This window comes from Peromyscus californicus, unplaced genomic scaffold, assembly GCF_007827085.1.
Source record: "Peromyscus californicus insignis strain IS unplaced genomic scaffold, ASM782708v3 Scaffold_7__1_contigs__length_154581171, whole genome shotgun sequence".
NCBI classification, from domain to species: domain Eukaryota; kingdom Metazoa; phylum Chordata; class Mammalia; order Rodentia; family Cricetidae; genus Peromyscus; species Peromyscus californicus.
In genome coordinates this window covers 111,582,855-111,654,943 of record NW_026294595.1, presented here as the reverse complement: position 1 = coordinate 111,654,943, position 72,089 = coordinate 111,582,855, and the positions used below count along the sequence as shown (strand labels likewise).

Genomic DNA, 72,089 nt, shown 5'->3' with positions numbered 1-72,089 from the left:
CATGTAAAAACATGCATGCACACATAAGCTACACACAGAAGACAAAAATAAAAGATATTTACCAAATTCGATCCCGTGTTCTTGTTCTTCAATTTTATGAACAGGAAAGGAAAAATGTTCACTTAAGATTTTTTTTTGTATGTGTACTTCGTTGTTCTTCTTTGGAGAAACTCTGGCTATATAGCCTCGACTAGTCTTGAACCTGAGGTCCTCCTGCCTCTACCCCTGACTGGTGAGAATACAGGTGTGTTCTGCTACAACCAGCAGAGGCTGAACCTTTGAACAACTGTTGAATTCATGCCAAACAGCAGGCAGTGGCAAACTGAGATGCATTTTCTTTCACTTTAGAGTAGTTGCTGTGATAGTGCCAAGCTGAAAAATATTGCTCATGTTGTTTTCATCGTCCTGTGTCATACTTGAAAGTCCAGCTGATTGTCAGAGATAAAAATGTCATGCAGATCATAGCTAGGTTGCTTTGGTTTTTTTGGAGATGTACACAGTTGAGACTTTTGTACAAGGTATGGAGAGGTCAGTTCAGATCTGCCATTCCCCAACCATCCCCTGCTATTCCTCACTCTGAGAGTAATTTACATTTTTCATGTTCAGTAGAAACTCCAGTCAGACTAATATACAGCCAGGCTCATGCAAGCTTAAAGAAAGCCACTTTACAAAAGTATTAAATGAATTATTAAGGAAAAGATAAACCCTTGGTGCTTGCATACATATAAAAGCAGATCCATGTCAAAGATTTAATTTAGCTCATTAATTAATCTAAAAAGAAGACACACGTGCAGGCTACTAGGAATGCTGAAATGAAGCTACAAAGGAGAAGAGAATCCATTGACTCTTCAGGTTTATTTATATCTTTGTAGACAAGAATCATTCCAATTTTTAACATAGCAAAATTATTCATAATACTCAAAATATAGAAGCCACCAAAATGTTAACCAACTGATAAATGTGGCAAACAAAATGTGGCACATCCCAAGATAGGACACCATCTTACCTTGAATGGGGGACATGCATCTAGTTTCACTATAATATGGGTGAACTTTGAAAATATTGTCCTCTATAAAAGGAGCAAGACGCAGAAGGTTATGTATTCCATGGTCCCATTATGCAAACTGTCCATAGTAGGCAGACCATAGGCCCGAAAGTAGATCAGAGGTTGACAAGGAAAGTGGAAAGACTGGTGATTGCTGATAAAGCAGTATTTCACTTGAAGAGGTGAAAATGTTCTGGACTTAATAGTGAAAATTGCATAATTTTGAATCATTTCCATCTTTTCAGTTGTTTATAGCTTGTAGAACTGTAAAGGGCTCAAATAGAATGAAAGGTTATGACCCCATAAATTCACATACCCTGGAAGGTTGTGTCAGAGAATGCCTGGTTTTCCATTGACAAGAGCCAATACTTTTTTGGTGTTTTAAGTCCTTTGCAGTTTTCTTTTCTTTTTTTTTTTCTACTGAAGGAAAAAACCTGACTAACATTCTGATTGTATCTCTAGGGTTATATAAAACAGAAAAGGCGACAGTGTTCTTCTCCTGCATCTGTTTGCCAAAAACAATGAAAAAATAGAACAACAGATGGGCCGCGCAGCAGACACTCTAAAGCCAGGGAAATTAAAGGGAAGGAAGACTATGCTTTAAAAGACTCTTTGCTTACTCACTGTCCTTACAGCTTATTATGCTGTAGTCCACATTGTGGAAAATGTTGAGGGATAATTACTAAATGGACTGAACTGTTGTATGCTCCTTTTTAAAATTTTACAACCTTTTCAGCATTTTAGAATGTCAGCAAGAATGTCGTGAAGCGAAGTGATGGAGGCTGGTGTAAAGAAGACCTGACCGGGTTCCATGGAAGTAGGAGCAGACACCACACTCTGTTCCACCCAGCATGCTTCCTATGATCCCACTTGCTATTACCCCCCCCCCCCCAATTCTACTTCTAATAATGGTTCCAGGATCTTTTCTTGCTCCTCAGTTCTCTCAGTGTCTGCAATGGGGTGGCTCATCTCCCTGCTCACCGCATATTTTCTCTTTGTTTTCATGAGTATTAATTCCACCTTCTCAGTTTCTTCAAGTCTTCCTTCCACTAAGAATTTCAACCAGTCAACAACCAGATGGCCATAGAAAGACCGAACAAAAACTCGTAATCTGGTATCTTCTCTCATGCTTCATTTTATCTAAAACCAAACAATTGCATGTCTTTGCTACCTACCTTGAAATAGTACTAGCCACATGGCTGAGTACGACGGCTAATCCTGTAATCACAGACTCGAGATGCTGGGGCAGGAAGATTAGGAGCTCCACATCAGTCTGGGCTACATGGTTAGGCCCTGCCCGACTGTGTTTTAGAAGGAAAAAAAGAATGAGGAGAAAAGGAGAAGGAGAATAAGAGAAGGAGAAAAAGAGAAGGAGTTGCTATAACTTTAACTTCAGGAAGTTGCCATGCCCTGTAGTTTATTGTTTTTTTTTTCAATGATTGTAAGAAAGGAGTTTCATGTTTTCTACTCAATACTCCCACATGGAATGGCTTTGGAGGCTAGGAGTCTGAGTTAAAGAGTTGACAACATTGTCATCCTTTCCCTGACTTGTGAGTGGCAGCCTTCTCCCTATATGGGGCTGTGTCCTAACACCAACTACAAATAAGGCTACCAGTCATATTGGATTGGGGCTTCCTTATCAAACTTATTGTAATATGCCAGTGCTGATTAGTTTTATGTCAACTTGGCCCAAGCTAGGGTTATATGAAAGGAGGGAACCTCAATTGAGAAAATGTGTTCATAAGATCTGGCTGCAGGGCATTTACTTAATCAGTGATTGATGGGGGAGGGCTGTGGGAGCCCATTCTCAGGTTCCTCGTGGCTTTACCCAGCATGTCCGCATAGAGGATGATTAGGACCACGGGCCTGAGTGCAGGTGTCTGAGATGGTCTGCACTTGGCTGTGCTGGGGGAGGAGGTCTTTTGCTCCACCCCTTGGCGTCTCTATAAAAACCCTGGGGCAGAGACAGTCGGGCCCGTTGGAATAGGTTCCAGGCCCTCTCGAGGCTATCCTTTATTTTCTATCTGTTTATCTCCACGATATTCTCCTCAATAAATCCTTCTATCTAATATTTCCTGCTGCTCGCACTCAAGAAAACTTTGGGGAGCTGTGGGGTTGGTGGGTAAACGCCACACAGAATGGCGCCATGAACAGGGGCTGAAGAAAAAAAAGGGACTAAAGACAAAAAGGGGGGACTAGAGACAAAAAGGGGGGACTAGAGACAAAAAGGTAATAGGGACTAAAGAAAAAAAGGTAATAGGGACTAAAGACAAAAAGGGGGGACTAGAGACAAAAAGGGGGGACTAGAGACAAAAAGGGGGGACTAGAGACAAAAAGGGAATAGGGACTAGAGACAAAAAGGGAATAGGGACTAGAGACAAAAAGGGAATAGGGACTAGAGACAAAAAGGGAATAGGGACTAGAGACAAAAAGGGAATAGGGACTAGAGACAAAAAGGGGGGACTAGAGACAAAAAGGTAATAGGGACTAGAGACAAAAAGGTAATAGGGACTAGAGACAAAAAGGGAATAGGGACTAGAGACAAAAAGGGAATAGGGACTAGAGACAAAAAGGGAATAGGGACTAGAGACAAAAAGGGAATAGGGACTAGAGACAAAAAGGGAATAGGGACTAGAGACAAAAAGGGAATAGGGACTAAAAAGGAAAATAGTCTTATTAGAGTTTTTGGCGAAAGTGCTGAGTCCACAGCCCTGACAGTGGAAGTGGCATGCCAGTGTTATGGAATATATATATATATATATAATTAAGGGGCAGGGGTTTTATCCTCAAGAGAAAAGGAAAAACGGACTGGAAGGATGTCCAACGCTGCAGTGCAAAATTCTCTTCTGTCAAAATTTTCTATCTTCTATCCCTTTCTCAATTTCTATGTGAAAAGCATAAGGTATAGTGTAGTAATATAGTGTAGGAAAAACTTAGAAGTGTAAGATCGTGTAGAAAAAAGTAAGGCAACTAGACAGAAAAACTCTTCAATTTTCTAACTTTGGGGCCTATGAACACAAAAAGGGGGAAAAAAACCTTTCTTTGAGCTTTATGGGTAGTAAAAAAGCTTTGAGCTTATGGGGAAGAAAAAGTTTCCTGTGGAAGCTTTTGTCCTGGGGACAGCTGAAATGCTAAGTCCAAGCTGCAGGAGAAAGTGATTTCTCCCTGAGGCAAAAATGTGGGTGTAAGAAGTCAAAGTTTAAAGTTCAAAAGTCTTGGGGAAAGCTGGTCTCTCTCTCTTGGGGAAAAAAATCTTTCTCTTAAACTAAAAATCTTTTCTTGGAAAATTTGGGGGAAAAATCTCTCTAAAAAGCCTTACTCTTTCTCAAAAGCTCTTAAACTTAAAAACTAAAGCCTTTAACGTTCTCAAAAGGAAAAATTAGAATCACCTGAAGATATTAGTATGGGAATCACCTGTGATTAGCTCAAAGGGAAAACAACAAACCTCTTAAGACAGCAAAACCTCTCTAAGTTCTTTCAAGCTTTAAAAATCCTCCCTGCAATACAGGAGGCAGGGATGGAGTTCCTAAAACCCTCTCTTCTAAGCTGTCTCAAGCTAGTAAAAGGCAGTGGGTCAAAGTACCCTGAGGGAAAGCTTGGGAGAGCGTGGGTAAAGAGCTACAGAAGCCCGAAAGGGCGGGAAACTTTACCTGAGAAAAGCAAAAAAGCCAAGCTTTTTAGTTACAGCTGAGCTGAGGCATCAAGGGTTCTGAGTGAGCATTTCAGAATGAAGAGGTGCTCCTAATCGTCCTACACAAAGATCCCCTGAAGCAATGCAAACTGTTAGCATTGTATCCTCGCTTCTGACCAAAAACCCAGAGGTGACTGGCCAGCGTCTCTGAGTTGGGGTGCATTTCGGGGATACTAGGGTTCCTGCAGTTGTAAACTTCCTGGAGCACAGAGCTGAGGCAGGAAGGTGCAGGACCCAGGGGAAGATTGCTAATGAACAAAGCTAAAGCCAGTGGGAACGGCACAGTTGCCTGCTTTCCTACAAGTCCCGGGTTGATAAGTCCACAGCTGAAAAAAGAAATCTGAGGAAAAGCTTTCCTAGCAGAGAAAGGACATTTCTGGGAAAACAGTAAAGCTGAACTGTGTCTGAAGCAGTCGTGCTGCTGAGTCAGAACGCTGTCTGGGGAAAGAGCCCAGCCAGGGCAGAACAGAACTATCCAGGAGTAAAGCTTTTCTGTCAGAGAAAGCACCTCTTTGAGAAAAGCTTTGTTTCAGCTGACTCCCTGAGATGAGGGAGTGTATCCCTGAGGGGTGATTGCCTCTGGCATAAGCTCTGTCCTTGAGCACCCAGACAAATACAACCCACTGGGGGACTAGGCCAGGTGAAGGCCTGATGAGGCAAAACACCTGTCCTAATGGGAGTTTAGAGATGGCAAAAACCTCCCTTGTTAGATTTTCAGTCTATACGTAAACCACACAGACCCCGAAAACAGAAACAGACAAAAAGCCCCTATTTTCAGTAACAGGAAAAGCCACCACTTTAGTGTCAAAAACTGTTTCTGGAGCAGAGGGGATAAACTGAGACCAAACTGGGAACTGACTCTGAAGAAACGGAGAAGGGACAGATTCCTCCCCAGAAAATGCATGACCTGACAAAGCTGCTAGAGTTTGAGGCAGATTTGGGGTGGGGTGGGGTGTCTACCTCCAAAGGCAGCTAGCAAAGTAACAGAGCAGCCTGAGATATCTGAAGCTCTGCATCTGGGGGAAAGGAACAAGCAAAATGAGAATAAAATCAGTGGGGGAAAATCTCTCCGAAGGAGCCAAGGAAAAGCTCTGTTGTAAATGTTTGCTTTTCACTGACTGGCTTAAGGCAAACACAAGCCCTGAGGAAAGTTGCTATCAGGAATGCCCGCCTCAATGTTTGCTAACAAGGCAGGTGCAGTTCTGATTCAGGGCTGGTGTCTGATAAAGCAGAGACACCTGTTGAAGCTAGCTGAGGAGAGAACAGAAATCTCCTAATGTCCCGTAATTGAAAACTCAAGCTTGGTTCAAACCTCTCAGGCAAGAATTTGAAAGTAAGCTCAGTAAGAGAGAACTGGAGGTTGACTCCCAGACCCAAAAAGAACTATGGGAAATGGAGTTCAAAAGCTAGCTCTTAACAGCGAGCTGATGAAGAGAAATGCATTCTGGGAAATGTAGTTTTTCAGCTACAGTTGCCGATACTGTCCAATAACTTTTCATCTCAGAATCAAGTTTCTTCTCAAAGCAATGCTAGAAAGCTTAATCTTACCTCTTGAGAACTTAGATCAGACAAAAAGCTACCTATAAGAGCAAATAAGCCACTTTAAAATCATTAAGAAAGCAAGAGAAAGCAGTTTATACACTGAACATTGTTTTAGATATGAAGAAACTTATGGGAAAATTTCTTTGTCTTTTGAACAAACAGCCGGTAATGAATGATTACTTTGCAAATCTAATAAGTAGACAAGGAAATAGGCATTCAAAAGGAAATGACTGCTTTATAGATGGGAACAAACCAGAAAATCTAGCTGTCTTTAAAAAAATAGTTGCTTCACCTGAAAGTTCCTTGTAAGAAATCAACGCTAAATATCACAGCTGCTAATATCAGGAATTAAAGCTAATGAAGTGAAAATACTAAATCCCGAAAATGCTTTTTCTCAGAGTAAGCTAATGAAGGAAAATGTTTCAAAAAATTCAAGACGCTATTCCACAAAAGAAAGCTGCCGTGCTTTGTGGGCCATATTAGAGCTCACTCCATTCTTCCTGGTCCTTTAGCTGAGGATAATGCAATGGCTGATAAGTTAACAAAGATAGTAGTAGCATTATCCCAAGTGGAAATTGCTCAACACTCACATGCTTTTCATCATCAAAATAGCAAAAGCTTCAGAAAGCAATTCAATATTACCAAAGAAGCAGCTCGTCAAATAGTTAAACAATGTGGGATATGTCCAAAATATTTTCCTGTCCCTCACCTAGGGGTAAACCCTTGAAGTCTTCTTCCTAATCATGTATGGCAAATGGATGTTACTCATATTGCAGAATTTGGCAAATTAAAATATGTACATGTGACCACTGACACTTATTCAGGATTTTTAATGGCTAGTGCACAATCTGGGGAAGCTACAAAACATGTAATTATGCACTGCTTGAAGTGTTTTTCGTATATGGGTATAACAAATTATTAAAACTGATAATGGTTCTGGATATAGTAGTAAGACATTTCAAAAATTTTATACCCAATGGGAAATCCTACATAAAAACAGGTATTCCTTATACTCAGGGACAAGGTATTGTAGAAAGGGCTCATAGCAGTCTTAAAATACAACTTCAAAAAATAAAAATAAAAAAAGGAAGGAATTTACCCTCAATCTCCACATAATACATTAAATCATGCTCTTTTTGTTCTGAACTTTTTGAATATGGATGTCCGTGAACAGTCTGTCACAGATAGATTTTGGCACAGTGGCATCCAAGCGACTTTTGCTCAAGTGAAACGGAAAGATCCCTGCTCCCCTGCTCGGGATTATGGAAGGGTCCCAATCCTGTTTTAATATGGGGTCAAGGACATGTTTGTGTTTTTTCACAAGAGGAGAATGAAGCTCGGTGGTTACCGGAGCGTCTGGTAAGGAGTATGGAACTAAGAAAGGTCAGCTCCAATGACATTCCTATAAAGGAACCAGAATGAAAGTGGCTCGATTAGTGTTTCTGAGGTTTTGTCACTGGAAATAGTTCGGAGCTGTGCCCCTTTGGGCTTTACTAGCTTCTTTAGAAAAATACTTTATATCACCTAATAGCTGTGCTGTTTTGCGAAGAGCTTTACAGCAGCTAAATACAGTAATTTCACCTCAGCGTGAAGTGAAGTTTTTCAGTAGAGAAAACCAAAAGTACTGCTGTAATAGAAATGTTTGTCTGAATTGAAGCACTTAGGGGAGCTATTATGAATTTGGGTGAAGGGACAGCCTCTAGTTAAAAACCATTTACTGCTGACAGTGCATCTCTGCCGGTTCTGAAAAGGCTGAGAGAACTCAGCAACTATGGGGTGTGGCTTCATCTTGGGAAGGTTACAGTCCCCTAGCAACAAGTATCACAACTTTATAACGACAACACTCACTAAATCCCAGTGTTGTATAGCAAAGCTGACTATAAATTCTAAACTTTAGAAATTATGTATGTACTTCCTGTCTAGTTAAGAGAATCTTTCTAATAGAGATCGTGATAATTAAGAGTAAGAAGTAGAAAAAGATGAAAATAAGATGTGAGTTTGTAGAAATTCTGTCTTGTTAGATCTGTGTTAAGAAATCTTTAGGTGTTTGCTAAGTTAAATATATGCTAATGGTAACCCTATATAAGCTTGTAAAACAGATCCATAGAGTTCCTTTAAGAATATAAGCTTGCAAGAAGTATCTAAGGTAGTCTTAAGACATGTAGTAATAAGCTTGTAAGAAGTAAAGATGCTAGTTGTAAATGTAAGTTTAAATAAGAAATAAGATGGAATGAACATATTTATATAGGTAATAAGAAATATATTTACTAAAGCAGTTCTATATTTTCCTGAAGGAGTATAAATAAGTAGATGTTAATACGTTATATGCGAGTTTGTAAAAAAAGAAGTGTAAATGTTGAATGAGTCTAAATGCTTTGCAAGGCAAAATGTTATGTGTGTTTGTAAAAAAGTGTAAATGTTAAGTGTGAGTCTATTAATGTATATGGTGAAAGAACCTGAGACACAGAAGGTAGTGTCCTAGCAGACTGCAAAGCAGGCAGTCTGAGTGGTTTCAAAAGCTCCAGAAGCCGCTAAGAAGCTAAGAATGGCGGACGCACAGAACCAGCATAAGGCATCTGCAGCTGAGATCCATGGAAAATCAACGCAACACAGAAAAACCTGAGCTAACAAACAGTGTGGTTTAGAATATTATAACTAAAAAGATATCTGTGAGAACAAAAGTTGTAGAGATGCTTGTTTGAACTAAAATTGTTAACTGCAAAAAGTTTTGGTTGTAAAATGTCTCTTCATATTTGGAAGTGAAAGCCTGATACCAGAATTTACTTTTTGAACTTAAAATGAGATAAAACTACAAAAATTTTGGTTATGGATTTCTTCATATTTGGAAGGCTAGTACCAGAATTTATCATTTGAATTTTGGAACTTAAGAAATGAAATGAACAATAGTGATTTCATTGCAATGGGATAATTTTGAATTTACTTATAGTAATGACCTGGGAACTGTTTTCTAGAGTTATTTGTGTTACAAATGGAACTGTTTAAACAGAAAAGTTTGGGTTTTCTTACTAGGCTTGAGACTTTGCTTAAAAAAATTATAAAGAAAAGGGAGAGTTACTATTCCTTAGTCTATTTAGTTTAAAAAATATTTTCTTGTTTGAGTGGATTAATGTCATGTTTTGTTAGTAAGAAATGCAAATGGAGTATATTAAGAGACTACTTTTAAAGTGTAAAGAGTTTTATTAAACTGCTTTTGGATGTTTTGCTGAAAGGTTTCAAAGTGTTAATGGTTAGACTGAGAATATTGCTTTTCAATGAGTTTGTAGGAATTGTATAAGTTTGGGTTTTTCTAACTAGGTTTGAGATTTTGTTTAAAAAATTATAAAGAGTTATAAGTGAATTAAGGTTGAATTATGTTTGCAGAAATTATGTTTAACCTATTGGTATTAATGCACCCTGGTTTTGTGGAGTTAAGGAAATATTTAAGTTTGTGAATACATCAGAAGTTTTTCCTATGTTCTGTTAGCAAGAAAATTCAAATGATTAAGAGTTAAAGTTGTAAGACTGAGAAAATTGTTAACTATATATAGCACCATATATGCTAATTCAAATGGTTCTGTTAAGAGTTTGCTTTGAGTTGTAAAATTAGGAGAATTGTGACTATGTATAGCAATATTTATGTTAACCTGTTAATGGTAATGATGAAGCTAAGGGATTCTTTAAGTTTGCGATTGCATTAAGTTTTTGGTTTAGAAAGGGCTTGAGGCAGCTAAGACTACTGTAGTCACCTTGGACCTAATCCAAAAGAGAAATGCCATCTTCATCATCCTCTATTCCCATACTGGGAGGTATAACAGCTATGGAGATTGCTGTAAGCTAGTGAGTTCTTTTTTTATATATTAAAAAAGGGGGACCTGTGGGAGCCTGTTCCTCATGGCTTTACCCAGCAGGTTCGCATAGAGGATGATTAGGGCCATGGGCCTGAGTGCAGGTGTCTGAAATGGTCTGCACTTGGCTGTGCTGGGGGAGGAGGTCTTTTGCGCCTTGGCGTCTCTATAAATACCCTGAGGCAGAGATAGTCAGGGCCCATTGGAATAGGTTCCAGGCCCTCTTGAGGCTATCCTTTATTTTCTGTTTATCTACACAATCTAAATCCTAATTTCCTGCTGCTCACACTCAAGAAAACTCTGGGGAGCTGTGGGGTTGGTGGGTAAACGTCCCACAAAGGGCCCAGCCCATTGTGGGTGGTGCCATTCTTGGGCTGGTGATTCTGGGTTCTCTAAGAAATCAGGATGAGCAAGCCATGAGGAGCAAGCCAGTAAGCAGAATCTCTCTATGGCCTCCGCATCAGTTCTTCTGTTTCTGCCCTGCTTGAGTTCCTGGCCTGACTTCCTTTGATGAAGGGTGATACGGAAATATAAGCCAAATGAACCCTTTCCTCCCCAAGTTGCTTTGATCATGGTGTTCATCACAGAAATAATAACCCTAACTAAGTCAATGGCTATCTCTTCAACACCCAGTATCCAAATAAGGTCACATGCTCGGGTCCAGGGAGTCAAGACTTCAGTTTGTGGATTTTGCAGGGACTCACATTGTCTCTTAACAAGCAAAGTCCTCTTCACTTTACAAGAAGGATAACAAGCCCCCAGGGATTAAAAAACCTCTGAACTATCTGCCTAGGAAAGCAGCTAGCCCCTCTAATTGATACTCTGCCCTATGGATCCCTACAAACAAATTTAGAAAAAAAAAGTTGTTCTAGTGCAGACCTTTTGTAGTTTCAGAGTTCGGCATATTAGAACAATACTAAAGAAAGCAATGATTTTATTTGTCTCTAAAGATAAATTCTAGACACATCCTTAATAGTTTCCTATGTTTCTAGGTAACCATAGTTGCTCTAAATATTCATATAAAAATACCTCAGTCATCCATATGTATACTTGGTGGGTTTTTTTGTTTGTTTGTTCACTTGCTTGCTTTTTTACATTGCTGGAGGGCAAACCCAAGGCCTGGGAATTCTAGGCATGCTCAATTGCTAAGATATGATAGCACATTTGTGTGCTTTCTCACATCTTCATAGAAATATAACTTATAGATCATAAAAACCCATGAGTTCACAATGCCTAAGAATCAGGAGATTGGGTATAGCTCAGCGGTACAGCACTTGCTAATATACACTTGCCTAAGGACTCTGAGTTCGATCCCTACCCCACACATGTACACATTGTATACAATAATTTTAAGTATTTATGTACAACTGTATACAGAGTAGTATTTATTTATCTGTTTTTGGGATAGGTTTTCCATGTGTAGCCCCAGCTATTCTGGAACTCACTCTGTAGTATAGGCTGTCCTTGAACTCATGGAGATATGCTTGCCTCTGCCTCCCGAGTGCTAGGATTAAAGGCAAGTGCCAGCACACCCATCTTAGAAAAGTATTTTATACTCTGTGTATATATATTAATTACAATCTCTGTGATAACTCTACAAAGTGGATATTAGCATTCATTGCTGAGGTTATGAGCCTCAGAAGTGTAAATAGTCTTCTTAATCCATGCAGTTGATAAATAAAGAGCTGGTTATTCAGAGCCATGGTTGCCTTGCTCTAAAACCCAGGTTCCTCATCCCAGTGAGACTGCGTGTCTGTCCCCACTTTTTATGTAAGTAAAACATTCTCAGTGTGTAGGAATTCAAAAGCACATATAAAGAAACTAAAATAATCTACAATTTCATTACTCAAAGTTAGCTGCCTATAAGTCTTTTTGACAGATACCCTTACAATTGTCTTCTTTCTTTTTTAAATTGAAAATGGATTTTTTCATACAGTATGTTCTGAATAGTTTCCTTCCCCAGCTCCTTCTAGATCCTCCTTCCTTCCCACCCAACTAAGTCCATACCCTTTCTCTCTCTTATTAGAGTACAAGCAGGGATCTTTAAAAATAATATAAAATAAGATATAAGAAAAACAAACCAGCAAAGGGAAAAACAAACCAGGAAATGAGGGGGGCAAAGAAAATGCACTAGAAACACATACAGGCACCAAGACACATACATTTGCACACAGAAACCCATATGAACACAATCAGAAACCATAATATAAGCAAAAGATCTTTAAGATATATAAAAAATGTTATTCATATTTACTGATCAGTCTGTCTTTGTCCACTTTGTCTAAAATTAAGCAGGAACCTCTGTTCCTGTACTTCTGGAGGCTGAGGGATGTAAGGAACTGGCATACTCTATATGTGGCTAAGGCCTACATCCTGGCCTTTCCCCTAGTCTTCACATTTATGGTCCCATCCACATCATAACCTAACTCTTTCTCATAGGCCTCACCTACTAATATCAAACTATTAAGAGTTAGGATTCCAATATCTGAGGGTGCACAATATTCAGTGCACTCAGAGTATGACTTCATGAATTCAATTGTACAAGAAATGTCATGAATATTTTCTTAAAATTAAGTCCATTTCTGACCTTGGCAATGCTGTCAGGAGATTATATCTTTATTAGCATTAAGGCTATGGTCTTCCTTAGGATCGAAAATAACAAATGAGGGCTGGAGAGGAGGGATATCTCATCCCTTCATCTGCCTGCCACTCTCTTCCTTATATAATTACCACCTATAGGCTAATTCCTTTTGCTCAAGTTTAAAAACATCTAGAGCTAAGAGAGGAAATGAGTACAGTTTGGAATGAAGTGAGAATAAAAGACTTGGCTTTTGAAAACATATTTTCTATTACTATTTTTCAAAAGCAAGACTCAGTACAGAGGCTCACAACTGGTCAGCATTCAAGTGACTGTGGAATGTTTATCACAACCCTGCTCGCTAACTCCAGGATCATCATGGAACAGGAAAGATTGTAAGAGCCAGAGGCACTGGACGTCTGTACCAAAACATTGTGTGCTGGACATGATAGTGTGGTTATACACAGGAACTCACAGCAGTTGAGACAGCTTGCACAATACCGAGTCAGTCAGAATATCAGCATGGATGGCGGGGAGCTCTTGAAGTTCCACTTGTAGCTAAGGAGTTACTGGCGCTTGGTTGACTGGGATAGAGAATCCGTTCTCTTCAGGGTTGTGACCCCCAAGAGGCTACCCAACCCCAGTGAATGTACACACAGGCGGCACTAAGGGGAGTCAGTGGGCTTTAAAAACAAAGCTCACGAAGTCAAGAGGGAAAGCGGCGAAAAGAAGGAATTGGACGGGAGGGAGTGGTAGTAGGATGGAGTGACAGTAGGTCTGATGAAAACAGACATGATATATGAAGCTTTCAAACAATAATACCTTCAAACAAAGATTATATCTAACTGCTGTTTTTGAGTCAGATTTATTTAGAAATACTTTCTTACATCTTCCTGTAGATTTTGTTTTACACTTTAAGCATTTAGACTTACTCTTTTCATAAAAACTAAAAATAATAAGATCTGTCAAGAGGTCCTAGCACGATCTTTTTGAAAAGACAGCCTTTCCCCATTAGGCAGTCCTCAAGCTTTTGTGACAGATAACTTGGTAATGTGTTTGTCAGTCTATTTACAGACTTATTTTTTCCCACTGATCTATGTGTCTTTTTTCCTCACATACATTTCTCTTTGTTACTGTAGAATATTAAATATTAAAATTGAGTAGTTTATGTCCTCAGACTTAGTTCTCTTCAGTATTGTTAACTGGTACAGGTCTTCTCTATTCACTTCAAAACTGGTTCATTGGTATCTCCAAAAGAATCATTGGGATTTTCATTGTGATGGCATTGAATCTATAGATAATGTTGAAAAGACTTGACGTCTCTGGCCAGAGAGCTTCAACTAGGGACTGAACTGACCGACATTTGCTGGAGCTTCTGCAGCCCTCAGGTGGGACATGTTTTTGTATGATCTCTCCCAGAGGTTTCCAATAAGACCAATCAGCAGGGGAGCAATGTCTTCTTAAGACAACCTTTACTAGTTCTCTTCCCTGTCTGGCTCACTTCTCTATTCTTTCAATGTCTTGCAGAATTACTTCCCAAATGAACTATGTATACTCAGAGGCTCAGCTGGGGGGGTGGGGTCGCTTCTGGGGGAACCCAGATGAAGACAATTTACAGCACTGGTGCATGCTGAGCATCCATAATCTAAACATTCAAAATCTGAAATGTTCAAACTAAAACACTGAGTACCAACATGATTCCTAAGTGGTTCCATACATGATCTCCTAGGACAAGTCAGTCAAAACAGGTACATTCAGAGAATCTTGTACTGTAAAATCTCCTTTAGCCTGTGTAAGTTGTATATGAAGTATGAAGTTGCTGTTTAGACTTGTATCCCATTGTCAAGATACCTCAGTAACATCACAAATGTTCCCAAATCCGACCTCCACCAAATAAATAAAATCTGGTCTGAAGTATTCAGATAAGCACTAACCTGGGCCAAGGAAAGGCTCAACAGGTGGCATCTGCCACCAACCCTGATGACCTGAGCTCTAGACCTTTAGGACCTACGTGGTGGAGGGAGAGAGGTAACTGCTATGGTTGTTCTCTAACTTGCCCACACACTGAGGCCCAAAGCTGAATTCCAGAGGCTGTTTATGTTTTCACTCCCCTAAACCAGTTTGTTTGACCCACCTGTACCTGAACTAGGTGTGCTCGATCACACGTGGGTGGGAGGTGCGTGGGCAGGAAATACGTCAGGATGTATGCTTGCCCCTGATTGGTTGTAGGTGGGAGGGGAGTTACATCGGCAGGAAATAGGTCAGGATATATGCTTACCCCGGATTGGACCTGATGGGAAATAGGGCCTTGGATGGGAAATATGGCCTTGTGGAGTTGCCCTTTTAAGCCTCTGCAAGGTGTGACTCGTGGCTATTTCCTAGGAACCCTGGAATGGACCTGGCCAGAGTCCACCAACCTGGCCAGTATTTAAAGTTTGCCTCAAATTTGGCTTTAAACTGTGGTAGTTGTCTTGTTAATCCCACTGGTCGAGAATAACACACACACATATTAAAAAAAGGGGGTATGCTCAATTCTGCATACTAAAAGGTGGGCTCAAATGGGATAGCTCTAGGATCTAAATACCTCTACTTGCTAAAGCAGGGTTAGGCCTAATCAATCAATGCAGATAGATATCAGTAACTTACTACTTAGCTTACACATTCAAATTTATTTGTTTGGATGTAGAAAGTACATATCCTTCAAGCTTTCTATTCCCCAGGAGGGGAAAAAAAGGTAAAAATGAAATGCACTTTATTTCAACAAGCATGCATGTGTGTGAAAATCTAACTCAAAACAGCTAAACTGCTAAAAGATGTGCCGCTATTTTACAGCTAGAAGATTTAAGCTTCTGGGTTGCCATGGCTCAGTAGAATCAGGTTAAAAATTAAAAATGCAAAGGCATGCTGTGGTTTCACTTTTTTCCCCCCTTAATTTTGAAATATAAAGGCAATGTGGGAGTGGGAAATTAGGGAGGAAAGAATAAATGGACTGAGAACTGGTCCAACAAATTATCTCTATTTTTAGTAGTCTTAAAATCAAGTCAGGCATGCTGAGTACAGCAAAAAAAAAAAAAAAAAAAAGTACTAGGCATATGTTGGGAGTAAAAATTCCTCTGGGACTTCCTATCTTGAGGGGAGAAAATGGTGTCATAAAGGAATGATGCAGACAGTTCTTGGTCTTGCCAGAACTACAACAAAAACAAAGTGCTGTAATCTGATACTTGCTTTTGCTGAAATGGAGCTGCAACCCTCTGCTTTCAGATTCTGCAGCCTTGCAAAGAACCCAGAGAGCTTTTTGTCCTTGGGGGTCTGTGAAGGTGAATGCAACATCTTTACTTCTGCAATATGATTTTTCTTGAGGATCCTCAGCCAGAACTAGAGGACCAGCCATCTAGCCTTTGGAAGGAAGGCCAGAAATGAATTAAGCTTATGAGACTGCCTTTAGAAATGTAGTATCAGCCCTCATGGACTGTCAGCCAGTGCTTGCTCTGCTAGAGAAACTGGACTCGGGATGCCCACCAAGAAATGCTTTGTTACCCATCCCATGTATTCAAGCATTGAAATTCAGTCTCCAGGGAGACCTGATGTCTTAAGTGGAAATTATGCTCAGCTTTTCTCATCTACGAAAACATTATGTGAACGTACTGAACACAGTTACCACCACCATTTCCTTCTTTCCCTGCGAGGCCAAAGTTCACAGAAGAGAAGTGATAGTTCCACCAATATTCCATCTCACATTCTTTTAGCTGTAAGATCCGGTCGTAGAACACTTAAACGACATCTTTGGAAGGTCACCAAGGACCTGACGTCCTCTAATCCCATAAATGCTTTTGAGTCCCAACAGATTGTGCAATTAGACATGCCTTGCTTAGTGCACCTTCCGTTTTGAAGCTTTGTATTTTCTTTGCCGTTTGCAGGTATGATCCTGGAAGGTTTTTGTCTCTTTTGGTGCTGCATCTTTTAGGCCTTTTGTGTCATTGCTAGGATTGTTTTTTCCCAGATTTCCATTTTTTAAAAATTTTTATATTCTCTCAAAATACCAGTTGCCACATTTCCAGCTATTTGATGGCTGGATCATCAGAGGCAACACTGAATATCAACTACATTCCACAGGATGATTTCACACTCAGGGGTGTATGGGAAGCACAGATTGGGCTCAATATATAAAAGAAACAACAAAAACCCAAAACAGAGAGAGGGGACCCAAAGTTAGGAGGGGTGGGGTAGATCTAGGAAGAGTTAGGGGGAGGAACTGAGAGGTGGCTATGATTGATTACACTGTATGTATGAAAGTCTCAAAGAATTCATTATATATATATTAAATCTGTGACTTAACTCCCATTTCACTCACTTGGAATGCCTTCATATTCCATCTACTCCCTGCATTTAAATATTTTAGCTAGCATTCAAAGCTTCATGTACACATTGGCAGTCCAGGAAGCCCTTTTTCAGTCAGCACACGAAATGGTGAAGAGCTCATGAGCCCCTACCTAAAAGTAGTTATTTTCCTTTCAGCTCTTTTCTTTTTACTCCTTTGTGCTATATCATTTTGTAATGCTGATTCTCAAACCATAGGGAATGTGGCAGCTTAAATGTAATTGGCCCACATAAGCCTATAGAGTGGCACTATTACGAAGTATGGCTTTGTTGGAGTAGGTGTGACCTTGTTGGAGGAAGTGTGTCATTGTGGGGGTGGACTTTGAGGTCTCCTATGCTCAAGATATGCCCAATGTCTCAGACCCCTTCCTGTTGCCTGTGGGTCATGATGTAAGAACTCTCAGCTCCTTCTCCAGCACCATGTCTGCCTGTGTTTTGCCTTGCTTCCCACCACTATGATAATGGACTATACCTGTGAAAATGTAAGCCTCCACAATTAAATGTTTTTCTTTATAAGAATTGCCGGCCATGGTGTCTCTTCACAGCAGTAAAAACATGGAGCATCAAAAGCACCTGGAAAAATTGTACCATCCATCAAGCAAACAATCAGAGTTCTGCCCCACCCCCACCTCAGAGCTGCTGCTGATTCTGATTGATAAGGTCCCAGGAGGTTGCTGGTGCTGTTGGTTTGATGAATACAGTTAGAACTACTTTACAGTAACTTGGATTTTATTTTCTCTCCATTGTGAACTTCTCAACATTAAAAACAGTTTTCTTTAGTCTTTATATGCCTTGAAGTTCACAGCAGAATATATATATATTTAGAAACTATTATTAAAATTGAATAGTGCAGGGGTCTGAAATGTTGCTTTTGAATTTGGCACTGACCCTTTAGGTTCTCATTTTTTCCATTAACTAGAAAGAATATATCTGAGTTGCTGAGGGCAGAGCCAATTCTCCCCAGTTTTTGCTGTAATTCTTGGTCTGGGGATGTGAGTTCGTGGCATGTGTTTTAAGGAATGAACTGAAGGAAATGATGTGAGCTGAATCCAGGGGAAGCATTTGAAAGGCTCCCCTAGAGGAACAAAATGACAAAGTTTCAAATGCTTGAGAAATTAAGTCATAAGGTTGCCATGGTAAGATAGCAAGAGATCTCAAATCTATAATTGTACTCTGAGAGGCATGCTAGTATCCTCCATGAGTATTCTTGTTCCCTCTTATTCTTTCAATGCTTTAAAAGCAAGTCACTCTGAATTCAAGTTGTGCTTCTAATTGCCCTTATTATACTTAGAATGCTCTCCACGACCAAAATAATTTTTAGGAAAGAAGATTAATTCCATGTCTTTCAAGCTTGGAAATAGGGGCACCAGACTATTCTTGCCAATTCATGTTTTCTCAGAGTGTGAATGTAAGGCACTCCCTTTCTACCTGTCTATTTAGTGATCTATTCAGAATATTTTTCTCTCAACATGAGTGAGACAGGATTTTGTATATGAGAACTGTTTTTACAGAATTTCTTTTCAATTCATTAGAAAATTAAGACTAAGTCAGCTAGACCAACAAAAAGATTAACTCTCCCCAACCTTTGCTTCTAGCTTCGGGTAGTGGACGCCACGCTTCTCGTGAAGTCAATGCTGTAAAAATGTCGAGATGGTCACACTGAAGGGTAGATGTCAAACACGCTTTTCCTCTTTTATTTTAAGGAGGAATTCAGTTCCACCCAGATGGAACATTTGGAAACTCACAGCTCTGCATTGTCACTCTCCATCAGTAGTGGCACAGATGGTACCTTTCCATTTCCACGATTCGCCAGCATAGGCAGGCCGTCCAGCTGCCATCACCGCCCCCATAACAGCTCCCAGATCACATGGAGGAGGACATACTGCTTGAGTTAAGCTAGAGACCCTTGGGAAATTACATTTCTTGATGCCTGGACGTTACTACTTTGTAAGGTTTCTTCCTTGAAGGAAGCAGATGGGATTGCCTGACCATGACTTTCATCTGCTGTTATTGAGGAAGCTGTGTCAAGGCTGCCTGCATCATCCCAGAGGCAGGCCTCAGACTCCAGTGATGGAAAGAACCAGGCAACATCTGCCAACTTCTGCTAAAGGCTTCACTTGTTTAAACACCTTGTTCCTTGCTATTTATCTTTTCAGAAATTATGAAGATGCTTATCCTTTGTCCTAAATGAGATTAAGTATTATATTGATATCATCAAGGATCCAAAATTCATATTATGACGCAAAAAAGAAATCTAAAGCCCCAGAGTAGAAACGTTGGGGGCTACAGTGGCTGGATGGTTTATATAGGATATTGACAGTCTGCTTGTCTAAGAAACCCTCTATTCTTCTGAAGGCAGCCTACACAGGAACCATGTAACTAGTTACCTGGAAGTACCTGTAATTGCATTTGAGAGGAACTAACAGACAATGAAATCATTTATTGTCTATCTCATGCTGTCCTAAAACTAATTTCATCATGATAAAACAAAACTGCCCAGAAAGCAGAGGATCTTTCATCTTGCATACCTCTAGGCCCTAAACCATTGCACGGTCTAGCATTTATTCATCATTTCCATCCTTGGCTTCCTTAGCTGACAGTGATAGGCACTATTTTCAACATTCTGTTGTATCCTCATCCTGTCCTTGGTTGTTACTGAGGAGCTTCCAACCATTGGAGAAAGCCCATCCTTTGTCCTTTGGGTCCTTCCTGTGTGGTTTACCATGGGATGGCAGTAGACACAATTCACCTGGAAACTAGGATGAGAGTTTGTTCATTGCCCCTGTGGTGTGTATGCCTGCTGTTGATATGAACAAGTTCCAGGCTTTCCTGCCTGAGGACAGGAGACACCTGGAACACAGTGGAGTTAGCCCATGTATCTCAGGAGAGCAAAGGCTAACACACACAGTTAGCTGCTTCCCACTCTAACATTTGTATTTTAATCCATGATCGTATTCTGATGTGCTCTCTCAGATAAGCCTTAGTTTTCCTATTTTTCCCTACATTCCTAAGTGGCCCACTGATACAGTAAGTTTTATCATTATTTGAGACAAAAAGGGATCAATATTTCCAAAACTTCTAGACAAATGTCAGTAACAGAATGTTTAAATAAGAGTGTTTAGAAGGTCTTCAGATATAAGCCTACTTATCTATGATACTGTATAGCCTGCTGCTGAGTGGACTAATTTATAAAGTTAGTATCAATCAGTACTGGTGTTTCCATTTTATTGATGAAGAAACAGAGGCTGAAGGAGATAAATGGTTTGTTCAAGTTAGCTAGTGATGGACCGGGTGTCAGAGTCTCAGCTGAGGCCTAACCTTGTACTCCTATAGCATGCAAACAGGCCAGAGACAAGTTTGCGGGGTAAGCGCGTGTACACACACACACACACACACACACACACACACACACACACAGACACACACACACACATGTATGTGCCCATGAGTATATTAGTGCTTGGTACCTGATGCTTTTGCATTTTTTTGCCTGTAATTTTACGTTGGCAATCCTCTTTAATCACTCCAACTCTCAATAAGGAGATATGTACTCATGTTCATAGAATAACCCTAAGATTTTGTTAAAACACTGGCTGCTGATGTTACGCCATGCATTCTCACTTAGCAGATCTTAAGCACACCTGGAATTCAGCATTTCTAGTTAAGTTCTCAGATGACAAGATGCTACCAGTCTGTGGACCATGCTTGCAATATGTACAATCCTTTGTAAACTCTAGAGCCCATATAAACGCAGAAGCATGTGAGCTGTCAGCCTGTGTTCAGATTCTATTGAATGTTAGCTGTAGTGAAAAGCATCTTGGGAAAGAAAAGTAACACCATGTGGGGTATGGGAAAATAAATGCTGTGCTTAGTAGAGACATGAGGTTTTTGGTGTCTCCACTGAATATCAGTTCTGTTGCTAAAATCTTTCCCCCATTGGTATGTTGAGAATTAACTTTCTCTTAGAACTTATGGATCTTGTGTTCAAACCTCAGCCTGCTGACCTGTACTTTACCTCTTTGACTATATATTGACAACTGCTATAAGATTTAGTGCTGTAGCATGAATTTTTAGAAGGTCTTATTAATAAAAACAAACCCGGAGTCAGGTATTGGGGTGAACGCTGGAAGATCAGAGACACAGAACCAGCCACAGCTAACCTCACCAATTCCCCAGCTGATCCTGTTTCCTCAGACTGGAAGCCTCTGAGTCTTCATCCAGAAAGAATCTCAGCTAAACTGCTGCTCAAAAGCCTAAAAGCTTAACCAGGCTCTAGTTCCTGGTCCTCATGCCTTATATACCTTTCTGCTTCCTGCCATCACTTCCTGGGATTAAAGGCATGTGTCACCATGCCTGGCAGTTTCCAGTGTGGCTTTGAACTCAGAGATCCAGGTGGATCTCTGCCTTTGGAATGCTTGGATTAAAGGTGTGTGTGCCACCATTTTCTGGCCTCTATATCTAGTGGCTGTTCTGTTCTCTGACCCCAGATAAGTTTATTAGGGTATACAATATATTGGGGAACACAATATCACCACATAGTGCTTTGCCTTAGTTTTGCCATCTCTTACCCTATGTTATTTAAACTTAGGATAACTCCCAGGAAAGAAAATTTGGTTGCCTCACTCAAATCCTTCAAGGATGCTTACCTGGGCAAGTCTAAATTTCTTGTCCTGGTCTGTAACATATTTCATGCTCTGTTGTCTGCTTAGGTCACTTCTTACCTCTTCTTAGCTTGGGGAGTGCTGAAATGTCCACTCTCTAGGGCATTTGCATGCCCAGGTCTCAGGTAGTTAAAGTGGGTTGAGAAGGGCTGCCTGAAGATATCAGATCTAATCACTGGAAACTGTTACTGTTATAGGGAAAGAGGATCTCTGAGGATGTAATTACTATCTTAAGATGGAGAGATTGTCTGGGATAATTTATGTGAGCCCTAAATATGATCCAGTTATGTGGTCAGAAACATCTGTAATCTTCGACCGGGGGAATCTGACACGCAGAGAAAACGATGTGAATAGGTAGACTTAGAGTGATGTGGCCACACAAGTCATAGGATTCTAACAACTGTCAAAAACTGGAGGAAGCTCAGAGCTTCCTTCAAGAGTGTGGTTTTGCCAACACCCAGACTTTACAGTTCTAGGCTCTAGAGCACTGAAAGAACGAATGTATGTGGCCTTGAGGAACCTAGTTAGTAATGCATTACACTGCAGTAGGTAACTCACACAGTTGTGCTGTCTGGCTCACTTGCCCCATCCCAGGACTCTAACAAGATGACTCCTATGTCTGCAGCTTACATGTTGCCTCTTTCAGGGAGCTTCTGAGATTCGTCCTCCTACCACCTCTAGGTTCCAGTTTGAACAGAAAGATGACCTTGGTCTGCCTTGAGTCCTTGAACAAAGTGAGTGCTCTGTTATAGTCATAGATGTGTTTATCATGCATTCCTTTCTATATGACCGCTTCTAGATCAGTCTCCTTTTAAAATTAAGTTCCTGGGGGTCATTTGCATTTTTCAACCTCCTGGGTTTGTCACAGTGCCCATTAAACATGGCCACCAAGTGCGTGTTTCCTGCTCTGAAAGGGAGGTTGATGCTGTGGACTGGTGGCCAGTGTAGACCACAAGGGTGACATAACTCTCTGGGTGAGTCAAGTGAGTGCAGGATTTCTCATTGCCTATCACTCCTTCACCTCAGCTCTGGAGTTTCCAGAGGCCTGAGGCCTAGGGTCATCCCTTTAGCTTCTTATCCACAGAACTAGAGTTTATTTCCACCCTGGCTCTTTTTATATTCTCCTTCCTTCTCAGCTCTCCTTTTCCTGCCTCCCAAATAGCAGTGACTCACACTCTCAAGCGCTGCTCTCTTTTCTCATTATTTTTAGGTGCCACATGATTTTTCCTCATTATTGCCTCTGGCCTAGACCATAGTTGGGTGATAGGCTGTTATTTCCAAGGCCAACCTTCAGAGTGCAAACCAAGTGACATTTTAATATATTGAGGGCATGCTATTGTTTCAGTCATCTATTCTCCCTGAGGAGGAGGCAGCTGAGCATAGAATTTGACAATGAGGGATTGGGTTCCAGTCAAAGGGATGGTCTTAAAGTATCCTCTGCCAGTTCTTGCCCTGCAAACAAGCATACCAATGCATGATTCCTGGACCAAATACACAGTCAAATTTTAGATTCTTTCCTAAAACCTGACAGTTTCTTTTTAGCCTTAAAGAAGGTAGATAATTGTTATTTTATTTTTCCTCTCTTTTAAACCCCAAAGTAGTGGGGATTCCAAGATGTGGCAAAAGTGACGTATTTTGTACTCTTTATGAAGCAACTGTAATATTGTAATTATGAAATCTGAGGGGAGAGCTAAGTAATTCACAAAATAATGGAATTAATTATCGCTATAGTTTGGGTCTTTAGTGTCCTTCTGAAGCCTGTACATTTAAAGGACCCAGGATGACCCTCCTGAGAGGCAGTGGAAACTGGAGAATATCCTAGCAAGAAGATACTTGTGGCATGCCCTTGAAGAGAACATGGGACCCTAGTCTCTTCCTTTCTGTCTTTTACTTCCCAGTCACAAGGTGAGTGGTTTTGCTCTAACTTATGAAAATGTGTATTTGTTTCAGAGGAAGCCTAGATTCAGAATGCTGCCACAGTGGTTTCCCACTACAAAATGGCTGCCTAGAAAAATGTTTCCCTAGGGCCAGCCTTGAAGATACCCAGTTATTGCCCAAGGAGGGTCAGTTGCATCTCAAGCTAGAAGCAGAAATTGGCAGTTCTGACCACACAATGTGGGTTTTCACGAGGTGTGTGACATGCAAGAGTCCTGGGGTCATGTAGGCTTGCATCAAGAGTCCAGAAAAATATTGAGATCAGAAAATATGTGGCAGTGCTGGATTCCCTGCAAGGTGGCCCTGAGAGGACATTGCATGAATCAGAAGGCAAAGCCTTGTAATGGGACTTGAAGATATTGAAGATGCAACGACTGTAGGACATTCCCAAGAAAGTCTGCTGGAGCTAGGCCAAGAGATGCCACATATGCTGCAGGTAGCAAAGTTATAGGGGTAGAGCTGCCCAAGGCTATTAAGTTTAGCCGATCCCATTACCAGCTCCAGATACTGGACATGGAGCTGTAGGATTTGACATTTGCCCTCCTGTAACACAAATCTTAAATGGTCTTATTAATTAAAAAAAAAAACCCCTCAGACTCAGATATTTGGGTGAAAGCTGAAAGATCAGAAAAGGAGAACGAGTTACAGCCAACCTCACCTTGCCAACTCCTCAGCCGATACTGTTTCCACAAATCCCCAGACTGAAAACCTCGAGTCCTCACCCCTGAGGGTCTCAGTTGAACTGCTGCTTAGTTCCTGTCTCCTCATACCTTATATACTGCTCTCCACCCAGCCATGTCACTTCCTGGGATTAAAGGTATGTGTGCTTTCCAAGCAAAGGCATGAGATCTCAAGTGCTGGCATTAAAGGCATGTGCTACCACTGCCTGACTCTATTCCCAGGGTGACCTTGAACTCACTTCCCAGGGTGGTCTTGAACTCACGAGATCCAGATGGATCTCTACCTCCCAAGTGATAGGATTAAGGGTGTGTGTCACCACTGTCTGGCCTCTATGTCTAATCAATCTAGTGACTGGTTCTGTCCTGATACTCAGATAAGTTTATTAGGGTACACAGTATATTGGGGTACACAATATATCACCACACCCTCCTGAGTTTGTCTTACTTTAGCTTGAGCATTCCTTGTCATGCCCCTGTTCCTCCCTTTTGGAAGGAGGTTGTTTACTTTGTGCTGTTATGTATTGGAAGTATGGAACCTGAAAGTCTGATTTGTTTTTTTTTGGTTTTCCAGACAGGGTTTCTCTGTGTAGCTTTGCGCCTTTCCTGGAACTCACTTTGGAGACCAGGCTGGCCTCGAACTCAGAGATCCGCCTGCCTCTGCCTCCCGAGTGCTGGGATTAAAGACGTGCGCCACCACGCCCGGCTGAAAGTCTGATTTTATAGGGGTTTACCATTATAGGTTATCTTGAATTTCACAGGACTTTGAACTCTTAAGTAGTGTTGGACTTTATGACTTCAGGATCTTCATAGATGGGATGCATACATTTGTGTCATGAAGTAAACATGAGACACTGGGGAACAGAGGTAGAATGTTATGATTTAGAAGTCAAGTTGATGGAGGCAGAGCTATGATGGCTACTTTTGATGATGAACTTGGTAGGATTTCGGATCACTTAGACACACCTCTAGATGTATCTGTTTGGGTGTCTGCAGAGGTTTAATTGAAGACCTAGACTCTCACTGAAGTTGGGTGGCATCATTCCATGTCCTAACTAGGGACATGGGGGTAGATCTGGGAGGAGTTGGGGAAAGGGGATGGATATGATCAAAATACATTGTATAAAATTCTCAAAGAATTAAGTTTTAAAAAATTGAAAGTAGAAAGCAGTGGACCAGCAGACACCAGCCAGTGTTCACTTCCCTTGTTTCTTGACTTTACATACAGTGTGACCAGCTGCCTCATAGACCTGCAGCCATAGCTAAGACACTCACCACCACATCTTTCCTGCCATGATGGACTGGACCCTCAAACTGTGGGTCCAAATAAACTCGTCCTTCCTTCCTTCCTTCCTTCCTTCCTTCTTTCTTTCCTTCCTTCACTTTTGTCAGACATTTTCCCATAGTAATGTGAAAACAAAAACAAATCAAAAACCAAACTAATTCAGGCCCTAGTCACCAATTACCTTGGGACTGGGACTGCTTCAAGTGGAGTTTGTGCTTTATTTGAAGAAACCCTTTAAAGGACTGAGGAAGCATTTAATGAGTAGATACTGCATTTAAACTTATCCGGGAGTGGTGAGGAAACTTGGGCTGGATCAGGGAAGAACCGAGGAAGCTTGTCCTGAGTGTGTGCGCTTCCAGATATGGCCAAGGATAAAGCAGGAAGCAGAGAAGAGCTATTCAGAGATGGTGCTGACAAGACTTGATATAATGAGGGGGTGGTATCTGGTTTCAGTGCCAAGGCTGAGAAGTTTACAAAGGGGGCGGTGATGAACACTTCATTGTAGGTCTTGATGACTTGCAAGTGCCTGTCGGTGATCTGGATGACTATGTAGTGGGCAGGCAGAGATGTGGCTTGCCCTTAGAAGAGAAACTTGCCATATGTGCCTAGTTTTAGGATTCTTCTGCCTAAAAGCAGTAGCTGAAAAACCACAGGCCTGGGTTTATATGCACTGCATTTGAAAAGTTGCCTGAATTTAGTCATGTAGGAACACACCAACAGCTAAATGATGAGTTAACAAAGAACCCAAAGATTGAGAAGGAGCAGTCAGAGTGAAGACATCTTTCATAAGACGGGAAATACTTTGAAGTCAGAGGTTAATGATATCAAATATCCCAGAGAGGCTAGAGTAGCTGAAGATTTACCATTTTTTGTTTGCTCACTCTATACTCAAAAGCTACAAAAGTTCCAAGGATTTTTATCACAGGTCAGGAGGAATGAGAGACAGAGTGGATTTAAAAAAAACGACAGCTCAGCAAGAAGAGGCAATAATTGGAAGTTTGACAACAAGACCACACTTAGAGGAAAGAGTTAGACTTTACATTATCCTTAATTATTATGATTTTTTTTGTAGTGCTAGGAATCAAACCCAAAGCCCTATGCATGATGGGCAGGTATTAACCTATTGAACTACATACCCAGCCCAGGTTCCAACTTTTAAAGGTAGTGCCTGAACTTGGTTGCCAGGGAGAGCTCAGCAGTAGAACTATCCAAGGTCTCTTGGTCTTAGGTCTGCCGTGAGCTGTTCTCAGCAGGTGTTAACTCACTTCAAGCTAGCAGAAACTTACTGGGATTGGGGGCTTTCAGCTTCTCCTTCAGTCTTGGGGCTTCTCCAATGTCATGTGCAGGGAAAGGTGCTTGGGGACATAAGCTTGGCAGTGTAGGAGAATAATATTCTTGCACAAACTTTTATGCAGGGCTATGGAGCTGATGAATAAATATTCCTGCCTACAATTTCCCAGGTGAAGCTTTTAGGATAATCTGCAAATGTCTCATCAGTCAAGGTGATCTGAGCTCCATTACCTAGAATAGTGACACACTTATCTTGGCTTTTATTGTTTTCCCCTTCCATCATTAACCGTTTTACGCCTGGAGTTACATCCTAAGACATAGCCAACCTCACTTAGCCAACTCCTCAGCCAATCATGTCTCCATGAATCCTCAGACTGAAAGTCTCTGGGTCCTCACCCCTGAGGGTCTCAGTTGAACTGCTCTTTAGTTCCTGTCTCCTCATGCCTCATATACTATTTCTGTGCCCTGCCATCTTCCTTCCTCTCTCTGCCCAGCTCTATCACTTCCTGTCTGTCTGTATAGACCTGCAGACCTCTATGGTTAACTAGTGCTGGGATGAAAGGTGTGCGACACCACACCTGGCTCTGTTCCCAGTGTGGCCTTGAACTCACAGATCTGGATGAATCTCTGCCTCCCAATGCTAGGATTAAAGGCATGAGCTACCACTGCCTGATTTCTATGTTTCATATAGTGGATGGCTTTTTCCTTTTATCCTCAGGCAAGCTTTATTTATCAGAGCACAAATAAAACACCACCACAAGAACCCTGGCATGAAAGGGACCAGACAGAGAACTACTGATCTAGAGTTCAGGTTTTTCACTCCAGGACTGAGGACAGAAAATTGAAGATACACTTTATTTTTCATTTAATAATGTTTTAATATTTAATAACAATAAATGAGGTAACATTACATTAAGAAATACATAAAAACACTGAAATACTAGATTACATCTTCTGATGATCACATAGGGCCAGTGGAGAAGCAAGGTCTGACAGAGGAATTGAGGTGCCAGGAGGATACTTGTGTATGAGAGAACTCTTGACAATATTCAAGAAACTTAAACATCCCTCCCCACAATCGAGGAACACACCCATCCGGCCCAGTGGTCTCTCTATATAGTGCTGGAATACTGGGCATGTGGTGAGGAGACTGTAATGATCACCTCCTTTACACACACACAAGAAGAAATGCATTATCAGACTCAATGAACTGGTTTCTGTTGCTTAACCAGGAATCCTTACAGACCCCCACAGCCCAATCCGAGGAATTGTTCAAATCCAACTCTCAGTAATATTTTCCTGAGATGAAGCTCTGTGACCCCCAAGAAGCCAAATAGGATCTACCAGAATCCACAGATATATCCTCACCGTGAGGTCTGAAGCTGCATCTTCTCAAGACCTTAAAGAGCTTCACGTTGTCATGGCATATGCTTGTAAATTCGAAGACAATGTTCACTTGGAAGTGGCAGTACCTTTCAGTCAGTCCACTGATGGGTAGAGAGCTGAGATCTAGATCCAGAGTCTGGGGCATGCTCAGCTGCTGCTGCATTGACTCACTCCTCCTGAACATGTCATCCAAACCCTGGAGCATTAGCTCATGTGGCTCCTGGGACATTGCCATCAGCTCCTCATACATTCCTCTTAGCTGTTGGCTCTTTTGGACCATCATGGCTTCCCTTCTCCTGAGCTTCTCTAAAACACGTTGGCCTTCATTTTGCATACACTCAATATGATGCTCTTCCTCTTGACCCCGGACCGGACACAGTCTCCTGTACTCTGCTCTGACCATTTGCTCCCGCAGTGTCAAGTAGTCCGTCCACAGAGCTGTTGTTCTGTTCTCTGCCTCTATATTTCCTTTATTTTCTTGGATCTTCTCCCTCAAAGACGCCATTTGCTGTAAAAGTCTTTCCATTTGCCCCTCAGCAGCCACTTCGATGAGACCGTGTTGGTGACCTCTGTGCTCATGGGAGTCAGAGCAGAGCTGACAGAGGTAGATCCTGTTCTCAACACAGAAGATCCTCTTTGTCTCCTTGTGGGTCACACATTTATGCTCCTCAGAGCTCAGGTACTTCATGAGGCTGGCTTGTCTGGCAATGGACACCAGCTTCTTCAGAACAGTGTTGGTTCTGAAGTCCTTCTGCTCTGATGGTTCCCTACATGTAATAAAATAAAGGGAATATAGAGGCAGAGAACAGAAAGACAACTCTGTGGACAGACTACTTGACAATGAGGGAACAAATGGTCAGGGCAGAGTATAGGAAACTGTGTCTAGTCCGGGGTCAAGAGAAAGTGCTGAGGACAATTTAAAAGCCATGCCATATTGCCTGGCTGAGTTAAGTTTCTGTTGTCCAATACTGAGCCAATAACCAGAATGGACAGGAAGCTGGATGTCTTCCCAAGAAAGGTAGAGGCAGGCTCGACAGAAGCTGTGGCCACAGATTATGGTGGCTGGGTCTGTAAGGCAGTTCAGGCAGATGAAGCAGGGGAGTTCTTCCTGGAAGGCTTGTGAGATGTCTGACTCCATTTCTCCACAGACTTGTCTCTGGCCTCAGCAATATACAGTCAGGACAGAACAATACTAGTTTAGCTCTGGGGTCCAATCCTCAATGTGAGGCTAGATCTAGCAGTCTCTGGAGCCAGAATGTTTAGAATCACACTCTCTCTGGCTGGCACTTGGAGTGTCCTTTTAGAGTCTCTAAAGACCATGCCCACTTTCAATTGGTGAGTTTCTGTAAATGTTCTAAAAAGATGGAAGATTGAATGAACTTTGAGGCCAAGCTCCACAAGCAAATCTTCACAAGGTTTCCCTAGTCACTGCGTAGCTGGGTGTGGTAGATCACACCTTTAATCCAAGAATCCTAGGAAATGACCTGCTGTATAATCCTAGAGAGCTCATTGAATTTGAGGGTATATTTCTTCTTGTGTGTGTCAAGGAAGGTGATCATTACAGTCTCCTCACCACATGCCCACTATTCCAGCACTATATAGAGAGACCACTGGGCCAGATTGGTGTGTTCCTCGATTGTGGGGAGGGATGTTTAAGTATCCTGAACGTTGCCAAGAGTTCTCTCATATACAAGTATCCTCCTGGCACCTTCAATCCCTCTGTCAGGCCTTTCTTCTCCACTGGCCCCATGTGATCCTCGGAAGATGTAATCCCAGTACTTTAGTGTGTTTATGTATTTCTTACTGTATTGTTACCTCATTTATGTTTTTTAAATATTATAATACTATTAAATGACAAAGTGTTCTCAGTGTTTGTGCTACTGGTGTGATATTTAGGAAGTGGTCTTCTGTGCCAGTGCATTCAAGACCACTTCCTACTTTCTCTTCTAACAAGTTCAGTGTAACTGGATTTATGTTGAGGTCTCTGATCCACTTGGACTTGAGTTTTATGCATCGTGACAAATCATGGATCTAGTTGCAATCTTCTGCACGTTGACATCCAGTCATGCTAGCACCACTTTTCTGACTGGTCTACTCTGTTGACTGTCTAGTGAATACCCTAGCTCTCATCACAGAGCCTTCATACAGTGACTGATGGAAGCAGATGCAGAGATCCACGGCCGGGCGCCAGGCTGAACTCTGGGCACCTAATCGATGAGAGAGAGGAGGGGTTCTGTGGGCAGGGGTTGTCGAGGGGAAAATGTGCAGAGAAGACCAGCCACACTAGTGGAATCGCATGATCTGTGGACTAATAGCTGTGCAGCCCACACAGGACTAGACTAGGCCCTCTGGATATGGGAGGCAGTTGTTTAGTGTGGACTGTTTGGGGGGCCCCCAGGTAGGGGGATCAGGATCGGGTGCATGGGTGGACTTTTTGGAGCCCAGCACCTAGGGTGTGACACCTTGCACAGCCTTGGTACAGGGGGGAGGGTCTTGGACCTGCCTCAGCTGAGTGTGCCAGGCTCTGCTGACTCCCCATGGGATACCTTGATTGGAAAAATGTGGGGATGGAGGTGGGTTGTAGCGGAAGGCTTTAGGCTGTGAAGAGGGCATAGGAGGGATCTGTGATTGGTATGTAAAGTGAATAGAAAATTTCTTAATTAAAAAAAAAAGTGTATGGCAAAACTTAAAAGAACAATAACAAACAAACAAACAAAGCAACAACCTTCCATTTTCTGTCCTTAGTCCCGGAGTGCAAAACCTGAACCTGATCAGTAGTTCTCTGTCTGGTCCCTTTTGTGCCAGGGTTCTTGTGGTGAGATTTTATTTGTGCTCTAACAAATAAAACTTGCCTGGGGATCCATCAAAGGAAAAAAGGCAGCCACGATAATAAACATAGAAGTCAGGCAGTGGTAGCACATGCCTTTAATCCTAGCGTTCGGGGAGGCAGAGATTCATCCAGATCTCTGTGAGTTCCAGGCCCCACTGGGAACAGAGCCAGGTGTGGTGGCACACGCCTTTAATCCCAATACTAGTTAACCATAGAGGTCTGGAGGTCAATACAGACAGACAGGAAGTGATAGTGATAGAGCTGGGCAGAAAGAGGAAGTGATGTAGCTTGGCAGAGAGAGGAAGAAAGATGGCAGGTCACAGAAAGGTATAAATGGCAGGAGGGGACAGGAACTAAAGAGCAGTTCAACTGAGACCCTCAGGGGCTTTCAGTCTGAGGATTCAAAGAAACAGGATTCCCTCAGGAGTTGGCTATGGCTTGTTCTGTTTCTCTGATCTTTCAGCTTTCACCCCAATATCTGTCTCTGTGTTTTTTCTATTAATAAGACCATTTAAGATTTGTGTTACATGTTCTGGAGAACACCAGGAAAATCATGGACGTTTGACATTGAAAATAGACAACTTGAGTGTGGTAGTGCACAGCTGTCATCCTAGTACTCCAGAGACTGGGAAAAAAATAGGGAAATTCCAGGGTAGCATGGGTTATACCTTTCTCATAAGAATGAAGCACATTAAAACTCTGATGTTTAGCAGGAGCAGTACAAACTGGCACAATCACTTTAGTAAACTAGCAAGATCTAAGAGAGCTAAACATGTCCACACCCGATGACTCAGTAATGTCATTTGTAGGTGTCTGCATGCTAGAAATCTATACTTTTATTCACCAAGAGACATGTATTAGAATAGTCATAGGAAAAAATGTTGATAGCAGTACTTGGGGAGATGGCTCAGTGAGTAAGAGCATTTGCTGAGCAAACACAGAGATCTGAGTTCAAATCCTCAGCACCCATATAAAAGCCAGGCAAGGTCTCTCATGCCTTTTACCCCAGCTTTGAGGGTTGGATACAAGCATATCCTTGGATCATGCTAGTTAGGCACCTAGCTAAAATGGAGTTTCAGGTTCAGTGAGAGTCTCTTTATCAAGGGAATAACCTGGTGTGTAATAGAGCAAGACATCTGACATCCTTCTCTGGCCTCACCCAAACACACATTTACCCATGGGTGTGGTGGTATTTTACTTGTACTGAAATGTGATTTTAATTGTATGTTAATAAATAAAGTTGTCTGGGGGTCAGAGCTATTAGAACCATAGCAAGTGCATGGCGGCAGTGGCGCACGCCTTTAAGGACCTGGAGGGCGGTACATTCAGGCAGTGACGAGGCAGTCACATGTTTGGGTTTACAACCAATGAGAAGGCAGAACAGCTAGACTATATAAAGACACACACAGGAAGTAGGTCCCCTTTTCGGAGAGCTCTCTTGGCTGGAGAGGATCCCTGAATCAGGAAGGGTGAGGCTCTTAGCTCTGACCTCTTGGCTTTCTTCTCTGAATTGGCTCTGTGTTTCTTATTTAATAAGACCGCTGGTTACATCCACATTTGGCGCCCAACGTGACAAGAATCCATTAAAAACCGCTTAACTTGGCTTGGCGGCAGGTCTAGTTTCCCGCCAGGGCGGCCGCCGGCTCCCTAGCCCGGGCCCAGGTCAGCTTGGCCTCAGGCGGGACTAACTTTGAGCTACTTGCTTAAAGCCCGTGCTACAGACAATTCAGGCCTGCCCTGCCGAACAGGGCCCCTGCCTGTAAAGCCAACACACGTGGTTGGAGCTTAAGTTAGCCAGAGCCAAGGCTTGACTAGGCTCAAGCTGGAACACGTGGCTGGATTCAAGCTCTTAGGCAGAACTTGCGGCTACGGTTCTTGCGTGTTCTCTCTCTCTCTCTCTCTCTCTGGATTCACACCTCAGACACTAGGTGGCTGTTTTGAAATTCCCTCGGATTTGTACTGTTCTACGAGGACTTGGTAAGTCACTTAACATATCCAATATTTTAAAGGAAACTATTTGAAAGAGAAATTTTTTTCCACATTTAAAAAAAATGGGTTTTCTGTGTTCATTGGAAGAAAATTGGGCTTTGTTTGCAATTTTAGACAGTCTGACAATGGAACAGCTATATGAGAAGATTAATGTTGACTGAATTATGCATTTTATTACTATGCTTATTCTCATTTTACTATTTAAAAAGATAGTCAATTTAAGTGCCAGGATGACAGCTTTAGAAAAACTTGATAAACCTATAAAAACTCAGACAGAAGAAACTAACAGTGAAGTTGCTTCAAGATTGGATCATAGGGTTACAGAAAGAAAGCCTGTTTTCACACAGTCACCCTTAGTTTGTCCAGTAACCGTACAGCAGTTGCCTGATCAAATGACTACACAAAATATTTGGGCTCCAATTGAAATGTTAGATTTACGAAGGTTTAAGGAGGCAATAGTATCTTATGGCATGCATTCCCCATATGTAAAGCAAATGTTAAACTCTTGGTCAACATATAATAGGATTGTACCACAGGATTGGCGGGAGCTGGCACAAGCTGTTCTTGAACCCAGTCAAAGGCTTCAGTGGCTAACTTGGTTCAAGGATGAAGCTAAAAACATAGAAAAACAGTGGAGGGATAAAGGAATACAAGTCTGCCAGGATCAGCTTATTGGAGAAGGTCAATATGCTTCAGCACAAGCACAATGTTTATATGATGTCCAAACCCTAATTTTATGTCGAACAGCAGCCTTGAATGCATGGGACAGAGTTGAGGAACCAGGAAAAAAAACTGAGTCATTTACAAAGGTTGTACAAGGCCCAAAAGAATCTTTCACAGATTTTTTACAAAGACTGGCTTCAGCAGTAAAGAGAATGGTCCCGGATTCAGAAGCTAGTAAGATAATAATTGAGTCTTTGGCCTTTGAGAATGCGAATGCAGCATGCAAAACAATAATCAGGCCGTTAAAGGCAAGATCTGCACCTTTGGAAGATTGGATTAGAGATACGGTTAATGTTGAAGCTCATGAGCATGATGATACGTGGGTAGGAGAAGCAATTTCAAAAGGTTTGAGGAATGTTAGATGTTTTGGATGTGGAAAGCAAGGACATTTGAAAAGGGACTGTAAACAGGTCATTCCTAGAAACAATGTTTCTTCAAGGAACAATGGCAACAGACTGCCCCTTCCTTCTGGAGTATGCAGAAGGTGTGGTAAGGGAAAACACTGGACCAACGAATGTAGATCAACAAGGGACAGACAGGGTAATCCTTTGCCTCAGTCTTCGGGAAACTCCCAGAGGGGCCTCATGCAGGCCCCAATAGCAAATCCAGTTCAAACCTTTCCTGCAGTCGTAGAGGAAACCCCAACTCAGAGCAATTAAATAACCAAATGCCTATTGGAATAAGTCATGCTGGTCAGGATGATGAAACAGAGAGAATAGAAAATTCAGAAGAAAACATAAAGAAAATTTTTTGGCAAACTTCTATTAATGAACAAAGACCAAAATTATCGATAAAAATAAATGGTGTTTTGTTGTCTGGTCTGGTAGACACAGGTGCGGACGTTACCATAATTGCACCAGAATTTTGGCATCCAACTTGGCCTCTTCAGGAGGTCAACATTCAACTGTTAGGAATTGGGACATTATCTCAGGTGAAACAGAGTGCAAGATGGCTCGAATGTATAGGTCCAGAAGGACAGAGAGCAAAATTAAAACCATATGTGGCTAACATAGCTATGAACCTGTGGGGTCGAGACTTGTTACAACAATGGAATACTCAGATTAACATCCCTCCAATCTCAGAAACAAATCATAAACTAGCACATGTTTCTGAGAGAAATATTAGAAGGCATTATTCTGAGTGGTCACCAGCCATCCATATTATACAAGAACAGGGCACAACAACTGATGATCTTCCAAAAACAACAACAACTCTACCTTTAAAATGGTTAACAGACAAGCCTGTATGGGTCCAGCAATGGCCTTTAACAACAGAGAAACTCCAGGCTTTAGAAGAGCTGGTAGAAGAACAGTTAAATGCTCAGCATATTGAAGAATCAACCAGCCCTTGGAATTCTCCTGTATTTGTTATTAAGAAGAAATCTGGTAAATGGAGAATGGTAACAGACCTTAGAGCAATTAACAAAGTAATTCAGCCAATGGGCTCTCTACAATCTGGAATTCCTTTGCCTACTCTGTTACCAAAAGGATGGCCTCTCATAGTTATTGATTTAAAAGACTGTTTCTTTTCAATACCCTTACAAGAAAAAGACAGAGAAAGATTTGCTTTCACAGTGCCTACTTACAATAATTCTCAACTGGTTAAAAGATTTCAATGGAGGGTCCTCCCACAGGGAATGTTGAATAGCCCAACTCTGTGCCAATATTTTGTACAACAGCCATTGGAAGTGATATGTAAAAAATTTCCTAAATCTATAATTTATCATTATATGGATGATATTTTACTAGCTGACTCAAATGCAGATACTTTAGAAAGAATGTTTGAAGAAGTAAAGAAAATTTTGCCTTGCTGGGGATTGCAAATTGCTCCTGAAAAGATACAAAGAGGAGATTCTATTAATTATTTAGGATATAAAATAGAGCTACAAAAAAATTAGACCCCAAAAGGTGCAAATTAGGAGAGATAGACAACAGACTCTTAATGACTTTCAAAGATTATTTGGAGATATTTCTCATCTAAGAACTATTGTTGGGGTAAAAAATGATGAACTGCATAATTTGTTCAAAACCTTAGAAGGTGACAAGGACTTAAATAGTCCAAGAGAATTATCACCTGAAGCTGAGAAAGAATTGGCCTTGGTAGAAAAGAAAGTACATGAAGGACACGTGGATCGTATTGATCCAAAACTGGATTGCATTTTGGTTATTTTACCTTCTAGACATTCTCCTACAGGAATATTAATGCAGAGGGAAGATATTATATTAGAATGTATATTTTTACCAAATAAACCAAATAAAAAATTAAAAACTTATGGGGAAAAAATCTCTGACTTGATTTGGAAAGGAAAATTGAGACTTCGTCAATTAGCAGGAATAGACCCAGCAGAAATTGTCGTACCTTTAACTAAGGAGGACATTGAAAAATTATGGACAGAAAGTGAACCTTGGCAAAGAGCTTGCAGTAATTTTTTGGGAGAAATTAACAGCAAATATCCCAAAAGCGATAGAATTGATCTTATAAAGAGAGCTGATTGGATCTTGCCTCGAATTGTACGGAAAAAACCCATATCTGGAGTTGGTACATTTTATACAGATGCCAACAAACAAGGAAAGGCAGGTTACAAATCAGAAAATTTAAGTAAAGTGGTTCAAAGTCCTTATAATTCAGTTCAAAAATCAGAATTGTATGCTATTCTGTTGGTATTAATGGATTTTTCAGAACCTCTCAACATAGTAACTGACTCTCAGTATGCTGAAAGAGTAGTATTACATATTGAAATTGCAGAATTTATCCCTGATGCTTCAGAATTAACTTCACTATTTATTCAATTACAAGATACAATCAGGAAAAGGAGTCATTCTTTATATATAACTCACATTCGATCCCATACTGGTCTGCCAGGCCCTCTAGCACAAGGCAATGATGAGATTGATAAATTATTGATAGGAAATGTGCTGGAGGCCTCAGAATTTCATAAAAAACATCATGTCAATAGTAAAGGTTTAAAAAAGGATTTTTCCATAACCTGGCAACAAGCCAAAGAAATAGTAAAGAAATGTCCTACTTGTTCCTTCTACAATCAAACGCCATTACCAGCTGGATGTAACCCAAAAGGTACTCAAAGGAATGAAATCTGGCAGATGGACGTGTTTCACTTTGCAGAATTTGGAAAACTGAAATATGTACACCACACTATCAATACTTATTCAGGATTTCAGTGGGCAACTGCTTTGAGTTCTAAAAAAGCTGATTCTGTAATCACTCATTTGCTCGAGGTTATGGCCATCATGGGTATACCTGCACAAATCAAAACTGATAATGCTCCATCATATGTCTCTGTTAAAATGAAACAGTTTTTTGCTTATTACAATATAAAGCATATTACAGGCATACCACATAATCCTACAGGTCAAGCAATTGTAGAAAGATCAAACAGAACTCTAAAGGATATGCCAAATAAACAGAAAGGGGTAACAAAAACCCCCAGAAACAGACTGCATAATGCTCTATTAACTTTGAATTTTCTTAATGCCAATGAGAAAGGAACAACAGCTGCAGAGAGACATTGGATAATAGAAAAAACTACAGAATTAAATCAGCCTATATACTTTAAGGATGTGCTGACCTCAGAATGGAAACCAGGGTATGTGTTACGTTGGGGACGAGGTTTTGCTTTTGTTTCTACAGGAGAAGATAAGTTGTGGGTACCATCAAAATTGATAAAGGTTCGATTTGAACAAGAGGAACCTCTTAATTAGAGGAGGTGATAGTTCATCAACCAGCATGAACATCCAAATTAAACTAACTTACCAGTAACACATGTCTTTTCATTTAATCAGATAATAACTTGCCAAAAAGGAACATCCCCAAAATTAGTCTTGGGGAAAGGTTTTTGTTTTTGTTTTTTAGGAGAATGAGGGTTAAGGAATCTGAAGAACACTGGACAAATGAGACAACTGAAGAAAAGGGACAAATCATCTATCCCAGGAAACAGAGTGAAACGGCGTATGGGTATATATTATCTAAAAAATTTTATGTCTTCCTAAATGTTTGTTTCTGCTTTTCTCTAAAAATTTAACACTATTGGTCTTCTAATAGTCCCAGTTCAATTAAAATTTAAAGCTGACTTTAGAGTTGGAGAATGGCTCTCTCCTTCTTTAAACTCAAACATGTTGTTAAAAGGAAAATGCAAACCCCCTGTATCATGCCAGAATAAAAGAGCCATCTTCTGCTATGGGACAGGAGAAAAGCCAAATTAAGTAAGGGACTATTCTATTACTAATCTCAACTCTTTGATTCTATTCTGATTCTTTAAAACTTTTCTTAAAGTATAAATTTTATATCAAAATTTACAAGATTAATATATATAGATATATAGATATATATACATTTTAACCTTTGTTAAGATATGAATGGTCATATAGAGTATTAATTAATTCTAGAAAAAAGGCTTCAATTAGCTGCATATATATGTCTTTGTGTTCGTGTCTCTTATCAGTTTTCTGCAGGAAATCACAGCCAGGCCTAACATCAACTGAAGTCTCCAGGAAGAAGTTGGGGTCCCACAACAACAACAATTCCAGGTGGACAATAATAACATCATTAAGCTGACAAACATCATCTACAGATCAGCTTTGAACTACAAGGTGCTCAGAGCAATTTTGAGATGACTAGCTGAGATGATCCAGTCTCAAAGACTATTTGAATAAAGACTTGAGATAAACCCTGAACTTTGGCATTACACACAGACTGGATAATGAAGGACATAGTTACCTTTCCTAGAATTTGACAATTAACCTAAAATTTTTCTTTCAGGTTAAAGATAACTTCGCCCATACCCAGCAGGAAGCAATTTTAAGAATACAACGCCCACATTCCCAAAGAGGTGGTGTGGGGCGGGTGGTTTTTTGGTCTTTTTAATGGGTTTTGGGTCTGGGATAATTTTCATTGTTTAGGGGAGTTGGTTACAAGTTGCTGTCAAGGGTTAGGAAAAAGGCTAAGCAAAGGAGATTAGATTTAAGGTTCTTGTTTAAAAAAAAAAGAGAAAGAAAGAAGAAGAAAAAGACAATTACTAGTTTTAAATACTTTACATTGGATTGGATTGTTTTATATTGTATACAAATTATATATATTGAAATTGATATTGTTAAAAAATGCTATATGTATATTTCTAATTGTACTTATACCGTTCATTTAACAATGCAATTTTCTGATCCTTGAATGTTATTATTACCAACTATTAGGATATAAAGAAATGAAAGTTAGTAGTTAGACATTACAATAGAACTTGTAGTCATATTAGATATGTTTTAAAAATTGAGCAGATATATTTTAGACAGGTCATCTTCAAACCCTTCAGAGATCTACAGAATATGGCATTTAAAATGTTTTAATAACTTAGAAAATTTTTCTTTTTTGTTATGATTATGAGACATGTCGGCTCCTGGCAGTACCAATCTACTTCAGATAAAATATGGGCATTGAAGAAACTGCATATGGAGTTAACTTTCATTGTGGCAAAAGTTAGCCACTGGACAACAAAGTATCCTTGAATCAACTGCTGACAAAATGGACAGACAGGACATGAAACAAAGGACTACTGATTCTTGCCAAAACAAGTGTGGTTATGGCTTTATCAAAAGGCATCTTCTGAGGCCAGGACAATATGGCACCATCCCTGAAGTGGCCTTCGCAATTCGGAAAAGGTACAGTGCCCTTTTCTTCGAAGGCAGCTGAACAGGCAGTGGGCCGATGGCTTCTGATGTGCAATGGAACAGCAGCTGAAACAGTTATTCTTGAAGAGTAACTAAGCTCACGCCTCTCAATAGTAGACTGGCATTTGATAGAGGGATGTGGAGAAGAACGGGATGCTGAGATGAAGCCATATATACACAGCCAAGAAGAATGGACAGCTGAATTAAAAAACCATCAACAATTTCCAGAATTTAAAATCCTGAATCAGGACATGACACTAGTGGAATTCAGGTGTTACTGGTACAGGGACTGCTCTCACCCAATGTGAGGTTGATCTGATGACCTTGTGTACATCCTACTTCACAAATGAGTCTGTCAGATATGCTAAGCCTATAGGCTGAAGATGATGCCCCAACACTGTGGAGAAACCTCAGGTGACTGTCCAGGCAGCTGGCTGTTTCTGTCAACTCACAAATTTTTTGGAAGTTGCTTGCATGCACTTTCTGTTTTTATTTTTGTTAGCTAATATTATTTCCTTCTTGGGCCTCTGAGGGAGTTGAAGGTTGGTTAGTTATAGTTGAAGATTAATTAGGATAGAAAGTGAATTAGATACATTTTGGACTTAACAAAATAGGATAGATAATGAAATTATTTTCTCTGAATTTGTCAAATACAAATGGACTAGACATTTATTACTTGTATATATTGTATATAGTCATTGTACTTTTGTATATAGTTTTTCTTTTGTTAGTTATAACCTTTTTCTTTTTTTTCCTTTTTATTAAAATAGAAAAGGGGAAATGTGGTGGTATTTTACTTGTACTGAAATGTGATTTTAATTGTATGTTAATAAATAAAGTTGTCTGGGGGTCAGAGCTATTAGAGCCATAGCAAGTGCATGGCGGCAGTGGCGCACGCCTTTAAGGACCTGGAGGGCGGTACATTCAGGCAGTGACGAGGCAGTCACATGTTTGGGTTTACAACCAATGAGAAGGCAGAACAGCTAGACTATATAAAGACACACACAGGAAGTAGGTCCCCTTTTCGGAGAGCTCTCTTGGCTGGAGAGGATCCCTGAATCAGGAAGGGTGAGGCTCTTAGCTCTGACCTCTTGGCTTTCTTCTCTGAATTGGCTCTGTGTTTCTTATTTAATTAGACCGCTGGTTACATCTACACATGGGCATATGTACCATACATACAAATAAAGTGTTCATCACAGTAGCCAAAGTACAACTTCAGTGCTCATCATCAATAGAATGAGAACTAAATGACAGCTGATTAAACATGGGACACTGTGGTGGTATATTTTTCACCCCAGGAAAACTCATCTGGGAATTAGAGAACAAAGCCAGCCACTTTATTAGACATAGAGGCTAGATAGTGATGGCACACACCCTTAATCCTATCATTCGGGAAACAGAGTTCCCTGTGAGTTCAAGGCCACATGGAGAACAGAGCTGGGCAAGATAGCACACACCTTTAATCCCACCACTTGAGACTGCAAGTCTTTGGTTGAGAAGAATACACATCTTTAATCCCAGGAAGTAAGATGGCAGGGCAGAAAAAGTTCTATAAGGCATGAGGAAACAGGAACTCACTGTCTTGAGACTGAAGATTTCAAAGAGGATATAATTTGTAGTTGGCTAGCTCTGCTTCTCTGAGCTTTCAGTTTTGACCCCAATGTCCGGCTCTGGGTTTTTTGCTAATAAGACTTTTTAAGGTTTATGTTACATAAAGGGATCAGTATCATATAAACCACCATATGAACAACTAGAGATTGATCCAGCTGAAGAATTCTGGAAGACAACATAGAATCCAAACAAGAGAATGGAGCTGTCTATTCACCCATCCCCACCCATTGTTTCTTACAGTCTCTATCTGAAGGCATGAAACTACTTCAATGAATAAATAATTTTTCCTAATTTTATGTTTCCCTTGCTGTTCTATTCACAATATTTGCAATGGCTCTAGAAATATTGTTGAAGAGGTGTCAGAAAAGATAGTAAGAGTCAGAATTCTAGGAAATCTGCTGTGAAGCAGTCTCTCCTAGTAATGGTTACATAGACAATACTAGAACAATGAATATGTTGATATGGATGTTGGAAAGTTTGAAGGAATCGTGATGGCTATATGTGGTTGTCAAACTGACCACATGTGGAATTAAGTAAAACCCAAGAGATAAGTGTGGTAACCCCTCTAAATCTAGAGGAACAAAGCTAAATGAATACTCAGACACACACATACAGAGAGATTGGGGGGGGGGAGAAAGAGAGAGAGAGAAAGGGAGAGAGAGAGACAGAGACAGAGAGACAGAGAGACAGAGACAGAAAGGGAGAGTATTTGTTCAGTCTGCACAGCTCAATGTCTCAGCTGGTCTTCAGTATCCTTTGGAATCCCCACCCCCAAAAGAACGCTCTTATACCAGTGAAGGGATGAACTGGCCAGTGAGAGTGAGGGCAAGATAACAAATAGAAAAGATGAAAGAGTTTCCTTCTTCCATGTCCTTTATAGAGGCTGCCACCAGAAGATGCAGCTAAGATGTGAGGTGTATTCTCACACCTCAAAATGTGTGAGTTTAGGTGGAGCTTTCCTACTTCAAAAGATATTCAATCAAGAAATTTCCCTCATGAGACAAGCATCTCAGCTTCTTGAGTTTTAGTTAGTTCTACATGTTTTTAGTTATTGTTTTTTGTTTTTGAGACAGGGTTTCTCTGTGTAGCTTTGGAGCTTGTGTTGGAACTCACTCTGTAGTGCAGGCTGGCCTCAACTTCACAGACATCAGCCTGCCTCTGCCTACAGAGTGCTGGGATTAAAGGCATGAGCCACCACCACCCGGCTTCCCAAACATGTATTTTTAAAAAAAGAAAAAGAAAAGAACAGAAAGTTGAGTGGGTAGAGAAAGGTTGTGAATCTCAAATAAGTTGCAGTTGAAGTGAATATAATAAAATAAGTTGACCAAAATTATCAAAGAACTAATAAGAATCTTTTAATGTCGATATTTGCTAAAATCACAGATTGATATCATTATCTATTACATTGTAAAAAGGAAAGCAAAAATGTAAGCAAACCACAAAATATTTAGAAACAGTAAAATATTGCTGCAAAGTTACTCATTATTTTTGTTTAGACAAGTTTTCACTATATAGGCTAGGCAGGCCTCTCTAAAACATATTGGCCTTCATTTTTCATACATTCAACATGTTGCTCTTCCTCTTGACCCCGGACCGGACACAGTCTCCTATACTCTGCTCTGACCATTTGCTCCCGCAGTGTCAAGTAGTCCATCCACATAGTTGTCATTCTGTCCTCTGCCTCTATATTCCCTTTATTTTCTTGGATCTTCTCCCTCAATGATGCCATTTGCTGTAAAATTCTTTTCATTTGCCCCTCAGCAGTTACTTCAATGGAACTGTGTTTGTGACCTCTATTGGTGAAATTATTAAGGCCACTCCACGTAGTTAAAAGGAGATTTATTTAATGACGTAACTTACAAATTAAGGGATAGGTAGGTCGCGGGGTCTGGGGAAGGTGTATCGCAGTCCAGCGGTGTTCTCTGGATCTCTGCTTGGCCCACCTCCACCGTCCAGGGTCCTGGAACATAGAGAGAGCGCTGGCCCTTCCAGATCTCGGGTCTCCAGGCACCTCCCTTGGCCCTGCCTTGTAGATGTGACAGTTTCCGAAGTCTCAATGGGGGTTGGAACTTCCAGATCAAAGCTGGAATGGCTACCCACTACTTCTTCCCCTTTTTGTCTAAATAAGAAGGTTCTAACCTCATACAAGACTATATACAAAGGAATGGTTATCAAATATTGTCCAGGAATAATGAGGGATAATGACCCAGATAAGATGGAACTACAACCAATGCAAACAATATCAAGCAAGAAACACATACTAAAATCCAGAGAATTATAGAGCATAGGTAAATGGCATGTTACAAAGATCATTCCAAAAGGTGTCCTATCCTAAAGAACCTGAATCTAATACTTAATATGTTCTATCTACTATGTTGTAACTATAACTGCTTGTCTTCAATCCCATCAAAGACCTGAGAAGGAATATAATGGTACCTGAGAAATGGTAGATGGATGCAAGCAACTTTCGGGAATCTTGCAAGAGTAGACCGAGACAGCTGGCAGCCTGGACAGTCACCTAATGTTTCTCAGCATTGTTGGTGCATTCAAATTGGCTACAAGCCTAAAGTATCTGACAGACCATTTTCAGAAGCAGGAATTCTGAAAAACCATCTTACCCTGTCTTGGCAGAGTACAGTGGTCACTTTCCTTGTGTCCCGCTTGTCCAGAAAGGACAGCATTGCATTTGTACTGTCAGCCGTCGAGGCAAGGGCAGTTCTTTGCCCAGTAGGCCATTTTGTGCCAAGAAGACAAACTTCCAAATGGAAATGTCTTAGAAGCCCAACATTCTCTCGGGATCAAATTGGTGCAGCCAGGAGCAATTGTGTCTCACGTCAACAGAATTCTAAGTTATTTAAATGCCATATTCTCTAGGTCTATGAAGTGTTTGAAGACTACCTGTCCATCTGACATATGTATCTGTAAATCTGGATAACCTAACTAACTTAACTATAGAGATGACAAGCATAGGTGACTATAAATCTATAGGTCTTATCTACCGAAATAACCTAAGGACTAAGGCTTCATGTAAACAAGGTAAACAGTCTATAAGCAAATGTGTGGTAAAGAACAATGACTTCAAAATTGTGACAATACACAAGATATTTATAATAGAGGTAGGAATATATAGTGCGATATGCAATATGACAATAATCTTAAATATATATCCATATACTGAATATCCTAAACAGAAGTAGAACATACATAAAGTATGACAGATATAAATTTACATTTGTATCAATATACAAATATTTCAAACAAGAGTAGAAATATATGTACATTATAACAAATATAGTTCTGTATTTGTATCAATATACAAGTTATCTTAAACAGGAATATAAAAATAGTTTACATTTGTATCAACATATAAGAATCCATAACAGTGCAAAATACGGTGTAAATTATCTAAGGCTGGTATTTTACTAAATTTGTTTACTAGTATATATAATAATCTACCATAATATCTTATACCTATCCATTCCATTTCTTCTTTTCCTTTTTTTCTCTCTTTTTCTTTAGAATATTGAGCCTAATATTTTCTTCCATCCCCAACCCTATAACCATCATCCATAACCCTGAGAATTATGAAACCTAAGGGAGAAGGGGCATCGTTTTCTTAGAATTGCTTCCTGCTGTTTAGGGGGTGATGTTATCTCTGTTGGGTACTGTGAGAAAGCTCAGATAGTTAAATCTCAGTTAGACTAACTGTAGGTTCTGCAGCAAGTCTTAGAGTAATGGGTAAGATTGTCTGAAATTCTGGCAAGAAGTGTAGTATGATGATGATTACCATGGCATCATTCTGGATGGGGTAGAGTTGTTGTTGTTGGGGCTCCATCTTCCTTCTGGAGACCTCTGAGATTGCGATTGGAAAAACTTATTTGTTATCAAAATGGAAGATTTGGATTTAAAGAGAACATAGCATGTAAGAAAGGATTCTGAGAAATCAAGAGTAAGCATGGAGAGAATTAGAGTCTAGAAGACAATGGTCCCTTTTTATTGGTTTCCTTCTGTCCCACAGCAGAGGGTTCTTCTGATATGGGACTGAAGAATCTCTCAAACTTTTCTTTTAGCAATGTGCTTGGGTTTAGAGAAGGAGTGAGCCAATTCCATCTCCAAAGCCAGCTTGGCTTATAATTGAATTGGAACCACAACTTTTCTAGATTGATAGAGAGATAGATGTTAGACAGTGAGATTTTACCGTGTGTAGATTGGTACCAATAGATTCTTTCTTTCTGCTGTAAACATCCAGCTATCCAAGGCCTTATGATTTTTGGAGGATGGGTATTTCCATTATTCTGGAAAGACAAAAACAGAACCCTACTCCAACCTTTGATTGTTAAATTTTTCTTACAACTTGTAGAGATGTCACATTGGTGGATGATCTTTACTTCTCCTCATCAAGGGGTTTTTCCTGTTCAAATCGAATTTTTATTAATTTTGTTGGTATCCATAGCTTTTCTTCTCCTGCAGAAACAAAGGCAAAAACCCTTCCCCAATGTAGAACATATCCAGGTTTCCATTCTGAGGTCAGCAATTCCTCAAAATAAACCGGTTGGTTTAGCTCAGGAGTTTTGTCTGTCGTCCAATGCCTCTCCACAGCTGTTGTTGCTTTCTCATCAGCATTGAGAAAATTCAAGGTTAATAAAGCACTATGCAATCTATTTCTAGGAGTCATTGTTACCTGTTGCTGTTTATTTAGCATATCCTTTAAAGTTCGATTGGATCTTTCTATGACTTCTTGGCCTGTGGGATTGTGTGGTATACCTGTAACATGCTTTATATTGAAATAAGCAAAGAATTGTCTCATTTTATTGGAGACATATGCTGGGGCATTGTCTGTCTTAATTTGTACAGGTATCCCCATGATGGCCATAACTTCTAATAGGTGTGTAATCACAGAATCAGCCTTTTTAGAACTCATAGGAGTTGCCCATTGAAATCCTGAATAGGTGTCAATGGTATAATGTACATACTTTAATCTTCCAAAGTCTGCAAAATGAAACACATCCATCTGCCAAATTTCATTTCTTTGTATACCTTTTGGATTGCTCCCTGCAGGTAATGGAATTTGGTTATAGATGGAACAAGTAGGACATTTTTTCACAATATCCTTGGCCTGTTGCCAAGTGATGGAGAAATCCTTCTTCAAACCTTTGCTATTTACATGGTATTTCTTATGAAATTCTGAGGCTTCTAGCACATTACCTATTAGTAACTGATTAATCTCATCATTACCTTGTGCTAAAGGTCCTGGCAGACCTGTATGGGATCTGATATGTGTTATATATATAGGATGTTCCCTTTTTCTGATGATTTCCTGCAATTGTATGAATAATGAAGTTAATTCTGTATTATCAGGAATAAATTCAGCAGTTTCAATATGTAAAACAACTCTTTCTGCATATTGAGAGTCAGTGACTATATTGAGGGGTTCTGTGAAGTCCATCAGCACCATAAGAATGGCATACAGTTCTGCCTTTTGTACAGAGCTGTTTGGACTTTGTATCACTTTACTTAAGTCTCCTGATTTATATCCTGCTTTCCCTGATTTATTTGCATCAGTATAGAATGTGAGGACTCCAGAAATTGGCTTTTGTCATACAATGTGAGGAAGGACCCAATCAGTCTTCTTTATGAATTCTATTCTCTTGCTTTTGGGATAGTGGTTGTTAATCTCTCCCAAAAAGTTACTACAGGCTCCCTGCCAGTATTCATTATCTTTCCATAGTGATGAAATTTCCTCATTAGTTAAAGGTACTACAATTTCTGCTGGGTCCATTCCTGTCAACTGGTGAAGTCTTAGTTTACCTTTTTGAATCAAATCAGAGATCTTTTCTATACAAGTCTTTAATTTCTTATTTGGTTTACATGGTAGGAATATCCATTCCAATATAATATCTTCCCTCTGCATCAAAATACCTGTTGGGGAATGTCTGGAAGGGAATATGACAAGAATGCATTTAAGTTCTGGATCCACACGATCCACATGTGCTTCTCGAATTGTCTTTTCTACTAGAGCCAATTCCTTCTCAGCTTTGGCTGATAATTCTCTTGGACTATTTAATTCTTTGTCCCCTTCTAGAGTATTAGCCAAATTTTGTAGTCCATCTTTGGGTATTCCCATGATACCCAGTAAGTGGGAAACACTTCCTAATAACTTTTGAAAATCATTAAGAGTCTTCAACCGATCTCTCCTTAGCTGTACCTTTTGGGGTCTAATTTTTTGTAGCTCTATCTTATATCCTAAGTAGTTAATAGAATCTCCTCTTTGTATTTTTTCAGGAGCAATTTGCAGTCCCCAGTGAGGCAAAACGTTTTTTTACTTCTTCAAACATACTTTCTAATGTATCTAACTTTGGATCAGCTAATAGGATATCATCCATATAGTGATAAATTATGGATTGTGGAAACTTTACACGAATTATCTCCAATGGTTTCTGCACAAAGTATTGGCACAAAGTAAGGCTGTTTAACATTCCCTGTGGGAGGACCTTCTGTTGATATCTCTTGACTGGCTGAGAATTGTTATAATTAGGTACTGTGAAGGCAAATTTTTCTCTATCATTTTCTTGTAAGGGTATGGTAAAGAAACAGTCTTTTAAGTCAATAACTATTATAGGCCATTCTTTAGGTAGCAGAGAGGGCAAGGGCATCCCAGTCTGTAGGGAGCCCATTGGCTGAATTACTTTATTAATAGCTCTCAGATCTGTCAGCCTTCTCCAATTACCAGACTTTTTTAATAACAAATACAGGAGAATTCCAAGGGCTGGTGGATTCTTCAATGTGTTGAGCATTTAACTGCTCTTGAGCCAGCTGTTCTAAAACTTGTAGCTTGTCTTTTGTCAAAGGCCATTGTCCAACCCAGACAGGTTTATTAGTTAGCCCTTTTAAAGGTAAAGCAGTTGGTACTTCTGAGAGTTCAACAGCAGTCATGCTCTGTTTGTGAACAGCCTGAATGGTTGGTGGCTGATTTTTATAGCATGTCATGATATTATTCCTAGAAACATGCATTGGTCTGCATTCCTTTTCTGAAAGTGTAAGAATTTTAATCTGGGTATTCCACTGTTGTAACAGATCTCGGCCCCAAAGATTTACTGCTACATTTGCTACATATGGCTTCAGTCTTCCTCTCTGTCCTTCTGGCCCTATGCATTCAACCCATCTTGAACTCTGTTTTATCTGAGATAGGGTGCCAATCCCTAAAAGTTGGACATCTACCTCTTGAAGAGGCCAATTCGAATGCCATGATTTTGGTGTAATTATAGTCACATCTGCACCTGTGCTACCAGGCCCTCCATAACCAGGCCATTAATTCAAATTCTAAGCTTTGGTCTTTGTTCATTTATTGAAGTCTACCAAAATATTTGGTTTATAGTGTTCTTTATAAACTGTGATCCACCTATCAGAGCTGTTTTATCATCCATTGCAGTATCAATTTTTACATTAGGCATTGTTTTTTTTTCAGTTGTCCTGGAGAGGAATTTTTCCACAGTGGCTGGGAATGTTTATACTACATTTGATTTGGGGGCCTGCAAGAGGCCCCCTGAGGCATTTCCCACCAGTAAAGGGTTGCCTCGTATATCTATTTTTGATCTGCACTCACTGGTCCAATGTCAGCCTTTGCCACACCTTCTACATAATCTGGGAGGTGGTTGGGGTCTCCTGTTTAGGCTATTCCTAAAAGGAATATTACTTCTAGGAGTACCCCATGTACAGTTTTTACTTATATGACCTGGTGTACCACATTTAAAACATTTGGTAACACGGGGTCTTCTTTCACCTCTGGGATTTGTCTCTCCTATCCAAGCCTCATAACTGTAGTTATGAGACTCAACACCATTAGTATACTGAATCCATTCTTCCAAAGGAGCAGATCTGATCTTTAATGGTGTAAGTATTATTCTGCATTCTGCATTAGCATTGTCAAACGCCAAGGACTCAGTTAATACTTTTCTTAATTCTTTATCTGATACAGCTTTTGTTATAGCTGTTTTCAGCCTTTGTAAAAAATCGTGAAGGGTTCGTGCGGTCCCTGAAATATCTTTGTGTATACCTCAGTTGGTTTTCCAGGTTGTGGAATTTTTTCCAGAGCATTTAGAGCTGCTGTACGGCATAGGGATATTGTATGCTCATCATAAGTGGCTTGTACATTCCTGTCAGCAAAACATCCCTCACCAAGTATTTGATCTTGGGAGATCACAAAACCTCTGAGTTTACCTTGTTCTAAATTTTTTGCCTCTTCTCTCAACCAGCTTTTCCACTGTAGCTGCTGGCTATATTCTAGAACAGCTGAAATTAACTGATGCTAGTCATCTGGGATGATTCTATGTGAGGTAGACCATGAATTTAACATCTGTCTGTCTTATGTGGAGTGTATCCCATACATAACTACTGCTTCCTTTATATTTTTAAAGTCCCTTGTTGAAATTGGTTGTAATGTATATGTATTATATGGCTCAGGGTGTGTCATCTGCTGGCTTCTCATGGATGATAACAGGATAAGCCATTGTATGAGAGCCATTTGGAGATGTTACAACCTCTATGGTCTTGCCCTTCTGCTTATTAGGTCCCTTGTCATGTTTACTGAGAATTTCTTCTAAGGCTTTCAAATGAGCACCTAGGGTCTGTTCTAGGGAATGAACCACCTCTCTGGCAAGGGACTCCAGATTTCTCATGGAATCATAGAAGTTTTTATGTTCCTCAGAAACACATGATTCCGTGGCCCTTATCTTATCAATTAATGATAATCTTTCTTCCTTATATAGTGTCTGGAGAGTTAGTGTTCTGTCCATTAAATATTCACATTTATTATCAATAAGATCAATTTTTGGTACAAGCCTGTTTTGTAAATCCTGATCAGCAGATTCCAGAGAAAGAATCTTTTTCTGTAAGTTTTCATTGCTGTCTTTTAAAGTAGATTAAAGAGAGAATCTTTTTCTGTAAGTTTTCATTGCTATCTTTTAAAGCCTGTAAATCCTGGTTAGCAGATTCCAGAGAGAGAATCTTTTTTCTGTAAGACCTCATTGCTATCTTTTAAAGCCTGTAAATCCTGGTTAGCAGATTCCAGAGAATCTTTTTCTGTAAGTTTTCATTGCTATCTTTTAAAGCCTGTATCAGTCCCAATAATGACTCATCTTTGTTCTTGTTATTAAACCAGTGTTTGAACACTGTGTGAATTATTATGATGAATGCCAAAATGGTACAGGCCAGATATGCCTTAGGAAGGTCGTATATTTCCAGGAAGATGTCATTCATCATACAGGCAAAAAGGTTTTCAAATTCTTGTGAGGTAATGTTGTCGGCCATTTAACAAGAATTACTCAAAATTTGTTAGTCAATTTTAAGGTGGAAAATTATCAAGTACTTTTACTTGAAACAATATGCTTACCTTTCGTGGTTTTGGGGGGGTGTAGTAGCACTTTTCAGCCAGCAGGTGGCAGTGGTACAGCTCCAAAGCAGGGCCTGCTGGTGATCTTGGCTGACTGCAGCTCAAAGGAGTCGAGATGGTGGGAGCCAGAGCCGACACACAGGATGCAGGGGAGTGCCTCTTTTACTGGTCTGGGGCTAAGAACCCTGTGGGCGTTCCCTGGTTATATGGAACTTTGCAGGCAGGTTTAGGTACCTGCTAGCCAGGGAGGAGGCTGAGGGTGGGAGCCACCCAGGCCTTTGGAATTTGCCCCACTTGAGCACCAGATATTGGTGAAATTATTAAGGTCACTCCACGTAGTTAAAAGGAGATGTATTTAATGGAGTAACTTACAAATTAAGGGATAGGTAGGTCGCTGGGTCTGGAGAAGGTGTATCGCAGTCCAGTGGTGTTCTCTGGATCTCTGATTGGCCCACCTCCACTGTCCAGGGTCCTGGAACAGAGAGAAATCCCTGACCCATCCAGATCTCGGGTCTCCAGGCGCCTCCCTTGGCCCCGCCTTGTAGGCATGACAGTTGCTGAAGTCTCAATGGGGGTTGGAACTTCTAGATCAAAGCTGGAATGGCTACCCACTACAACCTCTGTGCTCATGGGAGTCAGAGCAGAGCTGACAGAGGTAGATCCTGTTCTCAACACAGAAGATCCTCTTTGTCTCCTTGTGGGTCACACATTTATGCTCCTCAGAGCACAGGTACTTCATGAGGCTGGCTTGTCTGGCAATGGACATCAGCTTCTTCAAAACAGTGTTGGTTCTGAAGTCCTTCTGCTCGGATGTTCCCTACATGTAGGGCAATGGACAGGAAGCTGAATGTCTTTCCAAGAAAGGTGGAGGCAGGCTCGACAGAAGCTGTGACCACAGCTTATGGTGTCTGGGCAGTTCAGGCAGATGAAGAAGGTAAGTTCTTCCTGGAAGGCTTGTGAGATGTCTGACTCCATTTCTCCACAGACTTGTCTCTGGCCTCAGCAATATTGAGTCAGGACAGAACAATATTAGTTCAGCTCTGGGGTCCAATCCTCAACATGTGGATAGATCTAGCAGTCTCTGGAACCAGAATGTTTAGAATCACACTCTGTCTGGTCTGGTGAAGAATGAACCTGGCTGGCACTTGGAGTGTGATTTTTTTTTTTTTTTTTTTAACAAATCCAACTTTTATTCTGAGGAATTCACTTTACTGTACCTAAAAAGAAAGTCACTGGGGGAACAACCTCCTCCCTCCAGCGATCTTTGTGCATAAAGGAATCTGCACAAGAGGAGGTCAGGAGATGTGATGCTATCACAGAGGAGGCTGAGGGAAGCCAGGTCCAGTTTGCTGGGAGCCATTAGCCTTTGGAGTACCTGGAGCTGGAGGTGGACTGTCCCCAGCTTCCTACTTCTGCCCCAAGGAGGGCACTGCCCCCAAGTGGGGATGGCGAAGATGATGCAGGGGGACTGGAGAAGGATGAGAAGGAGGGTCTCCTTTGCCTTCCCCTGTTGGGGGAAGGGAGACCACAATGTATTTCTGAACACGGCCAGGGCCAGCAGGGGCTGTGCTTGGGGGTCCGGTGGTGGCCTTAGAGACCACTCTGATGATGGGCTGCACGCTGGGAACCGTGGTGGTGACAGGAGAGGTAATGGTAGAGCCTGAGCCAGGAGCTGAGGTGCCGAGGGACAAGACCCGCTGGGTCGATGAGGCACTGGAAGATGAGGACATTACAATAAAATTGGTTGGAGGAAGAGAAGGCTGAGGAGGGGCAGCAGCTCTAGCAGACACCAGTGTCTGGACAGGCAAGGCAGTGGAACCAGGAACCTTCAATAAGCCAGGGGTCCGAGGGCCTGGCTGAGGGGCCTGCGAGAGGGTCAGTGTGGGCCGAGGCTGTGTGATGGTGAGTGTGGTCCTGTTGACCTGCTGAGCTTGTAGAGCAGCCTGGGCCCTGGCCTTCACGACATGGGAGCAGAGAAGGGGCCCAAGGGACCCAAATTCTCCCCGGTAGGCATCCTGATCGTCAGGTGGAGGGCGCAGCTTCGCCAGTACCGGGCCACAGTGTTTCAGGAAAAGGCTCTGCACACGGTGTGCTGCGATATGGTCAATGTTGCTCAGCACAGGCCCATGCAGGACCCTGTGGATCCGTTCCCCTTCCTGCTGCAGCCTTGGCAGAATCAGCATCTTAATCACATTGTGTCCCAGCTCTGCCAGGCCTGCAATGGAGTCATATCGAGTTGTCCACGGAGTCTTCTCATCTACCCAGCACTTAGTAAAGGTCTTGGTGATCCAGGACTGGATGTTGTTGGTGGTTGCGCTGAAATGTTTACAGATCTGGGCCACTAGACAGGCAGCAAAATCCCGGAGTGCCCAGTGATTGTCCACATCTGGCCGCAGACACAACTGTCTGCACACAATGCAGGTCATTACCGCTGGAATCAGCTCATGCATATATTTCTCTAGATGCAGCATGGGATTGTCCATCAGGGCCTTCACCATGCGCATCAGATAGATGAGCAAGGCCAGGTTATTCTGAACCACTTTAACACGGATCCCCTCAGAGATGAAGATACTGAACCATGGTAGCATGTGATAGAGCCCCGGGTCGGTGGCAATGCTTTGCAGAGCTTCTGCTCTCTTGGCCTCAAAGGATCCTACACAGGCTTCTGCGATCGCTTTGTAAAACAACTGCTGTTCCATTGACAGTTTATGGATGCTACGGGGCTTCAGGCACAAAGTGGCTCCCTCCAGCAAAGGAGGTGCTTTCTTCTCTTCTCCTTTGCCATCAACTGCAGCTTCCCCTTGACCTTTGCCTTTCAGGGGTCCATCATCTTCTTGGCCTGGCTTTGCTGACTTCAGGGGTTCTGTGGCCTCATCCTTCTGCTGCTCTTTGTGTGCTGGGGGTGGATTCTCTGGTATAGCTGGCTGGCAGCCTTCAATGCTCAGCCAATGTGCTTTGAGGCAGACATCCAGAGGCACCTGAGGCAGAGGGGTGTTGATGATATCGCTTAGGTCCACTTGCTTCTCCTCATAGAAGTAAAGCTCTTGGCCCCCACCAGAGGCTGACCGGAAAGGGATGAATTCCTGAGCATGGAAGCCATACAATGGCTCCACATTCCTTAGCTTCAATGCACAGTCAATGTCACTGGTAGTGAGTTTCTTCCGCTTTCCCATGTGCATGAACTTCAAAGCATTCTGGGCAATCTCCTTGATGCGGTAGCTGACCTCATCTGTCAGGAGTTGGCAAGTCTCCTCCTGAATCTGAGCAATGCCCATGGACTCTGCCACCACCTTCATGGACTCAGAGGGCAACACAGTATTGCTGAGTTTCAGCTTCTTCTCTTCGGCCATACTGAAATTCCAACTCCTGTCCCTGGAAGGATGCCACCCCAGGGTGAAGAGATGGAGCCAGGCTGCCAAAGAGCTGCTTAGGAGTGTCCTTTTATAGTCTCTAAAGACCACACCCACTTCTCCCCAAGTCGCTTTCCATTGGAAGATTGAATTAACTCTGAGGCCAGTCTCCACAAGCAAATCTCGACAAGGTTTCCCTAGTCACTACTTAGCTGGGTGTGGTCGCTCACACCTTTAATCCAAGAATCCTAGGGAATGGCCTGCTGAATTGGGAGGAGTTGTGGTTCAAGGCCTGCCTAGCCTATACAGTGAAAACTTGTCTAAAAAAAAAATGAGTAATTTTGCTCCAATATTTTACTGTTTCTAGATCTTTTGTGGTGTGCTTATATTTTTTATTTTCTTTTTACAATTTAACTGATAATGATATCAATCTCTGATTTTTAACAAATATCAACATTAAAAGATCCTTATCAGTTCTTTGATAATTTTGTTCAACTTAGTTTAATCATATTCACTTCAACTGCAACTTCTTTGAGGTTCATCCCCTTTCTCTACCCACTCAACTTTCTGTTCTCTACTTTTTTCTTTTTTTTTTTAAATACACAGGGAAGGTGGGTGGTGGTGGCTCATGCCTTTAATCCCAGCTCTCTGGAGGCAGAGGCAGGCTGGTCTACAGAGTGAGTTCCAACACAGGCTCCAAAGCTACACAGAGAAACCCTGTCTCAAAATCAAAAAACAAAAATACCAAACAAACAACAACAACAATAAAACATCATGTAGAATTACGTAAAACCCAAGAAGCTGAGATGTTTCTCTCGTGAGGGAATTTTCTTGATTGAATATCATTTGAAGTAGGAAAGTTCCACCTCAAATCACATATTTTGAGGTGTGAGAATACTACCTTACATCTTAGCTGCATCTTCTGGTGGAAGCCTCTATAAAGGACATGGAGGAAGGAAACTCATCTTTTCTATTGGTTATCTTGCCTTTGCTTTCATTGGTAAATTCATCCCATCACTGGTATAAGAGCCTTGTTTGGGGGTGGGGATTCCAAAGTACACTGAAGACCAGCTGAGACATCCAGCCTTGCAGACTGAACAAATCTGCTCTATCTCTCTGTCTCTCTCTCTCTATGTCTCTCTCTCTGTCTCTCTCTCTGTCTCTATCTCTCTCTGTCTCTGTCTCTCTCTGTCTCTGTCTCACTCTGTCTCTGTCTCTCTGTCTCTCTCTCTCTCCCCCCACCATCTCTCTGTATGTGTGTGCCCGAGTATTCATTTATTTTTGTTCTTCTAGATTCAGAGTGGTTCCCACACATATCTCTTGGGTTTTAACTTAATTCCACATGTGGTCAGTTTGACAACCAGGAACAGCCATAACGATTCCTTCAAACTTTCCCACATCCATATCAACATATTCATTGTTCTAGTCTTGTCTATGTAACCATTTCTAGCAGAGACTGCTTCACAGCAGATTTCCTAGTATTCTGACTCTTACTGTCTTTTCTGACACCTCTTCAACAATATTTCTAGAGCCATTGCAAATATTGTGAATAGAACAGCAAGGGAAACATAAAATTAGGAAAAATTATTTATTCATTGAAGTAGTTTCATGCCTTCAGATAGAGATTGTAAGATTGAATGGGTGGGGATGGGTGAATAGAGAGCTCCGGGCTCTTGTTTGGATTCTATGTTGTCTTCCAGAATTCTTCAGCTGGATCAGTCTTGTAGAGAGCTGTGCATGGCCGCGCCTCAAAGATGGCACCAGCGTCCGGCTTCTGCCTTCCACATGGCAGGTGTTCTCTGGGATAAACAACTCCTTATTTGGCTTGGGCATGGAATCTGGCTTTTTTGCGTATGTCTGACCCTATCGGCATTGTCCACGTGGCACTATGGGGTTGGTTGCCCAGTGGCTATAAAGGGCGTGGGCTGGCTTTCACCGGAGTGAGAACATGGCTTTCTCCAGGGTTAGAAGATTGTTCAAGGTTCCTGAATAAACTGCTTGGAGAAGAGCCTGGTGTTGCATCTTCCTTGCTGGACGAGGCGGACGCAACACAATCTCTAGTTGTTCATAGGGTAGTTTATATGATACTGATCCCTTTATGTAACATAAACATTAAAAAGTCTTATTAGCAAAAAACCCAGAGCTGGACATTGGGGTCAAAACTGAAAGCTCAGAGAAGCAGAGCAAGCCAACTACAAACTCTAACCTCTTTGAAATCTTCAGTCTCAAGACAGTGAGTTCCTGTTTCCTCACGCCTTATAGGACTTTTTCTGCCCTGCCATCTTACTTCCTGGGATTAAAGATGTGTGTTCTTCTCAAGCAAAGGCATGCAATCTCAAGTGTTGGGATTAAAGGTGTGTGCCATCTCGCCCAGCTCTGTTCTCAATGTGGCCTTGAACTCACAGGGATCTCTGTTTCTCAATGATAAGATTAAGGGTGTGTGCCATCACTATCTAGCCTCTATGTCTAATAAAGTGGCTGGCTCTGTTCTCTAATCCCCAGATAAGTTTTGTTGGGGTGCAAAATATTCGACCACAGTGTCCCATGTTTAATCAGCTGTCATTTAGTTCTCATTCTATTGATGATGAGCACTGAAGTTGTACTTTGGCTATTGTGATGAACACTTTATTTGTATGTATGGTACATATGCCCATGGGTAAATGTGTGTTTGGGTGAGGCCAGAGAAGGATGTCAGATGTCTTGCTCTATTACACACCAGGTTATTCCCTTGATAAAGAGACTCTCACTGAACCTGAAACTCCATTTTAGCTAGGTGCCTAACTAGCATGATCCAAGGATATGCTTGTATCCAACCCTCAAAGCTGGGGTAAAAGGCATGAGAGACCCTGCCTGGCTTTTATATGGGTGCTGAGGATCTGAACTCAGATCTCTGTGTTTGCTCAGCAAATGCTCTTACTCACTCAGCCATCTCCCCAGGTACTGCTATCAACATTTTTTCCTATGACTATTCTAAAACATGTCTCTTGGTGAATAAAAGTATAGATTTCTAACATGCAGATGCCTACAAATGACATTACTGACTCATCAGGTATGGACATGTTTAGCTCTCTTAGATCTTGCTAGTTTACTAAAGTGATTGTGCCAGTTTGTACTGCTCCTGCTAAACATCAGAGTTTTAATGTGCTTCATTCTTATGAGAAAGGTATAACCCATGCTGCCCTGGAATTTCCCTGTTTTTTTCCCAGTCTCTGGAGTACTAGGATGACAGCTGTGCACTACCACACTCAAGTAGTCTATTTATTTTCAATGTCAAATGTCCATGATTTTCCTGGTGTTCTCCAGAACATGTAACACAAATCTTAAATGGTCTTATTAATAGAAAAAACACAGAGACAGATATTGGGGTGAAAGCTGAAAGATCAGAGAAACAGAACAAGCCATAGGCAACTCCTGAGGCAATCCTGTTTCCATGAATCCTCAGACTGAAAGCCTCTGAGTCCTCACCCCTGAGGGTCTCAGTTGAACTGCTCTTTAGATCCTGTCCCCTCCTGCCAATTATACCTTTTTGTGCCCTGCCATCTTTCTTTCTCTCTCTGTCCAGCTACATCACTTCCTCTTTCTGCCCAGCTCTATCACTTCCTGTCTGTCTGTATTGACCTCCAGACCTCTATGGTTAACTAGTATTGGAATTAAAGGCGTGTGCCACCACACCTGGCTCTGTTCCCAGTGGGGCCTGGAACTCACAGAGATCTGGATGAATCTCTGCCTCCCCGAATGCTAGGATTAAAGGCATGTGCTACCACTGCCTGACTTCTATGTTTATTATCGTGGCTGCCTTTTTTCCTTTGATGGATCCCCAGGCAAGTTTTATTTGTTAGAGCACAAATAAGATCTCACCACAAGAACCCTGGCACAAAAGGGACCAGACAGAACTACTGATCAGGTTCAGGTTTTGCACTCTGGGACTAAGGACAGAAAATGGAACGTTGTTGTTTTGTTTGTTTGTTTGTTGTTGTTGTTGTTGTTGTTCTTTAAGTTTGCCATACAATTTTTTTAATTAAGAAATTTTCTATTCATGTTACATACCAATCACAGATCCCTCCTATTCCCTCTTCACAGCCCAAAGCCTTCTGCCACAACCCACCCTCATCCCCACATTTTCCCAAACAAGGTATCCCACGGGGAGTCAGCAGAGCCTGGCACACTCAGCTGAGGCAGCTCCAAGACCCTCTCCCCTTCACCAAGGTCGTTCAAGGTGTCATACCCTAGGCGCTGGGCTCCAAAAAGTCCACCCATGCACCAGGGACAGATTCCGATCCCCCTACCTGGGGGCCCCCGAAACAGTTCACACTAAACAACTGCCTCCCATATCCATTGGGCCTAGTCTAGTTCTATGTGGGCTGCACAGCTATTAGTCCTCAGATCATGGGTTTCCACTAGTGTGGCTGGTTCTCTCTGCACATTTTCCCCTCGACATCCACAGAACCCCTCCTCTCTCTCATCGATTAGATGCCCAGAGTTCAGCCTGGCGCCTGGCCGTGGATCTCTGCATCTGCTTCCATCAGTCACTGTATGAAGGCTCTGTGATGAGAGCTAGGGTATTCACTAGACAGTCAACAGAGTAGACCAGTCAGAAAAGTGGTGCTAGCATGACTGGATGTCAACGTGCAGAAGATTGCAACTAGATCCATGATTTGTCACCATGCATAAAACTCAAGTCCAAGTGGATCAGAGACCTCAACATAAATCCAGTTACACTGAACTTGTTAGAAGAGAAAGTAGGAAGTGGTCTTGAATGCACTGGCACAGAAGACCACTTCCTAAATATCACACCAGTAGCACAGACACTGAGAACACTTTTTGTCATTTAATAGTATTATCATATTTAATAAATATAAATGACATAACAATACAGTAAGAAATACATAAAAACACTAAAGTACTGGGATCACATGGGGCCAGGGAGGAAGAAAGTCCTGAGAGAGGGATTGAAGGTGCCAGGTGGATACTTGTACATGAGGGAACTCTTGGCAACGTTCAGGATACTTAAACATCCCTCCCCAAAATCGAGGAACACACCAATCTGGCCCAGTGGTCTCTCTATATAGTGGTGGAATACTGGGCATGTGGTGAGGAGACTGTAATGATCACCCTCCTTGACACACACAAGAAGAAATGCACCTTCAGATTCAATGAGCTGGTTTCTGTTGCTTAACCAGGAATCCTTACAGACCTCCACAGCCCAGTCCGAGGAATTGTTCAAATCCAGCTCCCAGTAATATTTCCCTGAGATGAAGCACTCTGATCCCCAGGAAGCCAAATATGATCTAGCAGAATCCACCAATATATCCTCACCATGAGGTCTGAAGCTGCATCTTCTCATGACATTGAAGAGCTTCACATTGTTAGGGCAAATGCTTGTAAATTCGAAGACAATGTTCACTCGGAAGTGGCTGTACCTTTCAGTCAGTCCACTGATGGGCAGAGAGCTGAGCTCTAGATCCAGAGTCTGGGGCATGCTCAGCTGCTGCTGCATTGACTCACTCCTCCTGAACATGTCATCCAAACCCTGGAGCAGTAGCTCATGTGGCTCCTGGGACATTGTTATCAGCTCCTCATACATTCCTCTTAGCTGTTGGCTCTTTTGGACCATCATGGCTTCCCTTCTCCTGAGCTTCTCTAAAACACTTTGGCCTTCATTTTGCATACACTCAATATGTTGCTCTTCCTCTTGACCCTGGACCGGACACAGTCTCCTATACTCTGCTCTGACCATTTGCTTCCGCAGTGTGAAGTTGTCCGTCCACAGAGTTGTCATTCTGTTCTCTGGCTCTATATTCCCTTTATTTTCTTGGATCTTCTCCCTCAAAGATGCCATTTGCTGTAAAAGTCTTTCCATTTGCCCCTCAGCAGCCACTTCGATGGGACCGTGTTGGTGACCTCTGTGCTCATGGGAGTCAGAGCAGAGCTGACAGAGGTAGATCCTGTTCTCAACACAGAAGATCCTCTTTGTCTCTTTGTGGGTCACACATTTATGCTCCTCAGAGCTCAGGTACTTCATGAGGCTGGCTTGTCTGGCAATGGACACCAGCTTCTTCAGAACAGTGTTGGTTCTGAAGTCCTTCTGCTCGGATGGTTCCCTACATGTAGAGCAATGGACAGGAAGCTGGATGTCTTCCCAAGAAAGGTGGAGGCAGGCTCGACAGAAGCTGTGGCCACAGCTTATAGTGACTGGGTCTGTAAGGCAGTTCAGGCAGATGAAGCAGGGGAGTTCTTCCTGGAAGGCTTGTGAGATGTCTGACTCCATTTCTCCACAGACTTGTCTCTAGCCTCAGAAATATTGAGTCAGGACAGAACAATATTAGTTCAACTCTGGGGTCTAATCCTCAATGTTTGGGTAGAACTAGCAGTCTTGGAGCCAGAATGTTTGGAAACACACTGTGTCTGGTCTGGTGAAGAATGAACCTGGCTGGCTCTTGGAGAGTCCTTTTTTTTTCTTTTTACAAATCTAACTTTTATTCTGAAACTTAACTGTACATTATCTAAAAAGAAAGTCACCCGGGAAACAACCTCCTACCTCCTGCTTTCTATATGGGTGGAGGAATCTGCTCAAGAGGAGGTGAGGAGATGTGATGCTACCACAGAGCAGGCTGAGGGAGCCAGGACCAGTTTGCTTGGAGCCATTAGCCTTTGGAGTACCTGGAGCTGGCGGTGGGCTTTCCCCAGCTTCCTACTTCTGCCCCACAGAGGGCACAGCCCCCAAGTGGGGATGGCGAAGATGATGCGGGGGGACTGGAGAAGGATGAGAAGGAGGGTCTCCTTTGCCTTCCCCTGTTGGGGGAAGGGAGACCACAATGTATTTCTGAACATGGCCAGGGCCAGCAGGGGCTGTGCTTGGGGGTCCGGTGGTGGCCTTAGAGACCACTCTGATGATGGGCTGCACACTGGGAACCGTGGTGGTGACAGGAGAGGTAGTGGTAGAGCCTGAGCCAGGAGCTGAGGTGCCGAGGGACACGACCCCTTGGGTCGATGAGGCACTGGAAGATGAGGACATTACAATATACTTGGTCGGAGGAGGAGAAGGCTGAAGAGGGGCAGCAGCTCTAGCAGACACCAGTGTCTGGACAGGCAAGGCAGTGGAACCAGGAATCTTCAATAAGCCAGGGGTCCGAGGGCCTGGCTGAGGGCCCTGCGAGAGGGTCAGTGTGGGCTGAGGCTGTGTGATGGTGAGTGTAGTCCTGTTGACCTGCTGACCTTGTCGTGCAGCCTGGGCCCTGGCCTTCACGACATGGGAGCAGAGAAGGGGCCCAAGGGACCCAAATTCTCCCCGGTAGGCATCCTGATCGTCAGGTGGAGGGCGCAGCTTCGCCAGTACCGGGGCACAGTGTTTCAGGAGAAGGCTCTGCACACGGTCTGCTGCGATATGGTCAATGTTGCTCAGCACAGGCCCATCCAGGACCCTGCGGATCCGTTCCCCTTCCTGCTGCAGCCTTGGCAGAATCAGCATCTTAATCACATTGTGTCCCAGCTCTGCCAGGCCTGCAATGCAGCCATATCGAGTTGTCCACGGAGTCTTCTCATCTACCCAGCACTTAGTAAAGGTCTTGGTGATCCGGGACTGGATGTTGTTGGTGGTTGTGCTGAAATGTTTACAAATCTGAGCCACTAGACGGGCAGCAAAATCCCGGAGTGCCCAGTGATTGTCCACATCTGGCCGCAGACACAGCTGTCTGCACACAATGCAGGTCATTACCGCTGGAATCAGCTCATGCACATATTTCTCTAGATGCAGCATGGGATTGTCCATCAGGGCCTTCACCATGCGCATCAGATAGATGAGCAAGGCCAGGTTATTTTGAACCACGTTTACACGGACCCCCTCAGAGATGAAAATACTGAACCATGGTAGCATGTGATAGAGCCCCGGGTCGGTGGCAATGCTTTGCAGAGCTTCTGCTCTCTTGGCGTCACAGGATCCTACACAGGCTTCTGTGATCGCTTTGTAAAACAGCTGCTGTTCCATTGACAGCTTATGGATGCTTCGGGGCTTCAGGCGCAAAGGGGCTCCCTCCAGCAAAGGAGGTGCTTTCTTCTCTTCTCCTTTGCCATCAGTTGCAGCTGCCCCTTGACCTTTGCCTTTCAGGGGTCCATCATCTTCTTGGCCTGGCTTTGCTGACTTCAGGGGTTCTGTGGCCTCATTCTTCTGCTGCTCTTTGTGTGCTGGGGGTGGATTCTCTGGTATAGCTGGCTGGCAGCCTTCAATGCTCAGCCAATGTGCTTTGAGGCAGACATCCAGAGGCACCTGAGGCAGAGGGGTGTTGATGATATCGCTTAGGTCCACTTGCTTCTCCTCATAGAAGTAAAGCTCTTGGCCCCCACCAGAGGCTGACCGGAAAGGGATGAATTCCTGAGCATGGAAGCCATACAGTGGCTCCACATTCCTTAGCTTCAATGCACAGTCAATGTCACTGGTAGTGAGTTTCTTCCGCTTTCCCATGTGCATGAACTTCAAAGCATTCTGGGCAATCTCCTTGATGCGGTAGCTGACCTCATCTGTCAGGAGTTGGCAAGTCTCCTCCTGAATCTGAGCAATGCCCATGGACTCTGCCACCACCTTCATGGACTCAGAGGGCAACACAGTATTGCTGAGTTTCAGCTTCTTCTCTTCGGCCATACTGGAATTCCAACTCCTGTCCCTGGAAGGATGCCACCCCAGGGTGGAGAGATGGAGCCAGGCTGCCAAAGAGCTGCTTAGGAGTGTCCTTTTATAGTCTCTAAAGACCACAGCCACTTCTTCCCAAGTTGCTTTCTATTGGAAGATTGAATTAACTCTGAGGCCAATCTCCACAAGCAAATCTGGACAAGGTTTCCCTAGTCACTGCTTAGCTGGGTGTGGTAGTTCACACCTTTAATCCAAGAATCCTAGGGAATGGCCTGCTGAATTGGGAGGAGTTGTGGTTCAAGGCCTGCCTAGCCTATACAGTGAAAACTTGTCTTAAAATAAAATGAGTAATTTTGCTCCAATATTTTACTGTTTCTAGATATTTTGTGGTGTGCTTATATTTTTGTTTTTCTCTTTACAATGTAACAGATAATGATATCAATCTGTGATTTTTAGCAAATATCAACATTAAAAGATCCTTATCAGTTCTTTGATAATTTTGTTCCACTTATTTTTAACATATTTACTTCAACTGCAACTTCTTTGAGATTCATCCCCTTTCTCTATCCACTGAACTTTCTGTTCTTTTCTTTTTTCTTTTTCCTAAAAAAATACACAGGGAAGGCTGGTGGTAGTGGCTCATGCCTTTAATCCCAGCACTCTGGAGGTAGAGGCAGGCTGATGTCTGTGAGATCGAGGGCAGCCTGGTCTACAGAGTGAGTTCCAAGACAGGCTCCATGCTACACATAGAAACCCTGTCTCAAAAACAAAAACAAAATGAAAACAAACAAACAAATAACAACAACAAAGAACATCATGTAGATTTAACTAAAACCCAAGAAGCTGAGATGTTTTTCCCTTGAGGGAATTTTCTTGATTGAATATCATTTGAAGTAGGAAAGGTCCACCTAAAATCACATATTTTGAGGTGTGAGAATACAACTTACATCTTAGCTGCATCTTCTGGTGTAAGCCTCTATAAAGGACATGGAGGAAGGAAACTCATCTTTTCTATTTGTTATCTTGCCCTGGCTCACACTGGCCAGTTCATCCCTTCACTGGTCTAAGAGCCTTTTTGGGGCGTGGGGATTCCAAAGTACACTGAAGACCAGCTGAGACATCCAGCCTTGCAGACTGAACAAATCTCCTCGCTCTCTCTCTGTCTCTCTGTCTCTGTCTCTCTCTGTCTGTCTCTGTGTCTGTGTCTGTCTCTGTCTCTCCTGCCCCCAATCTTTCTGTATGTGTGTGCCCGAGTATTCATTTATTTTTGTTCCTCTAGATTCAGAGTGGTTCCCACACATATCTCTTGAGTTTTAGTTAATTCCACATGTGGTCAATTTGACAACCACATATAGCCATTACTATTCCTTCAAACTTTCCCACATCCATATCAACATATTCATTGTTCTAGTCTTGTCTATGTAACCATTTCTAGCAGAGACTGCTTCACAGCACATTGCCTAGTATTCTGACTCTTACTGTCTTTTCTGAAACCTCTTCAACAATATTTATAGAGCCATTGCAAATATTGTGAATAGAACAGCAAGGGAAACATAAGATTAGGAAAAATTATTTATTCATTGAAGTAGTTTCATGCCTTCAGATAGAGACTGTAAGATTGAATGGGTGGGGATGGGTGAATAGAGAGCTCCGGGCTCTTGTTTGGATTCTATGTTGTCTTCCAGAATTCTTCAGCTGGATCAATCTCTAGTTGTTCATATGGTGGTTTATATGATACTGATCCCTTTATGTAACATAAACCTTAAAAAGTCTTATTAGCAAAAAACCCAGAGCCGGGCATTGGGGTCAAAACTGAAAGCTCAGAGAAGCAGAGGCAGCCAATTACAAATTCTAACCTCTATGAAATCTTCACTCTCAAGACAGTGAGTTCCTGTTTCCTCATGCTTTATAGAATTGTTTCTGCCCTGCTATCTTACTTCCTGGGATTAAAGTTGTGTGTGCTTCCCAAGCAAAGGCATGCATTTTCAAGTGTTGGAATTAAAGGTGTGTGCCATCTCGCCTAGCTCTGTTCTAAATGTGACCTTGAACTCACAGGGATCTCTGTTTCCCAAATGATAGGATTAAGGGTGTGTGCCATCACTATCTAGCCTCTATGTCTCATAAAGTGGCTGGCTCTGTTCTCTAATCCCCAGATAAGTTTTATTGGGGTGCAAAATATATCACCACTTTGTCCCATGTTTAATCAACTGTCATTTATTTCTCTTTTTATGGATTATGAGCATTGAAGTTGTACTTTGGCTATTGTGAGGAACACTTTATTTGTATGTATGGTACAAATGTTCATGGATATATGTGTGTTTGGGTGAGGCCAGAGAAGCATGTCAGATATTTTGATCTATTACACACCAGGTTATTCCCTTGATTCAGGGTCTCTGACTGAACCTGAATCTCCATTTTAGCTAGGTGCCTAACCAGCATGATCCAAGGACATGCTTGTAACCAACCCTCAATGCTGAGGACAATTTCAAGAGCCATGCCATATTGCCGGCCTGAGTTAAGTTTCTGTTGTCCAGGATTGAGCCACTAACCAGAAACTTTTGACATGCCTGGACAAGTCCTGAGTTATTAGAAAATAACTTAACGTTTCCTTATCTTTCTGCTACAGTGACCATTGGTAACAATGTTTTGTGCTTAGGTTGCTTGATTGGGTTGCTTGGAAACTCAACAGTCCCCTGATCTTTTCCCAAAGAAAGTTTCCTGGTCAGCTTATTATAAAACCCACCTGAGAAAAATAAAATTTTGCAGCTTGATCAGAATACTGTCTTGCTGTCAATTCTGTGTGTCTCTTGTACCTTCATTCGCCTTTCCCCCTTCCAGGGTCTCTGCTGAAGATCCCACTGGCCGGGACAACTGGTGCCCAGCGAGAGGCTCTAGGACGCTGAGGAGTGGAAAACGTCGTCACACACCAAGGCAGGCCTTCCTAAGATTTGGACTACCATGGAAGATGTCTCCACGATTGAAGGTCCGGTCAGTGATCACCCTTGGAACCAGCTTTTTTAGTTCCTCATTCTCCTGGGTTTTGGGGGGGTGTATGCCTGAAGGGTTAGAATCTTTCACTTTCATTGATAGAGGGAACCATTATGGCGTAAGGGAGAACCTGATGCTAAGGAAATTTCCATGAATCCACAAAGATGATCCCAGATACGACTCCAAGCAATAGTGGAGAGGGTGCCTGAACTGGCCTTCCCCTGTAATCAGATTGATGAATAACCTAATTGTTGTCATAGAGCCTTCATCCAGTAACTGATGGGAAGTAGTTGCAGAGATCCACAGCCAAGCAATGGGCCGAGCTCCTAGAGTCCAGTTGAAGTGAAGGAGGAAGGATTATATGAGCAAAGGGGTCAAGATCATGAATGGGAAAACCCACAGAAACAACTGACCTGAGCTAGTGGGAGTCTCTGGACTGACAGCTGGGGGACCTGCATGGGAGCAAAGTAGGCCCTCTGAATTTGGGTGACAGTTACGTAGCTTGATCTGGTTGTGGAGCTCTTGGCAGTGGGACCAGGATTTATCCTGGGTGTTTGAACTGGATGCTTTCAGAGCCCATTCCCTATGGTGGGATGCCTTGCTCAGTTTGGTGCAGGGAGAATGGACTAGAACCAGCTTCAATATGGTGTGTAAGACTTTGTTGACTCCCCAAGAGAGGCCTTACTCTTGTTGAGGAGTGGATGGAGGTAGGGAAAAGCAGGAGAAGAGGAGACGGGAGAACTGTGATTGCTAAGTAAAATGAAAAAAAAATTAATTAAAAAAATGAAGAAATAAAAAAGAAGTAATAAACCATATAGGCAGATCCCCACAAAATACTACAATGGAGATTGCAAAACTCAAGAGATCCTATAGATCTGAACACCATCAGATGCATCTATATCCTAGCTTCTGCATCACTGGCAGCAGATATATTGTGGAAGAGGTGTTAGAAAGAAAGTAAGAGTCAGAAAAGTAGGAAATCTGCTGTAAAACAGTCTTTCCTAGAAATGTTTACATAAACAAGACTAGAACAATGAATATGTTAATATGGATGTTGGAAGGATTGAAGGAATGGTCATGGCTATTCCTGGTTGCCAATTTGACCACATGTGGAATTAACTAAAACCCAAGAGATAAGTGTGGTAACCTCTCTGAATCTAGAGGAACAAAACTAAATGAATACTCAGACACACACATACAGAGAGATGGGGGAGGGCAGGGTTGGGGAAGGGGGAGGATGGGAGAGAGGGAGGATGGGGGAGGGGGGAGATAGAGCATTTGTTGAGTCTGCAAGACTGGATGTCTCAGTTGGTCTTCAGTGTACTTTGGAATCCCCACCCCCAAAAAAGGCTCTTATACCAGTGAAGGGATGAACTGGCCAGTGAGAGCGAAGGCAAGATAACAAAGAGAAAAATTGAAAGAGTTTCCTTCTTCCATGTCCTTTATAGAGACTGACACCAGAAGATGCAGCTAAGATGTGAGGTGTATTCTCACACCTCAAAATATGTGAGTTTAGGTGGAGCTTTCCTACTTCAAACGATATTCAATCAAGAAATTTCCCTTGGCCGGGCGGTGGTGGCGGCGCACGCCTTTAATCCCAGCATTCGGGAGGCAGAGGAGGGGGATCTCTGTGAGTTCGAGGCCAGCCTGGTCTCCAAAGCAAGTACCAGGAAAGGCACAAAGCTACACAGAGAAACCCTGTCTTGAAAAAAACCAAAAAAAAGAGAAATTTCCCTCATGAGACAAACATCTCAGCCTCTTGGGTTTTAGTTAATTCTACATGGTGTTTTTTTGTTGTTGTTGTTGTTGTTTGTTTGTTAGTTTCATTTTGATTTTGTTTTTGAGACAGGGTTTCTCTGTGTAGCTTTGGAGCTTGTCTTGGAACTCACTCTGTAGAGCAGGCTGGCCTCGATCTCACAGACATCAGCCTGCCTCTACCTCCAGAGTGCTGGGATTAAAGGCATGAACCACCACCACCTGGCTTCCCAAACATGTATTTTTAAAAAAAGAAAAAAGAAAAGAACAGAAAGTTGAGTGGGTAGAGAAAGGGGATGAATCTCAAAGAAGTTGCAGTTGAAGTGAATATGATAAAAATAAGTTGACCAAAATTATCAAAGAACAAATAAGAATCTTTTAATGTCGATATTAGCTAAAATCACAGATTGATATCATTATCTGTTAAATTGTAAAAGGAAAAGCAAAAATATAAACACACCACAAAATACTTAGAAACAGTAAAATATTGTAGCAAAATTACTTATTATTTTTGTTTAGACAAGTTCTCCAGTGTCTAGGCTAGGCAGGCCTTGAATTAAAACTCCTCCCAATTCAGCAGGCCATTCCCTAGGATTCTTGGATTAAGGTGTGAGCTACCACACCCAGCTAAGCAGTGACTCCCCCGAAAATCTTGTAGAGATTTGCTTGTGGAGCTTGGCCTCAGAGTTAAATCAATCTTGCATCCATTTAGAATATATCTACAGGAACTCAGCAATGGAAAGCGACTTGGGAAGAAGTGGGCGTGGTCTTTGGAGACTATAACAGGACACTCCAAGAGCCAGCCAGGTTCACTCTTCACCAGACCAGACAGAGTGTGATTCTAAACATTCTGGCTCGAGAGACTGCTAGATGTATCCACACATTGAGGATTGGACCCCAGAGTTGAACTAATATTATTCTGTCCTGACTCAATATTGCTGAGGCCAGAGAGAACTCTGTGGAGAAATGGAGTCAGACATCTCACAAGCCTTCCAGGAAGAACTCCCCTGCTTCATCTGCCTGAACTGCCTTACTGACCCAGGCACCATAAGCTGTGGCCACAGCTTCTGTCGAGCCTGCCTCTACCTTTCTTGGGAAGACATCCAGCTTCCTGTCCATTGCTCTACATGTAGGGTACCATCCGAGCAGAAGGACTTCAGAACCAACACTGTTCTGAAGAAGCTGGTGTCCATTGCCAGACAAGCCAGCCTCATGAAGTACCTGAGCTCTGAGGAGCATAAATGTGTGACCCACAAGGAGACAAAAAGGATCTTCTGTGTTGAGAACAGGATCTACCTCTGTCAGCTCTGCTCTGACTCCCATGAGCACAGAGGTCACCAACACAGTCCCATCGAAGTGGCTGCTGAGGGGCAAATGGAAAGACTTTTACAGCAAATGGCCTCTTTGAGGGAGAAGATCCAAGAAAATAAAGGGAATAGCGAGGCAGAGAACAGAATGACAACTCTGTGGACGGACTACTTGACACTGCGGGAGCAAATGATCCGAGCAGAGTATAGGAGACGGTGTCTGGTCCGGGGTCAAGAGGAAGAGCAACATATTGAGTGTATGCAAAATGAAGGCCAACGTGTTTTAGAGAAGCTCAGGAGAACGGAAGCCACGATGGTCCAAAAGAGCCAACAGCTAAGAGAATGTATGAGGAGCTGATGGCAATGTCCCAAGAGCCACATGAGCTACTGCTCCAGGGTTTGGATGACATGTTCAGGAGGAGTGAGTCAATGCAGCAGCAGCTGAGCATGCCCCAGACTCTGAATCTAGAGCTCAGCTCTCTACCCATCAGTGGACTGACTGAAAGGTACAGCCACTTCCGAGTGAACGTTGTCTCTGAGTTTACAAGCATATGCCCTAACAATGTGAAGCTCTTCAATGTCATGAGAAGATGCAGCTTCAGACCTCATGGTGACTATATATCTTTGGATTCTGCTAGATCCTATTTGGCCCCTGGGGATCAGAGTGCTTCATCTCAGGGAAATATTACTGAGAGCTGGATTTGAACAATTCCTCGGACTGGGCTGTGGGGGTCTGTAAGGATTCTTGGTTGAGCAACAGAAACCAGCTCATTGAATCTGAGGGTGCATTTCTTCTTCTGTGTGTCAAGGAGGGTGATCATTACAGTCTCTTCACCACATGCCCACTATTCCAGCACTATATAGAGAGACCACTGGGCCGGATTGGTGTGTTTCTCGATTTTGGAGAGGGATGTTTAAGTTTCGTGAATGTTAGTTACCAAGAGTTCTCTCATATACAAGTATCCTCCTGGCACCTTCAATCCCTCTGTCAGGCCTTTCTTCTCCACTGGCCCCATGTGATCCTCGGAAGACGTAATCCCAGTTCTTTAGTGTTTTTAAGTATTTGTTAATGTAATGTTACCTCATTTATTGTTAAAAATATTAAATTATTATTAAATGAAAAATAAAGAGTATCTTCAATTTTCTGTCCCCTCCCCTGGAGTGAAAAATCTGAACTCTAGATCAGTAGTTCTCTGTCTGGTCCCTTTCATGCCAGGGTTCTTGTGGTGGTGTTTTATTTGTGCTCTGATAAATAAAACTTGCCTGGGGATCCATCAAAGAAAAGAAGGCAGCCACTTTTTTAAACATCGAAATCACATAGTGGTAACACGTGCCTTTAATCTTAGCAATTCGGGAGGCAGAGATTCATCCAGATCTCTGTGAGTTCAAAGCCACAATGTGAACAGAGCCTGTTATGGTGGTACATACCTTTAATCCTAGCATTAGTTAGCCATAGAGGTCTGGAGGTGTGTACAGACAGACAGGAAGTGATGTCGCTGGGCAGAGAGAGGAAGAAAGATGACAGGGCACAGAAACGTTATATGAGGCATGAGGAGACAGGAACTAAAGAGCAGTTCAACTGAGACCCTCAGCAGTGAGGACTGAGGCTTTCGGTCTGAGGATTCATGGAAACAGGATTGCCTCAGGAGTTGGCTATGGCTTGTTCTGTTTCTCTGATCTTTCAGCTTTCGCCTCATTATCTGGCTCTTGGTTTTTTTTTCTTCTTTTAATAAGACCATTTAAGATTTGTGTTACATGTTCTGGAGAACACCAGGAAAATCATGGACTATTGACATAAAAAATATATGGACTACTTGAGTGTGGTAGTGCATAGCTGTCATCCTAGTACTCCAGAGACTGGGAAAGAAAGTGGGAAATTCCAGGGCAGCACGGGTTATACCTTCCTCATAAGAATGAAGCTCATTAAAACTCTGATGTTCAGTAGAAGCAGTACAAACTGGCACAATCACTTTAGTAAACTAGCATGATCTAATAAATCGAAACATGTCCACACCACATGACTCAGTAGTGCCATTTGTAGGTATCCACGTGCTAGAAATATGTATTTTTATTCACCAAGAGACATGTATTAGCATAGTTGGAGGAAAAATTGTTCATAGCAGTACCTGGGGAGATGGCTCAGTGAGCAAGAGCATTTGCTGAGCAAACACAGAGATCTGAGTTCAAATCCTCAGCACCCATATAAAAGCCAGGCAAGGCCTCTCATGCCTTTTACCACAGCTTTGAGGTTGGATACAAGCATATCCTTGGATCATGTTGGTTAGGCACCTAGATAAAATGGAGTTTCAGGTTCTGTCAGAGACCCTTTATCAAGGGAAAAACCTGGTGTGTAATAGAGCAGGACATTTGACATCCTTCTCTGGCCTCACCCAAACACACATATGCCCATGTACATTTGTACCATACATAAACATAAAGTGTTCATCACAATAGCCAAAGTACAACTTCAGTGCTCATCATCAATAGAATGAGAATTAAATTACAGTTGATTAAACATGGGACACTGTGGTGATATATTTGGCACTCCAATGAAACTTATCTGGGGATTAGAGGACCTAGCCAGTCAGTAGATTAGACATGAGGCTAGATAGTGATGGCACACACCCCTAATCCTATCATTCGGGAAACAGAGATCCCTGTGAGTTCAAGGCCACATTGAGAACAGAGCCAGGCGAGATGGCACAAACCTTTAATCCCAACACTTGAGAATGCGTGCCTTTGCTTGGGAAGCACACACACCTTTAATCCCAGGAAATAAGATGGCAGGGCAGAAAAAGTTCTATAAGGCATCAGGAAACAGGAACTCACTATCTTGAGACTGAAGACTTCAAAGAGGTTAGAATTTGTAGTTGGCTAGCTCTTCTTCTCTGAGCTTTCAGTTTTGACCCCAATGTCTGCCTCTGGGTTTTTGTTAATAAGACTTATTAAGGTTTATGTTACATAAAGGGATCAGTGTCATATAAACCACCATATGAACAACTAGAGATTGATCCAGCTGAAGAATTCTGGAAGACAACGTAGAACCCAAACAAGAGAATGGAGCTGTCTATTCACCCATCCCCTCCCATTCTTTCTTACAGTCTCTATCTGAAGGCATGAAACTACTTCAATGAATAAATCATTTTTCCTAATTTTATGATTCTTTTGCTGTACTATTCACAATATTTGTTATGGCTCTAGAAATATTGTTGAAGAGGTGTCAGAAAAGATAGTAAGAGTCAGAATACTAGGAAATCTGCTGTGAAGCAGTCTCTGCTAGAAATGGTTACATAGACAAGACTAGAACAATGAATATGTTGATATGGATGTGGGAAAGTTTGAAGGAATCGTGATGGCTGTTCCTATTTGTCAAACTGACCACATGTGGAATTAAGCAAAACCCAAGAGATATGTGTGGGAACCACTCTGAATCTGGAGGAACAAAACTAAATGAATACTCAGGCCCACACATACAGAGAGATGGTGGAGAGAGAGAGAGAGAGAGAGACAGAGAGAGAGAGAGAGAGAGAGAGAGAGA

General features: G+C 41.9%; 3 protein-coding genes across 3 annotated transcripts; all 3 read right to left on the bottom strand.

Moving 5' to 3' along the window:
- Positions 1 to 51,841: 51,841 nt before the first annotated feature.
- LOC128101470 (transcription initiation factor TFIID subunit 6-like) lies at positions 51,842 to 53,878 on the bottom strand. The gene is given in 3 exon segments (XM_052724595.1): positions 51,842 to 51,940; positions 51,942 to 51,997; positions 52,000 to 53,878. Coding segments are annotated over 3 exon segments (2,034 nt in total).
- Positions 53,879 to 58,787: 4,909 nt separating this feature from the next.
- LOC128100984 (tripartite motif-containing protein 43-like) lies at positions 58,788 to 60,146 on the bottom strand. Its single transcript, XM_052723705.1, has one exon. It carries the CDS (start codon positions 60,144 to 60,146, stop codon positions 58,788 to 58,790), a length of 1,359 nt encoding a protein of 452 aa, XP_052579665.1.
- Positions 60,147 to 60,416: 270 nt separating this feature from the next.
- On the bottom strand, positions 60,417 to 62,581 carry LOC128101601 (transcription initiation factor TFIID subunit 6-like). The gene is given in 4 exon segments (XM_052724856.1): positions 60,417 to 60,580; positions 60,582 to 60,625; positions 60,628 to 60,670; positions 60,858 to 62,581. Coding segments are annotated over 4 exon segments (1,875 nt in total). The 5' UTR covers positions 62,514 to 62,581; the 3' UTR covers positions 60,417 to 60,448.
- Positions 62,582 to 72,089: the final 9,508 nt, after the last annotated feature.

Bases quoted from the DNA above. Each gene is read 5' to 3' on its own strand.
- LOC128100984 (XM_052723705.1), bottom strand. From the start codon at position 60,146: ATGGAGTCAGACATCTCACAAGCCTTCCAGGAAGAACTCCCCTGCTTC.